This window comes from Anopheles marshallii, chromosome 2, assembly GCF_943734725.1.
Source record: "Anopheles marshallii chromosome 2, idAnoMarsDA_429_01, whole genome shotgun sequence".
Lineage (NCBI taxonomy): Eukaryota > Metazoa > Arthropoda > Insecta > Diptera > Culicidae > Anopheles > Anopheles marshallii.
This window is the reverse complement of record NC_071326.1, coordinates 87189989-87262077: the sequence shown is the minus strand read 5'-3', so window position 1 is coordinate 87262077 and position 72089 is coordinate 87189989. Positions and strand designations below refer to the sequence as shown.

The window sequence follows — 72089 nt, the reverse complement described above, 5'->3', positions numbered from 1 at the left end:
AAACCTGCACTGTTACACCCGTGTGCTGCTGACACTCTCGCACACCTTTTTTCATCCTTTTCATTCCTGTGGAGAGAATCAAGCGGTGAAGATCCAGCGTGAAGGACAGTTTATGGTTTCGCCTCACCATTGCGAGCTTTCGTTTTGTTTTTTTTTTCTTTTCATCCACACCATCGAGAAGGTATCACTTTGGGTTAGCCAAAGTAACGTTCAGCAACAGCGCGTCCGCTGTTACTACAGACCTGCAAAATGACACCTTTCCCGGTACAGAGTTCACGCGTTTTTGCGCTTAATTCTTCGTCACAACCATTCCCCGGGATGGGAGCAAAAAGGGAATCATATTACCCAACGAAGGTCTCCAACATTTTGCTCATCACCAGCAACGGCCGGATCGGGCGCTAAGCGCACAATATTATTCGCGGTGTCGCAGACCATGACCGCCCTCTTTCCAGGTACCACCTGCTGGGTAACGCTATCTAGGACGGCCATCATCCCGTGTGGCATAGCATGACTGATATCAGTTTATCCCTTTGCGCATTCCAGCGCCAAACCGGTCCGGCACATGAGTCACACGTGGCTCGTACCGAATCCGAATAAGCGCAACACGCGTAAAGTGCAACACAAGTGACAACAACCGCGCGCTAGCGTGATCCCAAACAGGTGAAAGCTAATGAATTATTTCGGTACAGCCGGTTAAGTAGTGCGAGCGAAAACAAATTGTAATTTAACACTCCCGATGCTGCCACAGCATCAGTGCATGGTGAATAATTACCCTTATCTGCAGGTCGGGAAGCGCAGATCCAGGCTGGTAACGTGCCGCTGCAATATTATCTCACCCAGCGGGTTTTGAGAGAAAAACCCTACCAAAACGGTGGTACGATAGGGTTTCGATGTTTCGGTCGCGAAGCGTACACGCGAAAGATCGCGAACTGCAAATGAAGTGGGGCGAGCTTATCGCTACAGCGCTGTGTAAAGCCCTATCGCACGAGCCGAGGAACGATTTTATCTCGCGCTTATCGGATGATAAATTTACAAACAGCGATGCAGCTACTGTTCCGAGGCGGTTTGGTGCGATTGCCAGTGTTTGACCTTTCGATTGAAGGCGATTGCGCAGGGCGATAGCGTTTGACTTTGACAAGTGGAAATAATTACACAGCCAAGGTGTAAATAAGCGCACAAAATTTTAATATGCATCTTTGCTTATCTGTACTGAAGCATGTGGGAATGTCGATCGTAAAAAGCGCAGGGAATGCAAGTTCCGCTTTCAGGATTGATTTATCTACTCTTAGGGACTCTATCCCAAATTAGATACTTTTCATCGTATAGCTAAAGCCTTATTGCAAATTATATTTAATATTGCTTCGCTTTTAAGTACGCTGGTACAGAAGCATTTTCCGATTCTTGTAGCTAAGTACCGAAAAAAAGGAGGGATTTCTTTTTCCACGTCCCACTTACATTGTGCGGTACGGTGTTTAAACGAATAAAAACATCTTAAATAGCCTGTAATGAGTATCACGTACCATCTTTTAATGCTCGTCGCTGACTGTCCAACATACATTCCGCCTCGTTTCCTCCGCCCGACACGTTTTTACTCGGTAGTCGATCGGCACGATGACACGACATTTGCTGACCTCTCCTTACACGCGATTGTCACCCAATTCGGAACACCCGGAGATTCCCCGTTTTGCAGCAGTACCACCGGTAGCCCGGGTTAGTGGCGGCTTCTTGCCGCTTTCATGTGTAACTTCAGCGCGAACGTGAGGCAGGCACGTGTAGCAAACATGTCGAAAGCATCCCAGCCTTCTACGTCACGGAGACTCCACCGTACATAGCGCTCCCCGAAACCCAAGCACCAAGCTTTGCGCAACGTGCATTTCTGTGATCTATTGTGTGCGATATCGCCTACTTAAGCAAACGCCGGTACACGGCGCTGGGCAGAGATTGAACCGAAAGAGCATAACCAGTGTCAACAAAACATTACCCCACGGCCGTTTCACAGTGTTACAGTTTTAATCCCCGTTTTGATGCTGGGCTGTATTTTTTTTTTAATACACTCCAATTTAAGTAACATGCACTAATGCGCTGGTACACCTTCAAAACACCAAATTATGAGACTTTTGACATTAATCCTAAAACGGTTCGGTGGGCACATAAATTACACGGTCAGCATAATTTAACGCTTTGTTTCGAAGCGCTAACCCTCGTTGCTCCGTTGCGCTTGCGCAGCATCATTGCGCCGACTTCACCGGTGCGACACACCCCTGGTCGAACAATCGCACCACAGCCACATCGTGCACTTTATGGATCATGATGCAGACGGCCCGCTTCGGCGACGGCCCTCGGCCCATGGTTCTGGCCGCCGGTTGGTACCTGTTGAGAGAGAACGGACGCGAAAAGGACAAGGGTTGTATACTAGACACTGCAGGGAAAAGAAAATGATCGCCCCGTTTGGAAGACAGAAAGACAAAAACCCGCAAGCCCTTTCGCCTTTGCGCGGACTCCCTCTCTCTCTCTCTCGCTCGGGTGGCTTGTGCTGGATGTGGTGCATGTGCATGGACGGTGTGCAATAAATTATGCAAAGCGATTTTTATGTCCCGAATTCAATTAAACGACAGCAATGAATATTTATGATAGTGTAATTGTTCTCGCTCGAACTCACCGTTGTAGAGTGTTGTCACGTCATCTATCAACAAATCGCCGCACACTCCTCATGGTGCTCCACGCGAGCCTCTTGTAAGATGCATCCAAAAACCTCGAAATTCGAACAAACAAAAATGCATACCTTAGAAACGTCTGTCCTTTCCAAACATCCCCATCGGCCATCTTAAATCACTGACTAATACGTTGCAGGTACACGTTCCTGTGGGGGGAGAGCAGTAAATGTGTTTTTTTCCAGTTCTACGTTTTACGACCGATGGGCCCAAAACGACCAATCTCGTGCCATTTCTGCTTGCGCCGCAACCAAATGAGATGGAAATTTATAGAGTGGTAGTTTTACGGTGGCGACGCTTCTGCCGATTCCACCATGCCTCCACGTAGCGAACTACTTCACACCTTAGCACACCATAAATTCTGTCGTAAACAAATTCCACCATTCGCACAACCCACCACCATTTGCTCGGGATTTTTGTTTGGTGTCAATGGGTTGATGAGCCATTAAACGTAACGGACCAGGCGAACCGTCTGTCGCGTCTAGACCAGCGCGCCACGGTCAGATATAGTTGAGTAGCTCGACCGTTCCTTTTATCCTTGCAAGACAAGATTAAAAGCCCAAACCAGACCGGAGTAGATGAGCAGAGTGTGTGTGTGTGTGTGTGTGTGTGTGTGTGTGTGTGTGTGTGTACGGGTAAACTGACTCCACTAGGGTTTTGCCATACGCGCAGCAGACGTAGTGGATCGTCATCGAGATAAAAAGGCAATAAATATCCAATTCGAACGCAACCCATCCGGGACAGTCCAGCTAGACATTAGAGCTGCCGGAACACGAGTGTAGAAACAAATTCGCTCGTGCATTGCAGTACGTGGTGCTGATCCAAACATCGCAACATTGTATCGGCAAAGGTACACCAACCAAGCAACGGAAGGCTCGAAATTAAGTTCTCACTACCACGGCGCGAAGCTCAGCAAAATATGGAGGCGGATGGAGAAATATTATTGATAGGCTCGATAAAACAGCTGTTCGGTGGTTCATAAAACTTGTTCACCGCCAATGCCGCCCATCCAATGGTTCGATCGGTGTTTATTTTCTGTGGTAAGTAGCATGGGTTGGAACTTCAAGCAGGATCATGTCAAAATGAGCTGTGTCACGCCATTTAGCATTGTGAAACCGTTGGGGAAGCATATTCATTCATAAACCGACCACGCTCCGCTACATGATCGTTTTCCTAGCACAAATGGGATGTGAACGCAGGAGATTTCCCGTCATTAAGCAAACATGAGCACTCTTTGTTTCGATTTATGGTGACTGGGTATTTAAAGTTCATTATTCTATGTTGAGTTAGAAGCTTAAGTTATATAATTTAAAAAATCTAGTTTTTATAACAGATTATATAACAGATTTTCATACAGTAGAAATACTGGTTGGGTCTACTACGACTCTGTTTTCCTAGAGGAATTTTATAACACGGGTTGTCCGGCACCATTTTCATGACGAGACCAAAATACGAAACTATCAATATAAAACTCGTGATTGCTATAGGACTTCAATACCCAACAAGTCTTTAACAAGGCATAATAAAACCTTGATTTTGGCTCCGTGAAACCGAAAGAAGCGATCAAAAAGAATTACTTTAGGCAGGAAACAAAAACAAATCGCACTTGTTAATACAACAAGACCACGAACACTGCATCTATTCGATCCAAGAAACTCCCTGCTCAACGCAATCAAAGGTCCGTGTCCCTTTTAGCGCTTGATTGTAATTTGTCAAACCGTCAGTCCATTTCGCACTTGATTAGCGATCTATACGTATAAACGCTACGGATATTATGCGCCCGACTGTACTTTACACCAATACCAAGCTTCCAAGCCCCTAGGGAAGGACTTCTACTTCGACGCAAAGTTTCCGCTTCGAAAACCGTAGCGCTGGATATATACTTTCCCCCCGAGGGTGGACACCGATTTTCGCGTACCAGGATCAGCGCTGGATCTGTTGAAAATGGGAAAATAATAATTGTACTTCACACGCCACAGCACGGGCCGCTATCGGGGTGCTGGAATCGACCGTTGCAATGAATGTCTTCGAGGGATTTGGAGGCTTGTTAATACGCGGGTGCGTTTCAAGGAGCGTCGCTGCTTTTCGGGCCAACGCCGTGAAAACTGGATTCCAGCGGCTAATCAAACCGGCAGCTTGGGTTACACGAGATTGATTGAATCGTGTTTTTTATGGGGTTAGCGTGTATGCTAGAGACACTTAGCGCTTGGAGGACCCGCGGGCCAGAGCTGGCTAGCATAATGAGCTTAGACCGTGTAAAGCCAGCTATGATGTCGCGTGAGACGCTGTGTTCTGGTGCGTTTATCATCGTTTACTTTCACAAGATTAATTTTGTTTTAAATACCGCTCCAATCAAATCACTTCTGTCGACGCTTCGGAACTGTTGATTGAGTACCATTGACGCCCGGTGATAGTATGGCAACAGCGAAAAATACCACACGATCATGTGAACGGTGTATTTTATGACATTTCTTCAGCCTGTTACGCTGAAATGAGCGTCATGGTGTCGAGCGCCCAGCTAAAGCATTCATAAATCATTTCAAAACTGAACTAATATTTACAAATAATACGAAGATCCATTCGTGTTTCTCAAAACAGTAAGCAAAATCTAGCGATTTCAACGCAACTCAAGAGAAAACACGAAGAAACACAGCTCAAAGCAAAAACAAACTCACTTAATTTGACTGCCGTTTTGCAAATTCAATTACACAGCGCTGCTGTAAGTTGACAACGTTTGGTTAACACGCTTTAATGGCTTCACAAGAAAAACAATCTTCTTGCTTCTCTTTCAATATCCTCTACCATTGTCGTGACAGAACCATCGACACACAGTCATACAATTGTCACGCGCTACATATAATTGCATGTTGCACAAATTAAAGCTTTTCCATTGCACTTCAATTAGCGCGGGTTGATTCTCATTGTTATTGGCGGGTATTTTGTGCTTGCGCTTCTGGCATATTGATTTCCTGTATTTTTTTGTTGTTGTCTGTGCTCTGTGCTACACACATCCTCTGCCGATGATGATGCGGCCCGGACTAAAAGGCGTCTCATAACCGCCAGCGTGCACTCCAATCCGCACCCGTGACACGATCAGGTTGTTTAGAGACAAGCCTGCCGGCACCGATAAAATCAATGCGCGATTGAACCCCCAGAAACAACACATTCAACCGCACCGAGAGAGGTGGCCGTACCTGGCTTAAGACAGTTCTTTGGCGAGTCTTCCAATATCTTCGATCGGCCCAACGGTTTGGCCGATTGTGTGTGTGTGTGAGCCTTTGGAAGGTTGTTTTATTGTTCGTTACAGATTGCTTTTTGAACGTTCGTTACTCTCCTCTTCCAGCCCTCTGATCTGACCCTCTTACTTTAATCCTTACTAATTGCAACGACAGCTTCCACGGCATCAGGAACGCTCCCGCTTTTCCCTAAACTTTTTCCACGCGAAGGCGATATCGAACCGCGCGGACTCCCCCCGCCCCCGGGGGCTGTTTGTGGTGTTTCTGCAAAAGAAGGTGCTCAAACTGTCGATATGGCTAAAAAATGGCAAAACCGAAAGGTACGGCAAGCGAAAAGCGTTTAAGTCATCTGGCAGTGCGGTCGCCCGCTTCCCAATCCCTAGCGGGCATAGTGACCGAAGAACAGTACAAACGATTACTGCGGTTCGATTTTGCTACAGGAAGCGATGGCAATTCCAGCCCTGAGGGATAGTGTTTAATTGTCATTATTAATCAATAGCGCTGATTATTCGATGCCGATCACCAGCGGGTACTCAAATATTCGACCATAAAGCGAACGATGCAACATACTTTTTTTCTTCGTTTCGCTTTTTAGATTTTCTCAAGGCACATATGGACGCGGAGAAAACATTGCCAGGAGTCCCTGTTCTCCCCGGGGGCAGGTTTATTGGATGAAAGCTGCTGTCGGTGAAGCTTCCAAGCTCGATCTTCGAAACGATGATGATTAACGCAATCAACCGGCTACATAAACACACACGAGCACGTACGAACGCCTGCCCATGTGCAACAGTGTATCGAACAAGTTTTAATTAAATGGTTGACAAGAAGCGTGGTGACGCTTTTGATCAGTGGGCAATAGCGCCTTACATGCGTTTCGGTTTAATTTGCGCTCAAACGCACGAGAGGTTAAACATGAATGCGGTGCGACAGACTGGAACAGTAAAACTCTTCCGGAACGGGATCGCGCTTCTGGCAGTTATTGATGGTTTTAATCCGAGCAAGATTTCGCCCTCAGGGTTGATGAAACAAAAATGGGTACAATGTAGCGAACAGTGTATTTTTCTCACAGTGTGTCATATTTGATTTGCCATTTTATTCGAAAGGAATGTCACAATCAGGGGCGTCTTTGAGTAACCTTTGGTCGTATGCTATCACTAAGACGTCAGGGTGACTTTTATTCTGCTGATCAACACTGTTATTAGACTACGTGCTACCAATATGTGATGAAGGAGCCCAGCATAGTTTGTTGCACGCAATGAAACCCTTGCGATGTCTGACGCATTCCATCACGAATTACTCTCCTTGCCGCAAGTAAATGATCGTCGTGGGAATTGTACCGGTGATCTCCAATCCCAGGCGGTCCATATTAGGTAATAACGTGTTAATTATTTAATGACACATTGCCTAAACATTCCACCACCATTCCAGCTCTCCATTGCGTACGATCCTTCACGAGAAGTGATAATTACCCCGTGATCCTCGAGCTGTGGCGCCGTCCAAGAGTCGTCTCGCGTCTGAACAGGAAGTCCGTTATGTACCTTGCACGTGAATAACCTGTTGTGCTGTGGCACCCTTCATCGGGACAACTCCAGTCACAATGTGTTCCTCTCGCGATCGTTTTGTTAGTTTCTCCCGCTTCTTTATTCACAAACACCACACGGACATTAATAATAATATGTCCCCAAATCGCTGATACGTGATTATTGCGGATCTACCGACTAGCCCGAGCACGTACACCGTGGTTCCGGTTCCACCAGGTGGACGTACCTGCAACATCAAAGGACTTGCTGTCGGGAACCTATGCAGAACAGCAACATGGTCGCGGATTCGAGGAAACCCCAACGCAAGGAGGCGATATTCCGATAATATCCACAATTAAGTGAAAAAGAAAATGCACATTAATATAATGCATGATTTATTGCAAACCTCTGCACCGCATCAGTTGCACCGTATTAAAGTTAAGTGTTATTTATGGTCCAATTCGACTACTTTTGTAATATTTTTCCTCTTCCTCAATGGTACCAGAAAGAGAGAGCAAAAGCGAGCGAGCGAGCGAGAGAGATGGAATGTATGGTACATTCCTAGAGACGTTAAGCCCAAAACGCACAGGTTGGGAAATGGAAATTCCTTCCCTCATGTGCGATCCCTATCGCGTTCTGTACATGTGGTAGAGAACGTGGCGCACGGCCTGCAAGATTTATGGACGTCCGTTGGAAAAGACGAAAATCCACCTCAACGATCCGCAGGGACCGGGGAGACGATTGAGCTAACAAAAAACAGCCGAGGATCGAGCAATAAAATCGTTCCGTTGATAAAATATTTGCTAACCAGTTCGTGGAGCAGGCAGGTGGATGAAGCTATCCTCAGGAAGTGGTAGTGGAGATCAAGTCTAAGCGAGCTCCATTAAGCGACGATATCCAATTGGAGCGTGGGGCAATAATAAGTGTACGTGAACAGAGACATCAAGGTCCATTACGACGGATGATCAAGGTTGCCTGAAGAGGTGAGTAAGCGAATGAAGGTGATCACTTGAGACAACATCATGTCATACGGTCTTCGCTAGCAGTACTGCAACAATTCGTGACTGTGTAGAGTACATTGCATCTGTAGGCGAATGGGAAAGAAATACAAAGGTGGTGACAAAACATCGAACACGTTAATCATCTGCTTAAAGATCACATCAGATGCTTTCGCATGGAGAAAATCAGAAGCTAGATCAAACAACTTAATCAATCATCAGTCATCAGTGTGTCCAATGGATCAATCATCCCGATCAGATCTACGTAATTCAATGCCCTTCATCATACCACAATTTATACGTGAGTAGCATTCCAGACTATCACCGTCACTACCATCTCATTTCAAAACTAAGTAACAGATTTTATTTCATTTCTCCCTCATACACTCTCGTAATTGACTAGAGATGTTACACCGCTGTGATGTTACAATAAATCTTCCTCTTGTTAAGCGATTTGAGACGATCGTTCCATAGGTGACATCCACTAATGTTGTCCTACAACTTCACGTGACGTTCCATGGCCACAACGTGCGACTAACGTGTACAAAGTGTACGAATGGACCAAACACACCAGGCCCTTGGGCACTCTCCTCGTGGACCACAGACCGTATGGGGAGGTGTGATGTTGTACCAGAGAAGCCTTTGTGACAACCAAACGTAACCGCAGAGTGTGACGTTTATTTTCATAACCGCAATAGTCCGCAATTATCGCGCTACTTATGACTATGATATGACAGCATGATAATCTCTTGTTATGATGTGAGATTCCCGAAGGAACGAACGGGTTGACGCACGACAAGACATTACGCATATATGTGAGTGCATGTGCACTTTAGGCTACAGGACTTGGCAAACTATAACCGGAACGTACGATGCAACATTGTTGCGCTATGCTTTTGATACGGACACCAACCCAACCGCACCATTAACGCCCACACTAGTGGCCTAAGGGGAGTGTAGCAACATTTTCTTCCAACTCTCTAGATCTAAAGTCCAGAGTACCCTGGACACAGCCTTGATAAATAGCACTTGCAGGTCGGAACAATGTGATCGTTCGGCATACCGAACACCGTTGAGTGTAACTTGAATCTAGCGCAATGCAATCTTGTAGTGACAACGATACACGGAAGCTAAATAAAGATCTCAAGACTATTGCGACTGTTTCAGATACCAAACTATCGATTCATTATAAACCCATCGGTATCTTCTAATCGTAAAGATCGGCTTCTACGTTTCGTGCGTGCAAGACTTGTAGCCAAGGTGAACTATCGTGCCGAAGGATCTTACCGTACCTATCGCATTCCAACAGCACGTCCTATACAATCTCATTTCGAACAACCATTTGCCATACGCCATCGGCTATGTTGTGGGTTTACCTGTGCCAGTCTCCCTCTACCGCTGCCTACCATTATTTTGATGTCTTAATTGTCTTGTTCACTGGCCGCCCCTGCCCATATCTCCAATTTCTCCTAATCTGCTCCAAGTACAGCTGAGAAACCATTCGCATCAAATCCGCGTACAAATGCCCACACGCCACATGATCCGTGCGGTGCTTGGAATGTTTCGAGCATACCGGCGACAGTGGAATCCAACTGTTGAAAGGCAAAGATTTATATCATCCGATGTGTCGTTGTGCGACTGTAGGAACTAATCGATGAAAAACGTTTTTGTGCATGCTAGCTGTTCAAGATATTTTGTTTTAGTGGACCAATGTAGGAGCAGCACACGCAAAGATGCATGGGAAAAACAATCTTCATGACACGCTAGCATGCCTTACACACCACTCGGTTAAGGTTTGATTCTTTAAACATGACCGACATTCAGTTCCGTTTGATATATTTAAGGAATGTACGACTTTCTCTGTATTTTGCACTTTCTGTTAGTTTTTTTTTTGCGTTTTCAGAACTCCAAATCCAAGGTCCACATTCCAACTATATCTCAAACATTCCGTTATGCTACCTCGAAGTCATCTTTCCATCTAGGTCCAATTCTTGGTTGGCAATTAACCAACAACTGATCCATATTTTTAGCGCTTAATTGCAGCATCAAATGATAACCTTTGCAGGCTAACAAATTACAACCAGTCGTAGATTTCAGTTTGACCATTAAACGCAACCTGTGCAATTCCGTCCCGGACCTGGGCAGGAAAACATGAAAACGATACCATCAATGGAATCCCACTGACAGGTCGTCCGATGACATGGTGGATTGCTGCTTCACTCGGTCATGACATGACAAGTGATTTGCGCTAAATTAATTACGCCACTCCAAAGAAGGCCGCACGATGGCAATAAACCATAATGAACCGGCATCAACGAGTCCCATGCAAGCATTCTCCGCATCAATCAATGCTGTGAATTGATCGTTGCGAATGAGTCAGCTGGTTCTTATTTCGCACCGATCACCTCCATATCAAGCGAAACGGGGAAGCTCTATCAGACAACTGTTAAGGGGGTGGTGAATACCATGGCCACAGACTCTAAATTTAGCTCCATTGATGCGTGCTCAAACGTACTTGTTTCCGTAAGCACTTGTTTGGATGAATGAGTTCAATTCAATTTCAAGGCGGAGGAACGGCACGTTCACTGTCCGCTTCGCTTCCTGAGGGATGTCGATCACAAGCGTGAAGGATCTGTTTTCCACTATCTTAATAGGGCTACATGCCACCTTTTCCAACCATCTCCACTGACGATACAAGCTTTCATCGGTGGCTTCTAATGCTACCGGTATTAACACAATATTTACGGAGCAACTTCGATATGCATAGCATCTGCGTCGTCCGGCCAGGAAGTCCAGTCACGACGCCCCAACGAAAAGGTGTTGATAATTTGAAAACTACATCGTGATCTCCCTTCAAGTGTGCACTCAATCGAATCGCTGACCGGCCGGAGTTGGGAGTTGGTTCGAGCTCTCCGTACAGCCCACACGTTCGGCAACGGCATGGACGGCTTCTGGGCAGGGTTTGATTTCAATTTGTGCTGATGCATTAGTTTGCACTGCAAAACGCGACGATGGATGGGCATCATTTCATTACCGGTGAATGGTTAATGTTGTCTTCTCGCCGGCATAGTAAATGTTTTAGGTCAGTAAAGGTAATGAAAGATATTCACTTTTCTTTCACTTCTCTGCTGCTGCCTGTAGTTGGGGTTTTGATATCGATTGGAAATAACGCGTCGAATAGTATCGGGGCACGAAGGAAAGCACGATTTTCACTGCTCGGTGAACTAATGGCACACAAGTGTGTTAACTATATTCCATTGTACAACGTACATTAAGTGTAATAACATAAAAAGGAAGTGTACTACATTTGTACCGTAATTGAATTGCCTGCCAAAAGTGATCGTGTCCAACAGGTTAAATGAACTGCACTCAGGTTAGCAGCCATTAGGCTCGTTCGAGCAAAGAACGGAAAGAAGTAAGTGAATTTTTTATTTCATCTCTTTTATTATGTATAATTCCGCAGAGATGATTGGCAACTGTATAAATGAATATTTCTGGAGAGGGTCAATGTCGTGACCTGCAAACCGCTGACCACCGACAGGTGAACAGTATCTGACCAATGCTACCGTTTAAGATATCTTTCCTTCTGTGTACGAGGTGCATCCATTCCTCAGATAACCGCCTGAGTTCTCAATTCACGTTCAAAACGTTTGAAATTAATTGGTGCACTGCAGTGACGTGACATCTCGCAGCACAAAACCTCACTCAAGCTACTCATCATCAACGCAACGAGTCCGGTTTTGGTGAGCGGATTGTCAAGATTTACGGCCACACTTTCATCAGCTCGTGATGGCTCAATCTAAATCAATCAAGATGAAATTTCAGTCACGAGAGAAACCCGGATCGCATCGGCCGTCCGATCGGAACCAACATCTCCGATCTTGACGGCCTATCGAACGGCTAACGGGTAGATCTTCGCCCGACAGCGTCATAGAAGATCGTCACAAAAGGGTACGGCAATTACAGAATCGAACGCAACCCAAAATGATGCTGGGATCGGCCCCCCGGGCCAGCAAAGATCAAAGAACGACGATAAAGAGGGATCCAGCTGGATTCTTCAGGGAGCGATTGCGTTAAAACGTACAGAAGGGATCATTCTGTGGCGGCCTACAGGAACCTGTTTGAGTTGCATTTCAGCACCACCGGTAAACGGTGCGGCGATGAAAAGGGACGGTTCCAATCGAAGATCATTACCGTGAATCCGAACGAAACCTTACCAGCATCATTATGGTGTGGTAGCACGCACGAAAAAGTGAGAAGATTTCGATCGTAAGCACTGCAAAAGATAAAATACACGATTAGGAAAACGATTCCGAAATATCACGTCACAGTCATTACAGTAACGGATCGTTAGGTAATTAAATTTTTCTAAACAGACATCTTTTATAGACCGGTCGCTTGAACATCGATACCGGAATCGAAACAAACAGTTGATTCTATCACAGGAGTGTCTTTTTGTTGGCGAATATATTTGTGCTCTTGTGTTTGGAAGCTTCATGCAAGCATCATTTACTTCCGTAACATTACAATCACGATGCCATTTATATGGTGCAACACACCACGATAATGAGACAGGCACAGCACACCGTCCATGCCCATCCCACTGCTATCACAGGAAAATCAAACTAAGCTCCCGACCCGGCACTACACGTGAAGCTACATTTCGCTGCCCATAAACCAAGCTTTCACTTTGCCTAATCGCATCGGTTCCACCGGCGTACCGGCTGTTCCGTACAAACTAACCACCGGACACAAGTTCCCCCCAGTGGTTTTTGCATTGCGATATGAGTCGAGTTGGGATTAAGGTTGACAGGCTTGGAGTAGAAGTTTTACTAATTGATTATACAGAGCGGTGCACGGTGGCAGATCCGCTTGGCACGGTGCTGTCAGGTGTACAAAATATAGCGGAGTTTAACATGCTGCACCTTTTTTTTCGAATGTGAGAAGTGTGGTGTGGGCTGGCTAAGCTACTGCCACACACAGCAGCGCTACACGAGAAACGACACGTTCGATGTAAGGAAATATTACATGGCTATGAATTTTTCTTCACATAAAGGTCACATGTTGCTAACAATGTTTTAAAGCTATCGCTTGGTGGTCTTTTCACTTACAATCTTTTGCCCTCAAATCTACGCAGAATGGATTGAACGTGCTCAAATAAATTATTACAATAAAAAAGATATGGAGTTCTATGACGAAAAGAAACTTCTATGTATGTGACAAACAGTCTACTAACCGCTCAGCGGATTGTACGTACGTTCAGCAACAACTCCATCCGAAAACCTTTTCCTTATCTTGCGTCTGTGGTGTGTGGGTGGAAAAGGCTTGTCTTCATTTCCCTTCTGCTTTGTGCAATTATTTATGTCTCTAATTTAATTACCCATTCACATTCGATGACTCTTTGCTGCCTCTAACCGACTCGATCGCTCTCGTTGAACCTGCAGTAAGGCCTACGAGTCCTACGGGGAGTGCATCAGCGCATTGCCTTGAAAAGAAAACTCGAGGCCAGATCGCGATAGGTGGCTTCTTTGTTACGGTTCGAGTGGATGCGCGATACATCCCGACCACCTGCTAGCCCACCGACAACGGATCCACCCCGTGAGCTACTGCTACTGGCCATCGCTTCGCATTGCCGTTTCCTTCTCTTGCACTCGTTCGTCGGTGAGATGCCAAAGAAGTTCCAAATCGTGAGCGTTTCATCATATCCAACACTCGCTGGAAGAGTTGGAAGAAACACACGGAATTAATGGATACTTCCGAAAACCGACGCGAAATATCATGCGCGTACCGAGCTGTTTTCCATCCGGGCTCCACAGGAGGTGTACGATGGCGTCATCGTGATTGCGCATCACATCCACCACACGGTCCATCGAGGCGAGCACAAGTATTTCGGGCTGCTTGTTCATATCTATCGTCGGGGAAGGGAAAACAAGAAATTAGATTCAATCCAGCACCCAAGCGCACATTGCATCGATGCCCTTTGCTCCACCATTTTGCTGCTTTATTAAATTTGTATCATTAAAAGCGATGTTGGCCGGAGGAAATTGCTTCCATTTCGATCTGCAGTGGCTTACCTGTGCATTCATCTCGATCGCGGAAGAAATGAGCACAGGGGGCAACCACGGCCAGTGTAAAATGGCCGTTCCCTACGGTGCATATCGCTACCAATCGTAATGGCCACAGGGACGGGACGATTTTATGGGACGGTTGTTAAGAGTTGCTGTACCAATATCAATAATTACGAGAGGGCACGGGTTCCAGTTTGGTTCGATAGCTTTGTGGAGCACTTGATCATGATTATTAGTTTTATTACATTGTGCATTGCGCAAAATGAGATTTTGTTGCAGAAGGTATGTTTGAGTGTCGGTAGGCTGAGGGTTTTGTTATACAAATCTACTCCTGAAACAAGTGAAATATGGACTTTTCTTGTCGAAAGGAAACTTGTTGTGTACAGTTAAATCAAAGGGTATCAATATTTTCGCCAAAGTGATAATCGATCACTATGAAATGATCATGAGGTTTTTGTTACTTTGTAGCAATTCAATGAGTGTCAGCAACATCACTTGCACAGCGCTTCTGAAAATGGTTTATTACTCATTGAATGAAAGTGATAACTTGAAGGAAAGTTGATAGATAATTCTGGTTTCTCATCATATTTTTCGAGAGTTTTCTTTTTGTTAACGTTACTCCTGCCTTTAACTGGGTCGGAAAATGGAAGTTGATCGCTAGAAAGCCATGAAAATGTCAACCGAAACAACTACACCTGACGGTACTTGTAAGGATCTACGTTCAGATTATGACACCTTAAACATGAAGCGATGAAAAGGCCTGCGATAATAAATCAAACCCTTGCCATTGGGAACACGCGTCGTCGCTAGCACCTCATTGAAGTCCATCCCACTTTCGGTACGCTCCAAATCTAAAACGTTCCCCCTGTTGCCATCTACAACACGAGCCGACGATTAATCGCGTAATGACGTTTAATTACTACCTACCCGTGAAGGAATAGCACACGACCAGCTCGCCGGAAATCTTATTGAACGAAAGCGTCGTCACGATACAATCGCAGTCCTGCCGTCGATAGTACGACACCACCTCGCGGCTCGGTACGTGGTACAGTGCGATCATGATCGGTTCGCTGTCGGCTAATAAAATTAAATATCCTGTTTTAGAGTTGTCAATTTGTGGGTATGTGTGTGTGCATGTGTGTGTGTCTCACAGCCTCACTCACCGATAACAATCTCATCCTCACGCCACGGATGCCAGTCGAAGAAGGCACACATCGAGCTGGCCCAACACGTAATCGGCGTAAGGTGACCACCGTTCCAGTACCAGATGTACAGCTGGCCAAGATCATCCGCGGTGGCCATGTACTTGGACCCGCAGGAAAACTTGATCGCGATAATCAAAGCCTTGTGGACGCAATAGTTGTTGTTGCGCGCATCGTTGCACGGGTTCTTGGTGTGTATCGGTACGATTGAGATCTGACCGTTACCGAACCCGCACACCACATTTTGACCGCTTCCGTCCCAGGTAAGACAGCTGACCGGGTGTTCCAAAGGATCGAGCATTTTCAGCGCGACATGGCTCCCGATAGCATTCGCCTCGACGTTCAGGATGTCGAGCCAGGGTCGGTTCATCATAAAGATTGCCATTGCTAACCGATCGCCGGCTGGGTTGAATGCAATGGATGTCGTGTACTGTGCCCGCAGCCCTATGATCACATCCGTGTTGGGTGTCCAGATCACAAGCTTCTTGCTGAAGATTGCCGCTATCTGTCCAGCGACCGACCAGTCGATGATCTTGTGATAGTACGTCTTGATATTAGGCAGATCATGCACTGCCTCTATGAATCCAATAGGTTTCGTGCGCGGGTGACAGCTCCAGTCCAGTCGCTGGATGTTGCTGTACGTCGGACGAACGACACATTTCAACCTCCGCTTCATGGAGAGGTGACTACACACCTGGCGAGTAGTGCTATCGCTAAATGACAAAATAGTATCGTTGTTCGAGACCAGCCCGAATACATCCTTCAGCACGGATGAATAGTGGTGTGTTCGCCAGTAACCCGGCATGTCCTTCTGAAACGAATGGAGAATAGAGTTATCGTTGTTGTGGTTGTGTTTTTATTTAAAAATTAACAAGATAGTTGACGTACCATCACCATTGGATCAACTTTTTGTTCAGGTTTACTTTCCGCCTTAAAGCGACTCGACCGCGACAGAGCGTAACGACGGGGAATAAATCGATCTCCATAGCTGTTGGGCAGAAATTCTATCGGTCCTTGAAGCTGTTGGAGGTAAGAAAAATACATTTCTATTTATATTTACTATCCCACTATCAACATTATAGAACCAAGTCGTTTGCGTGTAGTAAGAAACCTCTACATCCGTACCATATCCCTCAGCTCGGAACTCATTGCTTAAGTAATGCTTCACTCTGTGCGTGTCATGTCCAAAACATCCAAAGAACCGTAAAACGTCTAGTACCATTACCTTTTGCATTCAACATAAGGCAAACTTTGCATGCATGCGTGATGGAATTGGGGACCGATGGCTTCGTGTCCAAAGTACAACCCTGCCCTCATAAATTATGCTTCCAACAGGGCGACACAAGTGTAGCGCGCAGATTTTTCTCTTCCTGAACTGCCCCATCGGCAGTTTCCTTTGAAGCACGGTGCAAACGGGCTGTGAGCGCGTGCCACGGCTAATGTTTGGTCGTGGTTTTGAGGTAATTTATGGCGATCGTTGGAACCGTACCGAGGGGCAATGATAACACACAGGTACACAGATTCTCGATTAGCAGGTTGCGAAATCATGTACAGGTACGAAATGATTGCGTTGCTTTAAATTCTCAAACTAACATGCTTAGTAGGGTAGTTACAAACGATATAAGGGTAACATTTGACACTGTTAGAAATTGAAATAAAAATCCTTAATTTTAAATGTATTTTCAATAACAAAAATGCACAAAATCTACACGAAGGTTTAGAAAACAATAAATTCTTCCAAGTCAGAGTCAATATTTGTCTTATTAGGAAAAGTATTTAATGATGTCCCCATGACTTCAATCCATTATAAATCCATAATAGTTTTGTTAATTAATTGTTTTCAGTAAATCTTTGGATTCAGATTATTTCTACGAACAACATAACCCCGAAACAAAGAAACGACATTGTCCCTTTCGCGTCATTCGCGCAGCAAATCGTTTCAGCGATTGAAGTCTTTCGTTAAAAACTTAAGCGACGAACCCCACTGCTACGTGCCTTCGTGGGCCGAAGATCCCCCCGGGAACACTTGCCATGAGTTGCGCGCTCTTTCTCGACGACTCTCAGCCGACTCGAGTCGAACATTTCCCCTGTAGTGTCTGTAGTCGATCGTGTCCAAGGTAGAATGGCGCGTGTACCGAATGCACGGAGTGCGCGTAGTTCGTGCCGTGCGCACACGCGCCAAGCGTGCCTTAGCCGACCGCGCCTGAAACGCGATACAGTCAGCTGATGAGCAATCCTGGAGGTCGTTCGAGCCGTCCGCGTTCATTGACGCTGCCGTGGTACGAAGCACAGTCGCGAACAAAACTCGCGGCTAACGGTCCGCATAGCAGGCACGTGCGAAATACATGCTGGAGAGGCTGGATGGAGCAACTTGCAGGATTCTGTGATGTTGGAGTGGAGCAGTCAGGGCTCTAATCCAGCATGAGAGAGAAATTCATGCTCTCCTATTATTTTATCTATTGGTTCAGATGGAGAGCTATGAGTAAACTGTCTCAGCGGCTGCTAGCTGGATTAACCATTCGGGGAGGGGTTTTTGCTTCGATTTGATCTCCTAGCAGCCTAATGCTCTAATAGCTACTGTAGCTTGAAACATAAGATCTATGCGCTCTTGAGGTCTGCATCAAGGCTTTCAGATCTACGAAAGAGAGGCTTCAAGAGAAGCGCAAATAGGTAGGGCGAGAAAATGCCTATTCACCCAGCCCAACCGTACACGACGAGAGAACTAGAGCAAAACAGGCAAGAGAAAACCGACCGCTGTGAGGTTTTTCCTACCGTGCCAGTACGCTAGACAAACGAGATCAGACCCGAAGTCCGTAGGAGTCCTAGTTTAAACTGCAAGTGAACAATTGAACCATTCGTGCAAGTGGAAGTGAATGCTGCAGTTTGTCGCATCCCGAGCACCGTGTTCAAACTCCGTTGGAAGGCGTTGGAAAAAAAACGAGAGCATACGGTGCATCTGACTGCCGCGGTGCAGTTTAGTGGATGTGTTGTGTTTGATGCAAGCGGTCGAGCCCAGCCAGACCCAACGTGCGACCGGACGTGTACCTTTCGTACCTGGCAGCCATACCCTAACGATCAATTCCATTGCTATCGTACTTAAAGCGACTAGGTGGCTGAGTGAGTGGTGATCAAGTGTGTGATGAGAGATCAATCTTCCGATCCGCAAAGGAAGTTGTCATAGGCGTTGACAGGCAACAAGTGACTGTAAGCGTTGGAAGCATGGTTGCATGGTGGTGTTTATGACGAGCGTTGTCGAACAACAAACGGAAATTTAGTTGTTTCTATAGAGCGGAAGAGGCCACTACTAGTTTACGATACTTCAATAAAAGTGACAGTGAGACAAAATGCATCAAAGGGTGATCATCATACCCAACGTGATTGTGATTCTACAGAAAAAGAGCTTCCCGCATAAACGTTGAAATATCTTTTTTAGTGAACTATTATCATGCTTTTTGGCCGGAAGGGAAAACAATTCATTAAGGAGTGTGTGTGTGTGTGTTTTGTGACATGCATTTTCAGAAAATGAAATTCATCGCAACGTTGTTTCGAAAATTATTAATAAACCTGTTTCTGGAAATATGGAAACTGGTCTTTCTTGCTGCTTCCCGCTCGTTGGACACTCCTTACAAAGGCAGTTCACTCGCCGCATGTAAGCCACCTCACTTAGTAAACAGTCAACCTGTGATTGTTTTTTTTTTCTTTTTGCCTACAGGTGAGTAAATGTAAAACTAAATAGAAAAACAAAGAAAGTTGTTTTCATCGTGCATTTTACTGAAATTTAAAATCCCAATGTCGGTACGAGAGAAAAAAAAACGCTGGCTCAATCTCCAAGGGTAACGAACCAACTGGCTACGAACAGTCGTTCGACGCGGTTGAAATTGACGCCCTGTCAGTTCCGCTTGTCCAGAAGCCGACTCATAAAACGAACACTGTCTAATACGTTTTGCATACACTTCAGCTCCGACTGCCACCGTTCGAACACAATCGGGAGATCCACAATGAGGCAGGCTTTTGTCCAGCTTGGATGAAATGAACCGAATATTAACTCCGACCGACAGGGTCCATCAATCTACCGAATTCCTACCGTTACTCCTTCCTCCGCCGTGTTTCTCCGCACCCGATCCTAGTGTTATGATGAACTGCCTATTCAAACACGGTACCAAACGAGATGATAGATTCCCAGTTTTGCTCGGGCGGCCTCCTGTCTAAAACGAGATCAGTCGAGAGAAATGATGTCTGCAAGCTCACACACAAAAAAACTCGTTTAAGCTGAGGTGTACCACACGCAAGGGAAGGTGTAGAAGGGGATAGGTTCATGTTGAATGAAATATCGAAAGGCAGGTTTGACCATCGGATTCCGAACAGCAAAGCGACCCGCAAAGTGTTGCTTTGCTCAGGCATAAAAATGTGATGTGCCCGTGGGGAACTGTTCCATGCATATTGGATACACTTTTTCATCTTACAATTGGATCAGCGTGATGACACGATTTTGTGGGTTATTGTGCCTCACATGACTCCGAAAACATTATTCCAGTAATTTCTTTTGTATTAAAAACTCAAAGCTACAATCGATTTTATTTTTTTCTAAAACTACTCAAAGCGTTGATTAACATTTTGCGAATGATAATAACGACAATCACAAACGTCTACAACGTGCTTCACCGTCGTGCCAGATCATACGCCCTAACCTCAAACGGAAAGAATGTGGGGCCAATATCGTTGACCACTGCCATCGACTTGGGGCGACCTCGGCGTGCAAATGCCATTGCTAAAGTGCCTTGCGGAACTGCTTTTAAATTGAATTTTAATAACAACCCCTTCTATCAGCCAACCCACCGATCGGCGGGCTATTTTTTGTCCTCGGCTGCCGCTTATAGAAGAGCACCCCGAGAAAGCACGAACAGCCCTACAGATAGCCTCCAGGAGTGTTGTCAGTGTCGGAGCTGGGACTGACTCGACCCGACGATCACTTTCGAATGATAAACGTGAGCTGATAAAAAGACCGTCTGACGAGGATGATGAGGGAAAACTGTTTCGATCGAGCTTCTAGCGCAGGAATGCTATGCTTTGAAGTCAAACCTCGTTTGGAACACGAAAGGGCGGCCTGTGAGCTGCGTGAACGTGTAGTTAAAAGCGACTAATTATTTCACTCGAGCATAACTTCACAACCTTTAATTAAAAGCAGGATCAGTTTAAGGGAGAAAAAAACTCCAAGATCCATCATATGCAGCAATAGAGAACGAGATGCCACTTTTTGCCAATGACTCGGTGATGAAAAAGAATATCGATATCATAAGGATCGAAGCTGGAATTCCGCGATCATGCTTCTCGAGGCGCATTGTTGAATTAATTCAAGCAGAAGAAAGAAGACTGTCACCCTGGAGGATTCCTTGGCTTGTGTAGCTGAACCAATTAACAGAGGTGACTTTTTCCTGTTGGTGAGCAATTACCGGACTCATCAATTGAAACAAAACTGGTATTCTCCCTACACCAGTATTGTCTTGATCCAACGACCCTCAGTCAGGTGTGTGGAAACGGTTTCTATGGTAGTGACCAGCTGAAAGGCGTTAATGGTTTTGTTAAATGTTCGATTTACCGCAAATAATCATGAGCTTACCACGAACGATCACCAGTCATATAAATGTATGCGAATCGATTACGGTGCACGCTTGTGGTTGTAGTTACATTTCCGACACCAAACGCCGTACTCGTTCCCAACACCGGCCACAAAACCTGTTCCATTTCCGAGCGGGAAGTAGTTGTCTGTGGTCAGTATTGTATCATCAAAAACGTATCGTTTTGTTCGTGAGCAGAAGGAAGATTACAAACGATTCGCTGAGCTAAGCTAAAAAAACAACCATGCATAAGAAGACGTTCCAGCAAATAGGATGGCATCTCTCCGGTGACTGACGCATTAAATGGTATGAATTCATTCGTCTGTAATTAAGTTATTACACTGCACAATCACGACTCAATGTACCATCGCTGGGTCCTTCGCCCGACTGGCTGTCTGTTTGTGTGGATATTTGCTCCTCATTTTGCCCATCATTAAAACATTCCCACTTTGCAAGTTGTGCGAGCTGAGGTCGTGCCTCGCATCAAAATGAGACTGTTTATGACGATTGGTGTATGATGTTTAATTAAAGCTAGCAAACAGCCACGAGAGCCTGATTACTGGGTCATAACCGTGGTTGAGGTTGCATTCGAATGGGGCAATCTGAGCGATATGAGTGTGATTAGCTGAATGAACCATAATCAGTTATTGATATAGGGATGTATCAAATGGTTCCAGGATTATCCTTCATATGGCGTATTTATGTCTGATAAATAGCTTGATTTCTCAGTACAGATTCATTAAAATGTTGACCAATTCCAACTAAAATAAAGATAATGGAAGCACAAAACATGGATCGAGCATGAATGAAGCAATTTTCCCCCGGGCAGTTTGCCAATTCAATCAAATCCAAGAGAAAGGAACTTCCTCCAAACACGCTATAAAGCGCGATGTGTTAATTTACCTGCATTCGGTTAATTATTATTATTGACCACCGGTAACATGATTTTCGTAATCAGCATTCCCAAAACCAACCCCCAAACTGCTGCTCCCTGCAGATATAAATCAGATTCCCGAAAAAAAAAATCCAGATCAATGGCCGGCCAATGGGGTGCTGGATACACATTAAGTTGTTTCCTTTGGCGGGCACACCCGTTAAACGTCATTCGATCTGCAGCTTTTATGGCTACGATAATGAACGCACGAACAGACAGAACCGGATGCAATTTTTATTTTTAACTCAGTTTTTGCCCAGTAGCGCATGATACAGTCCCCGACGATAAGGATCCGGTGTATAATTTCACCTTGGCAGGCTCTGCCGTTAAAACGAAATCACCCCTACTCAATCAATCAAACGATTACGACTGCGCCACTTTATATGACACTTTGTGTGTGTGTGTGTGTGTATGTGTGTGTGTGTGTGTGTGTGTGTGTGTTTTCGGCGAAAGATATTCTTTACAATCGTAGACAAGTAAGTGATACGTTGAAACAAACGCAGTGAGTAAAACTGATCGCGAGCCGAAAAAGGGGCTTAATTGATTTTTTGTTGTATTGCGTTCGATGATCGTGCAGGAAACGAAGCTCATCAATCAAAAACGTTTGAAACGCTGCGGGGGTAATAATCTGCAGTGAAGAGTTTTTCGTTCGATTGCTTCCACTTTTGCCTTTTTGAAATGACGTTCATCAATCAAGTGATAAACATCAAACGGCTACCCAAAATGAAAGGAACGCAATCGTCAGGGGTGGATATTTTCTGCCAAAAGGTTATGTGCAGAAAGGGGTTTTAGTGCCAGGAGGATAATTTGTTTGATTAACTGCTTGCATAATTGGCAATTTATATGATCTAATTATTTTCCCACAGTTCTTATATCACTGCTGTGTTTACTGTTCGAACGGCTCTTTTCGTCAATAAATCTGCAATAATAAGGATTATCTCCTAGTATTGGCAAACAAGGTAATTCAAAATTCGCTGGAATAACCTGGAGAATAGTTGGCAAAAGTCGAGATTCCTGTGTACCTGGTTATAGGTTGCCACACAAACACGGCATTCCGGAATCGACAGTTGACCTACAACACGAACATCAAAACCAATGTTAACGATGTTAAACATTTTCCCCTATCGATGATTTTGTAATGCCGATAACAGTCAATCACGTTGCTAAGTAAGACAATGTTTCTATTAATTCCTATGACATGGCAATATTTTACAAGCCACATGCCATAAGCCATGAGCTCCGAAAGCATCATCCCTACCGTGTGGTCAATTCCGAGGTCATCGCTTGACGGAATGGAGATCTCATGGAAAACTGCCCATGATCCGCAACACTCAATCATATCGAGATATTAGACGTTCTTTATGCCTCCCAGCGTGATATCGTTGTTGCAGCTGATTTGAAAATATCTGCAGTCTCACATCGGCTCAGCATGAAGTTGATTAATTGAAGCTTAATAAATCTGGTTAAACACTTCTACCGTTTCTCTTCATCTCGATCATTGTTATGGGAATGGACACACACACACACATCATGTTTAATGTCTTAATCCGTATCATAAACTGTTTATCCATTTAAAACACTCCAAATTGTTTGAGAAAATTGATGATCTGTAAACCACGCCTTTCAAACGGTTTCCTTCAGCTGAGGTGAACTCATATGCGTGGAAAACACTTCAACTGTGACGATCGTACCTAATTATTCAGCTGGAGGGGAAATGCCATTGACCATACGGCTACGCTAGCCCTACGCCACCAAATCCCTATGGCCTAAAGCGAACCCCATCGCATAAGTTGGTAGTCGCGTTTGTTCATCCCTTCCATGTGCATTCAGGGCCGCGATACTTCACTGCTCCACTGCACTTTACGAAACCCACCGAAGCGAGAAAAAGAGGGAGGTCGTTGGAAATAACTCACCACCTGCATTTGATGGTCCAATGGTTGCCGGAACGAAGTCAAACATTCAGCTAGCTGTACCCGGTAAATCGTACGAAACTATCTCGCCGATCGCACCATTAAAATTTAATTGAAATCACAACAGCCGTGTGATGTTTGGTGAAGAGGATCACGTGTGCGATCGGGTGCGCATGAGGACGCAAACGGAAGACGAACTATGTTAATTAAATACCATTCCTTATTTGGGGACGCAAGATATCGGAAAGATTGCAACGATGGCGAAAGGCACGAGCGCAACCATTCCCCAGCGCGTACTGCAGAAATTTCCGAAGCGAACCGTTTTAATTGAGAATTTTCCAGCAGCAGCAGAAGAATGTTCCAGACACGTGGCAGAAGTCAAGGTGAAGGTACTTGGTACGTTTGCTATTCCCTAAATGGTATTTCCGATTGACAGCCGATCATTCGCAAGCTTTGAATCATGTTTTAATTATCGCTCAACGATCGTACCAAATATGGGGGATATATTCCAGTTCCTTACTTACTTCAGTTACTGCAGTCTTATAATCATCATTACACACGCACGAATTCGCCTGCTGCGTGTGGTCTTTATCGAGCTGAAATTGTCACGCAACGATCAGTTCACTCTCAATCACCATTCTGAATTTATCCGGACATCAATCTGTATCTTGATGTCTACTGGGCGTGTGACTAACAAAACCGCTTTGTTGTACAAAACTCTTTCGAGCGAAAACGGAACCAATCGATCAATCTTGTTGAAGAATGTGCTGCAATGACTTCATCGCTGTTCACTTCAAATTTGTAAACAACGGCTGACCAGACCGCTGCATAGTGTTGGAAGTAAAATCACTGCAAAAAAACACCGATCCAATAATTTCGGGACAGGTTTTCAGTACAATTCCTTCCTCCAAGACATATCAGCTGATTTCTCTTTCCTTTCGCATCAGACCTGAAAGCGTGAAACGTGTTCGTTGGAAACGAATTCACTTGTCCTCTTGACGATGGCAAGTGAACGTCCGGAGATAAATCACGCAACGCAGGTTGAAAGATATGCAAAAGACATCTCCCGAGACAACACCCAACCGATCGAAAAGGATATCCTGCCCGGGTGAGAGAGTTGTTTGCGTTCGCGTGTCGCTTATCCTTGTTGCGTGCGGTTGGAAGTGCTGCCGATACTCTTTGCGAGAGTCTTTTCATGTAACTTCATTACAAGTTGTTGTACATCATGGACGAAATGCATAAGCAATTGGAATATGTACTCTTGTAATGAATATTCATTGGGCGCGTGGTCGATTTACATGCCTGAACATCTCAAACACTCTAAGTCTCGATCTAAAAAACTGGAACATTAACTATTTTCATCCTTTTATAAATCTCAAAGCGAAGTTTATTCTCCTCTTAACTGAATTTATGATGTTTTCCCCGACCCACCGGAAGTTTTCCTTCAAATTCATTGTTTGCGGAGATCATAAAACAGGTGCGCACCCTTGTAAAGTTGCTGCTTTCGTTGTGCCAGAGCTAATTTATGAGATAAGAAATCATTTTCATGTAATTGATTTCTCCTTCCATGCTCTATTCGGGCTGGGCAGATCATAAAAAAGAGATGTTATAAATGTCGCCCGTTAAATGATCAAAGCAAAACGCTGATCGAATTATCATATGTTAAACGTTGTTTTGTGTTGCATGTTCTTGTCGCTGGACCTTTCGTCCACACCCGTGGTGGAGTTGGTCTGTCCCGCGTAATCGTTTCGTGTTTGCAATTATGCCAGGGGTTTACTTTATTGCTGGTGCTTTGTTTAATATACCGAGGTGGTTGGGTTTTAATTACTTGTTGTAATTAAACATCCGCTAGGAATGATGTTGAACGGGGCAGAAAAATCACATACGAGAATTATTGGTGCAGGTTAGTAGATGTATCGACAAGTGACATGTTTTACTTTGGAAGTATCCCGAACAACTATCTCAAAAGATTTTATATAAATGGATAATTTCTAAAGGTATGGAATTTATAAACCTTCCATCGTTAAACCTAAGCAATATTTTTTAACGCAGGCCTCAGCAAGGCCCAGCAATCTTATCAACAGCCACAATTCTTTCCCGTGGCGTTCACCTGACCAAGCTTCCGTTTAATCCCCAACAACGATCATTGAAACCGTCTCACCAACTGCTCGGAACTGTCATTGGAACGAAACATGCGGGAACACCTTTCGAACCCCTGCTGACTCTTCACACTTTGCTTTCGATCGATTCTTGAACATCAAATGCATTCCTTTGCCCGAAGAAAGGCAAGCGAAGCGGAAAACGAGCGACTGTTTGCGGAGGTTTACAATGAGCTTTTACTCCCGGAAGGCAGACCAGCTTCAGGGGATGAACATTAAGTATTGATAATGCTTAATTGTGGTGTAAACTATGCTGTACTGGATTTGCAAATGTTCCTTACCACATTCCATGGCGTATAAAATGTATCATTTGATAAGACTTAATGCATTATTGCTCGCCAGCTGAATGTAAGAGCTTTCAAGCATTATAATGGTAATGGAATCAATAGCATTGCTGCAAACCACACCTAACTAGGAAAAGAAGCTTACTTTATACCCCGTTTGGCATAAGGAGTTCTTGCCTTATCAGTTCACGTTAGCTTCATTAGTGACCGGAGGCTCTTATAGGTCGAGGAAAGCATGAACCCGAGTCTCCCTATTGACTCTGTATTTGTCTAGATTTGCCTCTTTTATTCGCGTCTATGTTTTAAATCATGATGGAGATATTGCCCACAACGGCTTCTGCCCACTACGTCTTCGAAGAATCGATTCCACACAAGTCTCCAACCCACAGTCCACAGCATGATCCAACACAGAGGGAGTTTAACGATTCCCTGGACGACCCTGGCTGTTTATTCTTTATTTTCTATATATTTATATCGCTTTTGGTGCTGCCAGGGAATTGAAACAGATACAAGCTAATTTAAATACAAATGTTGTAAAATGGCACGAACGAAAAGTCTGGAGTTGTTTCGAATCGATGGGACGTCTTCCAGTAGCAGTCCAGTGGAAGACCCCCCAAAGTGAGCTTAGCTGGGTCGTCGTCTGCATCCGAAGCGCTCCGAAGTCGCGATCCGATCAGCTTGATACCGGCCCAGCGCGATGTTTCATAAAACAAACAGTCCATTATTGAAATGAAATCGCGATCGGGTCGCTCGCGAAAGGCACGCGATGTCTTTTTTATCGTTCGTTTGTGTGCATCTTGCAGACATATTTTTAGTGTAAGTATTTAGGTTAATAAAGTATGTTACACATGAAAAAGGAGTCTTTTTCCTGCCTGCAACTCACTCGGTACCAACAAATTATTTCCCAACGCGCGCCCGCTGCATCGTAAACCCCCTGCTAATTGTGGCTCTGGAAGCTGGGCAGAATATAAACAGTACACAATTACAATAATTAACGATCCCATTTCTGTGTGATATCTCGCACAAATCGTGAGCGCAATCGTCGTTCGTCGCGAATCCGTCGCCGTCGGTTGGTTGGTAGCGGCGCTAATTATTATGTCACTCGGATGCATAAACTTTGCGCCAGCTGAGTGCTTCTGGTGGTCGTTTATTGCACTGCCCGAGTCGAACACACGATCTAACCGCCCGACAGCCAGTAAAGCCGTCCCAAACTGTCATGTCTGAAACGGAGTTGACTGCCAGCTGAGAAGGAATTGGTTCGAATTGATTGAATCGAGCTTCAGATCTAAGCAAACCACTAGCAGATTGGTCCATCGTATCGAGCTTCTGCTCAGTGAGTAATGCAATGCTTAAAGGTCCAACTCGTTGCACATTAAACTGTTCCTCAATCTTGTCACCGGGCTCTTGCCGACCAGAAGTTCAAACGGAGCCAACGATTCGTAGCTGAAAAATAGTAATTGCGTATAATAATAAAAATTAGCTTATCATCGTCGGCTTCCTGGAGCGGTGTTTAGTCACACACGACGATGATGTTGTGAATCAAATAGATGGAGGTCTTTGAATCTGCATAATCCATGAGATTCGATAGGAATTCCCATTTGATAACCAGGGAAACATTAATCGAACCGATTATTCTGCTAAAATGGCCCATAATTGCACAATTATCGTTGCTTTGACTTGAAGTCTCCATTGCTGAGACATGGTGAAAGTCCTTTTTATAGTTATTTGAAAAGCAAATAATGAATGGCTGGATTATATAATGGAGGAGTTTGTTCTGTTGGACTGTAAAATGTTGGGAGTGCACTCTTCTTTAAACTATTTATTCAAGAAATGTCCTGCCTGTAGTCGATTTTGCTGTTGATTCGAGCAGATTTGCAACTGTGTGATTGCAACATAACAACATCCCTTCTGGACAGGTGCAAAGGTGCACCAACAACGCATTCCACTCCAGAAGCTGAACCTTTGTTATCCCAAAAACTATAACTTCTCTCCCTCGAAAGTAAATGGAAGTTACTCGGGAGTCAGCTATGGTGTACCACGATGTACATAAATCTGCCCAATGCAAACACTGGTGGAATGTGTTTGGTAATCTTTCCACAGTTAGAGACCTAGTCACACCGCCTATCTTGATGATATGTTTCGGCCCACACGAAAACATGCCCATTTGCACCTTACTGTGCGACCGTGGATTCCGTTGTGGATGCCGAGAGCAGTCCGAAACACCGTCGCAGGACTGTTGTGGTGGATTTGTATGATTCATGGTGGTGATATGTTTGGCAATGGAAAGACTGGCGAGGGGTTTGCCTGTAGTTCCGCGGCCGTTCGAGCTCCAGAAAGACTGGGAGGGATCGAAACAGGTGCCATTAAATGGAAGTTCACGACTGTTTGCACAGCTGTCGTCGTGTTGTAACGAGTTGCTTTGAGAAGAAATGGAGGTTTTCTATGAAACAAGGGAAAAGTAGTCATATTTCCAAGAACCATGTCCACAAACACAAACATCTGGAGCTACGAATTCAGGATGTTTTCTCGATGGACGCCTATGAATCTCCTCGTTCAAGTCAATAAGACATGTAATTGGCCATCTGCTCATTGACATTGTTTCTCCACAATGTGTTTTACTTTCCACCAATCTGATTGGTCGTTCCAAAGATCCCTTAAGACAATCTGATATGCAAATTTATATCACATCTGTAGCATTCGCCCATTGTTCGCGTCGAGATAAGATCACTGATTTTGATCATCTCAGGCGCCTCCTCGTAAACGTTCTCCGCGCGAGTCAACTCCACTGACTTGGAGGATGAAAAGAAGTGATCACCCGTTCGCTGCTCAATTTGTATGCACTTTGCTCGGATCGCACCTCGATGCTCATCTTGGCTATGTTTGCCCTGGTGCTACTGAATGCACCGTATAACCACGTAGCAAACTAAGACCCCCAACTACACACGCTTGTGTGGAGGTCTCCGTTGGACAACATCCCGTGTCACTAGCCAGTTGTCAGGCTACAGTTCTCCAACCTCCAACGATCATCGGAATGATAATAAGGCAACGGCAAACCCGTGGGAGATAATAATTAGACAACCAGCACATCGCGGCCAGCAGAGACACCCCGATGGAAACGTTGCGTGAGGTCGTACAGCCAGCTCTTGCGCATCTGCATCCGTGTTTGATCCGAGATTAATCGCCGTCACATCCAGAAGCTGGACCCCGTGGTACAACAACACAGTAACACTTTTCCCGCCATGGCTTTGCCGCGTCGGAAATGTTTTCTCATGGTGTACCACTGCACATCGGGAGACATCATGCCGAGATCTTCGTTCCCCAATCAGCCTCGAGGGTAGCGCACGACGGTCTTCCTCAGAATCGTAACATAACTGTCCATTTCGTGTGTGTAATGATAAATTATAATTCCATTACACGTTCATGCCTCCGTACGGCTTCCTTTCCTTCGGTGGACAATGTTGCGCAGTTTGTTGCACGATCACCAGCTTCCAGAACTAGATCGACCGACGGTACGCAGATCCCTGTCGCCCCGGAGCCGTATCGTGCCGTCGATCGAAATGAAGCAGCAATTGATTAATAGCATGGGCACACTTCTGCTTTAATTACAGCGCAATCATCACAATTTGCAAGTCATCTTAAGTCATCTCCCAGGGGATATCCCGTCGGTTGCTTCGATCTACCGCTGCTATGTATTGAGATTTTCCACAGTTTCATTGAGCAAGCTTTAAGCTCAATCGATCGAAGATAAAGCTGGAACGCAATGAACGCTCGTGGTTGTTGCGTTTAAACGGCAGCCTGATGATTCCAGTGGCTTGAGGTAACAAACAATAAATCATGACTTCGTACCTTTAGCGAGAGCGTGTGAGTCCGGTAGTCGTTAAAGATCGTGTTTGGGTCCGTTTAGCTCATAAAGAAATTCCAATCACAGTCGGGTTTCATCGCCGGTTTCAGCACATTTTTATCATCCAGCTACCAACAACTCATTTAGACAATGATCGGCTAGAACACAAGCCCTTCCAAAAGGGCACATTTAATACATTTTGTTCAAGTTGTTGATCGATTTGCCTCTGTACTGACGTAATTCTGGACACTCAAGTTTTAAAATATGCACCGTTTCGCCATTTTATTTGCTACAATACGGAAAAGGCTTTCCGCCTTCTTACAAAATCGTTCAGGGCGCAACTGACAATGTTACAAAGGCATCATCATTCCTCGCAGCTTTAATGAGATTCTTACGTCTTATTCGTTGAATCTCGACACCCCACGAGCTTAACTGGTTGGTATTGCTTGTTTCATTCCAAAAAACTGCTAACCAAACTAGCAGCAGAGTGAAAATACCTGCTGTGGCCACAACTGTGGGTTGTAATTTAGCGGAATGTTGATAGCGGCTTATTATGCTGTAAGCGCACGAAAATCTCTCCACCAGCCTACGAGATGCGAGCGCAACGTACTGACTTGCTTAAGCCCACTGCACTGCGAATGCCAAACGAGCGAGTTCGGGACAGCATAAAAAAAATGATTAGCCACCCTTGGAGTGGTGGAAGGCACGAGGATGGAAAAGTATAAAATTTTCTTTCCCTTTCCACTCCCGCTCACACAGAGCCGCTCCCGTTGTGGTCATTTTAATCACCATCATTTGGACGATACGAACCCAAACTCCACGACCGCTGACATTTTGCACCGGCGTGCACCGACCCGTTTGACCCAATTTGTACGCCCGTCCCGGTTCCCCCGATGATGACGGCACAATTAGTGCCGATCGCCAGTGTTAGGTGCGATTTTTTTTATCTCCAGCACCACCACCGTTTGCCACACTTCTTTGCTGCAGCCAAGCATCAGAGGAGCGTGAAAACAACGTGATTGAAATCGTTCATTTAGTGGTACAACAAACGTGTGCGATGGGCAATTTTTCCTCGACTTTTTCCACCCTGGGGCTCATGGAATGAAGTTTCATCGTTCACCGTGGGCCAGCAACTGGCAGGGATCTGCGTCCCCAGAGCAGCGAAGGGTAGAAAACAAACCCCGAGCTGGTCAGCAGCATCTACCAAACTCGTGCCCGGGGGCGACCATCTCCTCACGAGCACTGGCACTGTCTGGGAAGAATGAAGTTTACACAGCAACGAGAGTTCACTTGACACTGGGTGAAGGGCGAATAAATTCCATCAGCGCAAAACGTACCACATTCCGAGGATCCGTGAAAAGCGACGCTACCTACCCCACGGATTGCTGGCCGATCGATTTAAAAGTGCGCAACGGCTCCCATAGGAACTGCACCACTACCACGTATGGTGGCACTCAACATGCATGGCCCCCTGTACTGGGGACCGGGTGAAAAAGAAAAGCTCTACATTCTATTCACCCTCCAGGGAAATCGACCCAGGGAAGGCGTGCGCAGGCGTCCGTACATGTAAAATATATCAGAATCGCAATGAGATTATGTTAATGAACCCAATAAAAGGGTAATAATATCGATACTTACGAATCGGTCCAGTAAAAACAAGCATCTCTCCACGCCTCCATTAGGAAAGATGGTACCAAGTGCCGGGGTCGTGTACCGAGCGATACCCCAAAGGCACAACGCAGCTGTGGCACGCGTGGCGACGATGGCTGATGGATCGTTCGATTAAACAACGGGGTCCTCATTAATGCTTAGCCTCGAGGGTGCGTACGGAAGTGCCACTATCGGTTACCTTGTGCAATGAGCAGCGCATTAATGCGAGTCCGGACATTACAAGATCATTTCGGTTGAGCGATAATTTTATTTCCCTGTCCCGTGTGCAGTCATTGTGAGAGATGCTGTTAAGGAACACACTTTACGGTCTATTAGAGAATCGTGTGTGCTTATGTCGTCCGCAACAAGTGCATACTCGTGCCTATGTGACGCACATTACGGTGAAAGAAGTTTCTTCAGTCTTTCTGACTGATGTTTAAAGCAATTCTAGGTTCTTATTTTCCGATCCGATGATCTCGGATTTCTACTTCCAAGATAATTCACTCAGTAGTAACAGTATAAGTATAGCAGACCTAACAGGTCTTCAGGTCAATAATAGAATTATAATTCAACCATTCTGTTCATCTAGGACGTGTTGATGCTTTTAATAACTACCAGATAAAGTTGTATCGCAACATGATCGATGATCGCAACAAGATCGTAAACAAGTCCTCACTTTCCACTAAAAGATAAATCATTTATTTAATAGCGCCATCTGTTGAAAAACTTATGTACTATTTGAGGAGACTTTCATGAATGCGTTCCATCATTAGAAATACTACATAATTACCTCTACTTTACATAGAAATTGGTTAATATCTTCTCCAAGATGCGCGATGTAAATTGTCATGTTGTAGGCAAAAGACAATCGTTTGAAAATAAATTAAACTACCATTAAATTAACAATGTTCGAAACTCCAAACGATGATTCATTTGCGAGTTCGAATTTGCTTGTGTAGAAAAAAAAAGGCAACACCGCCAGATACACGCTCACCCCACATCCTAACGGTAAAGCTGCGATCACCCGCGACCTCTTCGACTAACTCGGGCAACGACGGGAGCGACGGCATTGTTAACACGATCGTCACCACAAACCCGCTTCTGCTGCCTGCTACTGCAGCACATAAATCAGTTTAATTAATTTGTGTTACATGCGCACGGAATGAACACATTCGGTCGCTTCCATTGAGTCGATTCTAATTTCGCTGCATTTTATCATATGGTGTGCGGTTTTTCCGAACTCGCGCCCGCGATGGAAGCCGCCAATGGCGACGATGTGTGTTGCCTGTAGCGTGAACACGAGACGCTCATTCATTCACCGCCTGCGACATCGGCACAACAGGCCGATTCTTTGGGGGAGGCTGTGGATGGCGGGGGCCAGAGACAAAAAACAAACACCCGAAAGGGGTCGCCCATGTCGAAAGAAAAGACACCTCACTAGATTTAGTGCGCTCGATCGAGATGTATCGATGTATGTAAATTGGTCCATATCGGAGGACCATTTTCCTGTGTCAACAACTTTTTTTCTCTACTCCCGCAGTTGCGGCTGCTCAATCTCGGTACGGCCAGAGGCTCAGGGCACAGGGAAAAACGGCAATCGAACCGTCGCCTCCGCTTTGCCCACCGTGATCGATTTCTTCCCTCCCGCTGCAGACGCTTCAAAAACCTAACGTCACCGAACCTCCGATTCACAGTCGTAAACACATTTCGCGATGGTAATGCCAACGGGGTCAAGAATTTCTCTGCACTGTTTGCGACTTACACCCAACGGAGGTTGGTAGGGAACTATTTCGTACATCGTAGAAGCACACAAAAAAAATACAACAACAACACACACACGCCGACCATGCTGGCCATGTAAATATTTTAATTTTTGTGATTCCACCACCACGATTACGCGCACGTTGGATGGGGGTTTTTTTTCCTGGGTAGGAGGGTGGCGGTGTTCCGGGGCACAGTCGTTGTAATGGCACGCCTTAACGGCTCCTTGCGGTGTTGGCGGCCTTTTGATTTCGTTCCGCCCCGGTAACTGGGCCCCGTATTAGAGCATGTTGTACTTACAACTCGTCCGTGACATGTTCGCGAGAAGAAAAGAAAAAAAATTGGAAAATCACTCCACTCAATTGGGATACGAAGATCACGTTTTCATGTGCGATTCGGGGAAGATTTCCTAACGAACGAACGAACGAACGTAATGTACTTTTTTTGTGGCTGAGGGTTCTTTTTTTATGCTTTTTGATTCATTCACTGTTTATCGTTAGATGTTGAAGGTAAAAACTGCGGCTGCGGTTGTATTAAGAGAGTTGGAGCTGATGAAGTGTAGGGATTCACAAGAATAAACAAAACTGAAATGGACAACGAAGTGGTCTTTCGAGAACCAGCGGTTTTCGAAGAATGAACTCTATTTACAGCTGCCATATTGACATTTTATACCTTAGCTTCCGAGTTCTGTTTCTGTCAAATAATCCGGGTCAAAGGTACCGGGCTGTATCAATCAAAGGACATACCATTTTGACATAAAGAATGACACAAAAGATCATTTTTGTGAAACTACAATTTGAAAAAATTCGATTAAAGTTTAGTAATTTAATTTTAATTTCAATTCATTTCAAATAATCTATAAGTCTGATTATTAAAATAATCGTTTTTCAGTTATTTGCTAGCTCGCAAAATTCTTTGTTTTGACATCGGTCGAGCTTGAGTTAGCTGCTTTCCTTGGGAAACCAATCTAATCCATCTTTCCTAGGCTTAACTTGGCTTGCCATTTGTATGGCGAGCTGTAAGCGGATAAGCCTGGAAACGTGAAAACGCATACAAAAAAAGTGGCTTAGAGTATGATTCCGGCCAATCATGGAGAGTACCTGATGTGATTAAAACTTTGAAGATGTATGGTATTACCCATCCGTAGAGTTTAAATTTATAGCTTCATATATTGTGGATCCTAGCCATTCCTGAACGACACGAAGTGTGGCAGATCTCAGTTGCGAATCCTGACGATATTGAAGTTTGAAGACATTTTAAGTTGCGTTTCTTCTATATGCGTTTCAGAAAATGGAGGAGATGCATCTCCTACAACGGAATGATTAGCTTTCCATATGGGAGGTACCACCAACCACCAACTAACTCGTTATTGAGTCGTGTCGTCACAATGGTACTATTAGATCAACCAGCAATACTCGTCCATTGCTTTAAAAAAATTGTTCTGAGCCCCTTGTTAAGCTTTTCACCGACGAGTATTTTCCATCGCAAAACACGCTGCTTAATTCTGTGCCACCGATCGTTTGCCAGTGACACTAGGGCTGTGCAATAATTTATCGCCGCATTCAAATGCTGCTTCCACCGTATGCAATCCCTTAGCGTCCCAGTCACGGAAAAACCCGCACTGGATATCTCCCTCGTCGTAGAAAGGGGCGTGAAAACGTGCGCGCACATTACGCGAAAATTTAACGCAACCCATTTATGCGCACCGTTTGAGCAATGTGTCTCGGGTAGCCGCTGAGCAGACAAATGAAAAATCTACTAACCGGTGCCGTTCTAGTTCACTCGAAACGCATCAACAGAATCGGTGCACGATGCTGCGGCTGCAACAAAACGGTAGTAAATTTAAAATTGATTTTTCAATTCGGTCATAAATTTTCCTGCTACAAACACACACACACATTTATGTGCATTCGGTGCCATTCATTCTTTACGCGTAGAGAAAAATGTTGGAGAAATTATCACGCAGCTCCATACCGTGGGGTGACTGCAACTGACCACCGTCATCATAAGGCAGCGGGTCAAATCGTCCGTTGCAAATCGGGCAAACCCCCGGTTGGTTGGCAAAACTGGTTCGAAAGAAGAGTGAGATCGGATCTGGCCGATCTGGCCCACCCTCTGTCCATCGGTTCGGTCCCGGGCGATAGCAAAGCCATCGTGGAGCTCGTTCGTGATCTGGCTGTAATCACACGGAAACAGAATTCCGGTGTTGCACGTCAATGTTTCGTGTTTTCTTTCTTCCGGACAGGTTTTTTTTTATTGTGTGTGTGGATCGCGCACCACCGTAATCGACATCGCATGCCAATGGCCCGGCATGCAAAAGGGGAACGGGGGGAGGAGGTTAGACACTGCGTACACGACCCGCGCATATTTCTTCGGTCGAACTTTGAAACGGTTGGGCTTATAATTAATGGCTCAGGCACGACCCTGGTGCGGTTGGGCGCATTGCTTCATATCCCTGACCGGTGTTTGCCAGGTTTGCAGAAGCGTCGAAAATAACCTTGAGAAGTGGATGAAGTTTTTGAAGAAAAAATCAGAAAATATTCATACTCTTTTATCAATTTTGCCATATAAATATTTCTCTCAATTTACAAAGAACATTAAACTTCTTTGAACTATTTTTTAATGGTGCTTTCCACACCAATTAAAGCTTACCTCGTGTCATCTAACGAGCTGTTTTTTTTTTCAAACACCTCCACCTCCATTTCTTCAAAAATATTTCCCATGTCTAAACGATCGCCTCTACAGCATTCGTCTCCGTGTGTCCCCCCCACACACACACACACTAACCAACCATAAACTGCATAAACACATTTTCCCACTTTACCGGTCCGTGATTTATAGATCGCTCCCATCCGCACCGTTTGCCAGGCCCCGCGGCACCCTCCAATGTCACAAGTGTGCTGGCTTTAAATTGGCACACGCATCATACACGCTTAAAAACATACACACAATTCGCCATATCGCCGCCAGGATAATCAACCGGGCACGAGATCGAGGGCGACGAGAAGACATATGGGGTGAGATTTTTCTCCTTCAATCGGGTTGGTGGTTTTGCCTGGTCTCCTGCACCCGGCTCGAGGGCACAAAAAAACCCCCCATAAAACGACGACGAGAAACATGCGCCACAGTACATTACTCGAGTTTTCATGGCTTTTGGCCAGACATTCCTGCTGACGCTGGCGCGACAGTGTGAGCCTGCCAACACAACCAGCCAGTAAGGATGGAGATTCTCCTTACAATGTCGAACGATAATTGATGGTCTATTGTTTTCCGATCGCAAAGCACACCTACGCCGTTACGCGCGTTGGCGCGTTCACGGACTGCCAGCATTCGAGTCTCCCGCATCCGACCCAAACGACCCCGGGGGGAGGGTGGTGGTGGCTACACTGGGCGGCACACGGTCCAGAAAATAGATGTCATATTAATTTGATCGTATATTCCAATAAATTGAAATGTTCCATAATTTATTGATTATTATATAGCCGCGTTCGCTCTAACGCCCCTATTTTCAGCTCCCCCCCCTATACGAAGCGGTTGCGACCGTCAGTTGCGGTGACGGTGTGTCGACGGTGTCGTGAAATGTCATTATCGTCTTCACGCGGTGCGCAAAACAACCCCTTCTGCAGCACATCATCGAACAGCGCGAGCCGTGCAGATGGTAAACGCGGTCGATCGCAAACGATCGAGCAAAACGATCAGGACGCGGAACCATAGTTTGCCCCATCGGAGCAGCAAACGAAACCCCCGCCGTTGCGAAGGCGGACAATGAGACATAATATGGCGGTGATGGCCGCCGGAGACCCGGAGGGAATGCCCGTTGTTCCCGCGTGTGTGCCTATGTCTAGCAGGGGTTCATACTTCCCCTCGCACTTGCAGACACCGGTGGAAGAAGCCGGAGAGCGAAATCCTGGTGAGTATGCACTATTGAAACGTCTTAATATCATAAACAAGTCATAAAATGTGCGGATAAGCTACGGTTAACAGAAATAGAGAAGCAGTATAAATGGGATATTTCACCGCATGTGACCATTATTGTGTGCGGGAAAGAATAATAGAGTTCATTAAAATTGATTCAGCTCACCAAGGGGGGGACACACATTCGCCGTGAGGGGAGTGCGAGAAGAAACCCCCGTTACCTTCTTATTGTGGACAGTGTTGTGGACGTTTAGTAGTGTCCGACGGCCGACCATATACACGCACACATACACCCGAGTCGAGTTTGAGTGAAGAATGGCTCCAAAGGAATGTGTCGGCCACAGAGAGTGGTGGGCACCCTGCGCCCTACACTGAGAGCTGTCAATAAAACTGACGTTCCCGCTAGAGGACGCTCGCGACACGGACACAGCAGTAAAAAGTATATGACGCGCTCGGTCACAATGGTCACAGCAAATGTCAACAGCTTTCCACTTGCGTCAGCTGCCAGCTGGTCCAGCTTTGCATGGTAAATCAGTCCGCCGATCATTAAGAACCGCATTGAAATCGAGCCTTCAGATCAAACTGACCCGCAACTGAGTGACAACGTTAAAATTCGCTAAGAAAAACAAACTCCGCACCTCCGGTTTGCCTTTGATGGGGGTTTTTTTTTTTTTATGCCATGACTGTACCACTGATACAGCTTCTGCAAAACTGGGCACATCATCAGGCCCCAAGCCAGCAGTATCTCACGGTGCCGCCTATTTCCTTATTCATTTTCTCGCCCTCACTCATCTGCTCTTTTTCCCCGATTTTTACACTCGGTGAGAAAGGCAGGCATCGTGCCAGTAACTAACGAGGAATGTGCACGGCTCGGTAACCGCAAAACCCAATCGATCACCGATCAAGATGCGCACACAGCCTTCCCACATTACCATGCGATGCTGCCCCGTTCGCACCATTTATGATTGAGTTTTTCCAACCACGCAGTAAAGCAAAAACTGTCCCACAGTGTGCTTCGACACGGAGTGGATGGAGCAAAATAATCATAATCAAACAGCGAGAGCGACCACTCCATAATTCCAGCACGCGAGATCAATGCTTTTTTATTTCACCAAATCCAAGAACGGCACCCAAACGTAAACGCGATCGCATCGACGCATCTTCGCATCGGAGCGCGTGAGATGTTGATCATTGACGATGCATTTATGCATCGATTCTGACGGTTGGTCGGTTTGCGTCGCTTAAATTGAATTCATCGCACCCATCGCACCGATGGGAAACGGACTCTAAACGAAACAATAAAAAAAAAACTCCTCCTCTCCTCTTCGTGGCCAAACTCGCACATCGTTATGCGCCGTTCGCCCTTCGCGCTGGCCGAGGTTTGAGGAATCGGCATCAATTTATGTGCTCCCGTCTGTCCAAAGGTGGCAAGCAAAGCGTGGATCGGACTTTTATCGTGGTTTGATGGTTTATGATTTATGTGTGAGACCGCATTCTCACCCATACCGCTTCCCGTCCATGTAAGGCGAAACGGGTTTTCCGCGGTGGAATGGTTTTATGTTTTGTCACCACACCGGCCGGTGCACAATAGCGGCCGGGTGCGATAGAGAGATGAGCAGCCGACGTACCCGAAAAAGGGTACGTACGGACCCGCAATGGAAGGAGTGCGATTTTTCATACATTGTCGTGATTAATGGGCTTTACGATTGGAATGCGTGCTCCAGATGTGTTGCACACCGGCGAAGCACGGTAGGAGCCATTAATTAAACAGTTTCCGCTTAACATTGGATTCGTCGCGGAGGTGTCGATCGGAACACCTACCCGAATAAGGGGAGTACCGTCGCACAAGGGTGCGCACAGTTTTCCCACTGTTCCCATGGGTGGTGGGGTGTTGATTGAAAAATTTCATAACCTCACACCGGCCATCGATCGGGCGATCGAACAACGGGGACTCTGGGGCTGACGCCTTTTGAAGGCTTCATAAATATTGAGCGCGTTGTCCACAAAACCAACGTCACGAAGGAACGACCGCGTCAACGATGCGCTTGACTGATAGTGTCGATCACTCTCCGCGACGTGGTGTGCTGGTTTTGAAATTGAATGAGCTGTTTGTGTCCATCACTTGGACAGGCCCTATCATAGCGGGCTCATGGGAAATAGTGCACGCGGACAGAAAGGTGATGGATTAGCATAGTGTTTTTTTCGCACCATGACGGTACCGGTACTGCAGAATGCGAGGAGAGTAGAGATGGTCTAGGTCAAACTTGTCACGCAATGATGGGGAGCTGACGTCTCAACTCAACAGTACACCACAGGGTAATCAATCCTTTTAAGAGAGAGAAAAAAAGGATTCCAAGCCCACAATCATCGCTTTGTGTTCAGAATAGTTAGAGTGCGTAGCGTAAGGACACTCCACCTATCACTAATCTGCCGCATTGCTTCCAAAGAAATTCCAACAATTCCCAATCGAGCTAATTTGTTAATTACCTTCACGCAAAATCCATTCGTATGCGCCAACCGGACCAAGCGGCGCCCGAAAATAAAATACATTGCGTGTGTTTCCGAACGCGCCAAGAAGTCGCCTTGAAGACAAGAATTTTAATTGGTGTCTAGTTGAAAACCCGCAGACGCCGCTAATTTTTTTTCTATACTCAAGTGCCCACCTTCAGTGTTCAACCGATGTGTGTTACGGTAGAAATAACCCCATAACGCCCATGTACGCCGAGGTGCAATCTTGATATTGTATTTAAATTTCTTTCTCCCTACATGCTACCACAAGTTCCATCGCCCGTTGGAGTGTGAACGGGAGAGCATCGGCGTCGGTTGTTTTTGTTGCCCCCTTCATTCAACTCTTCCCAAAAAAAACCCGGACAGCCATCCGATTCTGTGCGATATTCGCCATACACCGGTTGTGTGTATGCTGCCACACATGCAACGCGTTCCACCGGGTGGCCATCGCGGGAATTCCAAACTGTTGCGTCCGGACGCCTACGCAACAACAACACCCCGAACGCAAATTGCACACGCAAACGCAACCTTTCCGTCGCGACGAAAGATGCCGGGCCGAGCGCGTGAAATGCGAGATATCGCCGTAGTGTGGGATGCTGTAAGTGGAGCCAACGGGGTGGCTGATATCCTCCTAACATCGGAGCACATTACACTACCTCCGTGTGGAGCATTAAAAATGGTTGGTACATGCTGTACCAGCGCAGAATATTATGCGAGACTCTAATCTAATCGGAGCATCGGAGCCGACTTGTTTGGAAGAAATTGAATTATTTCTTCTACACGAAGTACCATCCGGTCCGGTGGTAATTAGAACTTCTTGGAGATATCCAGCGCTTTCCACCGGTCTAAAAGGGCTGTAGTGAAACTCGTGTTTCATTGGCTCTAAAGGTACCAGTAACTAAACTGAGCTCAAGCGCTCTGGACACTGTTATACACTCACTGTTATACGATCAGTCAACGGAAGGCACCGTGGTCGCTATCAATTTAGAAATGGAATCGTTGCAATCAGCACATTCCTCTGCAGCAATCTGCCATCCCGGTGTCACCTTCCTGATAAACTTCGGTAGCCACTACCGAAACGCTTCCAAGCGTACACCGCAGAACCCACAGAACTATATGAAACAAACTCATGCATAATCTACAATTTATGGGACCCTTTTTCTCACCCGTCCGTAACTGCGTACGACACGGGCACTGCCTGTGAACGGGGAAAGCGCAGCGGAACGAATTGCCATAAATTCTGCAAAGCGTAGAGCAGAATTTATTGATTACATTGTAATATTTCCCTGCCCTACGTTTGAAGCTCCAAGCGAGGATTAGTTCAGGGCGTCCGGAGTTCAACAACACTGCGCTAGACGCGTAGGCCCTACCTGCAGCATCTGGAGCAAACCGAGCGCTGGGCCTGCATTGGGCTGTGTATTGGTACGAAGCTGATAGAAATAATGGAGCTACACTCGAAGGAAAAAGCGTGCAAACGCAGCAAACGCGTGATAATAATCACCTATTGAAATGTCATTTCCTAATGATACACCGGCGTGCACCGGCGGTTGCATCTGGCCAGCGCGACAAACGCGGACGCCCACATACTGCCGCACCGTCCGCAAAAGGGTTGGAGGATGAGGAACCGTGCTGCTGGATGGACCTCCAAGTGGCAAAAAAACCGGACGGCCGGCAACACACAGCCAGCAAAACCACATACCACGAACGCTTCAGTAGGAGAAGAGGTGTGAAATTAATGGCCATCGTACTAAAAAGCAAAATCTTGCACTTATTAGCGAACACACAATTTATTTAGTGCGTACACACACACACACACGGGTGCGCGCGCGCCCGCACGCTTCCCATCTGGTTTTCCTTATAGAACTCGTGACTCGCGAACCCGAGAGCCTTACGTCCCGTGTTCGAGGGCGGGGGGGTAAAAATAAGGCGTCGAAAGCGCGAAGAGGGCCGTCATAAATAATTTGCAACCCTACCGAACGCATCGGGTGAGCTTTTTTCGTCCCGGTACGCACCGCCATTCCCCGCCACCGCGTCCCACGGGAACGATCGCACTAAGGTGCATCGGGCGCAATTTGAATGCCGCCCGGGCCACGATGTGTTTTGCGCGACTCATTACACGAATATATAATTAGACGACGACCTCGGTAAAAGGATGTGTCAACAACAAGTGGCCGGTACCGAATGTACCACACCATCGCGGTACACCGATGAGATGTCAAAGCTTTCAACCCCCTCTGACTTGGAGCTCCCGCACCCGACCGGTGCCGCGACCCGGGGAACGCGCCCGGGTGGAACACATGGGCATAAAGCTTTTTCCAGTGAATATGCTGTAAATGGTTTGAAGGGAGCAATAAATTCACCGCTGCTGCCTTCAATGGCTCGAGATGCGTGAACCGGAGCGGCACCGGAGCGTAACTATGTGTAACGACACTCATAGTTTTAAAGCCAACGCCATGCCTTCCCAAATGGATTATTTATGGGTTGCCGTTGGTAGGTATCGACCTTAAACGAATGGGCAATACAATGTTCCGAGCTAATCATCGATCCGGTTGGACTGGGAAGATGCAGATGATACGGTTACACGGCCGAACCACTTTAGATGTTTAAGAGCTTTTCTTCCCGAACCTTACGGACCATCGTTTATTTCCCTCAGTATGGAATGTATCTAAGCGGCCTACTATGTAAAGCGATTTTAATGAGATTTTACTGTATATATCTTATATTTTATACAAAGTACACAAGAGAACTCCTTTAGTTTTTACTTATAGGATTATAATCAACCGTCGTATACAGGTTGTCTTCAAGAGTAATTGTCCTCGCATACTTTAATAGAAATTCTTCGCCTATAAGATTAGTTACAAGCGATAATAAAGAGTCGTTCCAGAAAATTTCAAGCCAAGAACCAGTCCAGTAAATCCAACATAACCCCAATAGACATGTAGTAAGTAGTAAAAATAAATTACCTACTAGATACATATCTTAGTACACATTGTTTTCCAATAGATGGCGCTAGTAGAAAATTTCATCCAAATTCTACATTTTTAGTAGAAAAGAGTTTGTTATGCCTCTCTGCCACGTTACAAGGATTTAAACACCAACTTGGCCAATGTTAATCTCATTCTTATAGCTCAGATATCATCCGGTAGTATCGTTGCTATCTTTAACTCTCACTGTAGCCAGCGCAACTACACAATTACAAATCACTGACGTCTGATTAATGTGCCTCTAAACAGAACCCCAGCAAATGATATGCAACATTATTCCTCCTCCTCTGCAGAATGGTATCATTTCACGTCTTCTTCACGCTATCATTTCACAACAATGTTCCAGCGGTAAATAAAAAAAACAACCCCTCGTGAGCTGGAATAATCGAACGAATCCAAAACGACAAACCATTCATTAGGCAGACTTCCCGCGACTACAAATAAGCACGTTCCGTTTGGAAGTATCATTGATTGTGAAACGTTTCTTCCCGATCCCGAGAAGTTATGCTTAAGCTGAGATGGATTGATATCGTATTAGACTTGGATTTCTGGACCTTCGCCGCCAGTACTGGGCAGTTGTGCATTTGCGTACTAAGAACCGAGGTAGAAATACACTAGGCGACCCTTCAGCAAGAATTACATAATTTATGATCATGGAATTACACGGCAAGCATATATTAAACGATTGATAGGAATTATACGTGGATAGGTCACGGTCTAATGTAACTCTGTAACTCCAGCGGAATGTGTAATCTTTCTCCCGGCGAGGGTTGAAAAGAATCAACGATTGAGATGGTTTTTAGCACGATGTAATGATGTATGAACTAAATGGATGGCTGGGACTTCATTATCTATTCAGAGCATTCGTTTGAAACCATGTATCAAATAAGCAATAAGCAATACACCAGCTCATCTTCTACTACGGAAGGGAATGTCCACCTTTCTTTGTAGCTAATTTGACCTAGAAAACCAGCATATTCGTGACATTCGTTGCTTATGATCCGTGAAACCTGAAGCTATTTAAATTATGTATCATTACAATAAAGGTTAATCGAAAACCCAGGGTAGAAACGAAACACATCTCTCGCGTTCTGCTTCTGGCAGCGTGATCACGCAGGCAGTGTCGTCGCAAATGATCAAACGCGGCACATCAAATGAGACACTCGCAGACACCCGGACAATGTACGACGCTAATGGAGCGGAATGAATTGAATTTGATGCGAGCGAATGATACGGACTTCATTTGCTGATGATTTAATTTTGTCCCACCCGGGGATGCCGTGTGTATGACACTCACGATACATGGCTAACGAAACCATTGAATGGAGTAGCGAAATGGTAGCAACTCATTTAAATGGGAGAAAAGTAGGAAAGCGCTCAAGATCAAGCCGTCACCAACGACACGCCGGCGGGAATGATCATGCAGTAGTACAGGGGCAGCTATAATCCTTCCACCGTTTTAACACACGATCATCCGCGTTTTAAGTGTCAAACGTGTCTCGCGTTAAACTGACGTTTTGGGTTAAACAAACAAACAGCCATGTGATCGTGCTTGCTGTGTGCCTTCCAGTAATCACCGTTTACATTGGCGGTTGAATGAGACACGAAAGGCCCTTCGAGCGGGACATATGGACGAAAAATGATACAAGTTCATTTGGTCGGGTTCCGCAACCACAGTTGCATTCGTGTCACAGGTCTTCACTCAGGTTTACAGCACAGCTCAGGTCTATACGGGGAAAACGAATTGTTCAAATTTGTACATAATTAACATTAACATGGCACCCGAACCCCTCAAGGGTAGGATTGATTTCTGATTAAAGTAAACCTTCTTGGTGCGGCTCAGGTACTTCTTCTCGCTTCTTTACGCGCGCAACCCTGCTGCTGGAGATGATGATTTATTCAATCGCCCACGGGGCCCGATTCTGTATGTGCCATTCCTTCGAACTGCTTCCGCACGAGGTGTATTTAGGAGGTTGCCGCCAGCAGACAACATTCCAGAAGTCATATGGTACACAACTTTTTAAGGCGATTTTACCACAGTCGGTTCTTGCTGCGCTTACGGCTAACTAAAACGATGCTTAAAACGAAAAACATACACATGGGTGATTGTTTTGCGTTGTATACATGGTACACAACCCCATGTCCCTTTCCGAGGCCCAAATCCACCACTGCAATGGACAATAAATTGTGTCCAGATTTATAGCAATCATTTTGTACCGCTGCTCCTAACGCTATGTTCCTTCCCATTTCTTGCAGACACCATCGCAGCTAAACCATTCCCCGGTACGATCGGCACGATACGGTCCGCAACAGAAACGGCTCACTTTTCGGTTTAAGGACCATTTGCAGATGTAAAGATTCGGGTGCGGTGAAGGCAAAACAAAACAGATTTTCTATTATTTATCGAATAGCCTTCGGGAAGCGTTTCGCCGAACGGCCGAACCACCCTCGATTCGGTAGATCGCAAGACGCTGAGTAATTGCCTGCACACTACCGGACCGAAGGTGGTGAGACACCGTCCCGATACCTTTCGGGACCGACAGCAACAGCACCACAAAAACGCCAATTTGTCGATTACCGATCGCATCCAAACGAAGCTATAGCTTCACCAACAAAACGATCACCTCTTTTCTCTGCAGGTTGATTGGGATTGAGCAACGCGAACCCTGAAGCCTCACCTTTGTCTGCCTCCTCGCGTAGAGTCTCCTGACACGCGGTAAGTATACGCGGCAGCAACGAACGGACGGCAAGAATCGAATCCCTTCGGGCGTGCAATCGATCGACCGCTCACCGATCGCTTTCGCTACAACAACACGCCCATCTGTGAGTGCATCCTTACACAGACCGGCAAAAAAACTACGGACCCTTATTACCGCACCCGACGTCCTCCGTTCCGCTCGCATTGCGCAGGCCAGAATTTTCAATCGAACTGGGATTTTGTGGACCAGAAGATTTCCTGCGTACGATAAAAGCTACTGGCCTACTAAGTCCCAACTTGTTTGGAAATTTGTCCCTCTACGTTTCGTTTCAAGCTGCTGCAGCGCTTGGTTCCTATTCCTCGTTCCTCGCGGCGCTATCGCCCTGCCACCCGCCCCCACACTGTCTGCACTGCGTTGGGATTTTCGAGAGACATTAACGTAAACGTGCCCAGTTTTGTTACGTTTCGCCTGTTACGCCACACGGTTTCTCACTCGTAATGCCCTTGGAAATCCCAAAACGTTGCATGTCACAGCAAACCGAACAAGGAACCACTCGCCGGCGAACGGTCTTACCTTTTCAATCTCATTTAGCCGGTGGTTGGTGCGCTTCTTTACCGAAAATGCCATCACTCACGAATGCACAAACAAAAGGACACACTACACAGCGCTGCAGGACACAAAGGCGATGGGATTAGTAACGATCAAACACCTGCTGGCTGCTAATTCGTTGTACAAATCAACGGGAGAAAAGGTAAGCCTGAAGGTGGAACAGATAACATTTATGCGTGCAGCATCCCAGTGATTGCAGGTGATTGTGTTAGTGTTAGCGATAAGAAGCGTTTGACAGATCTTGTGTGTGAGCAGATTGATCAGTGAGACGCGCAGATTTATCGAACACTTACAGTGCAGCTCGGAAAAAGTGAAGATCACGTTATTTAGAGGATAATTTTAGTAAAATATTCAATTTCATTAAAAATAAATATGGTGGCTTTTTCTATGCCTTGCCTATTATTGATAACAAAATCTAAATTTAATCATACTTAGTAGCCCATGCCACCTGGAACTATTTGGATTCTTGTTCCTCATCTTAGACGCGTCAATGCGCAATATATCCGACATTTTAATTCTAGGCAATCCAGATCGAATATCGAATCGGAGAAACATCGAAAACGTCGTATAATATGTAATGAAGCAGAATTCGGTCCCTATGACTAAATATTTGAAAAGATATTTTACATTCAAGTTGGACTTTACTGGTCTCTAGATCCTCTGGAGATCCTGTAGATCGTGAGAGTAACAGCTCAAAATATGGACCACGAAAATGGCTTCTGTATTTTGCTATTGCGGTTTGTGATCTAAAGTTAAGATCTTTGCAACTTATCAGATATCTTAAAGGTCAATATCACTTCTTCCTCTTATAAAGTATTCTTCGTCTACGTCTCATTGATCTCCAATTCACTCGGTTTACTGTCTACTGTACTGTTCCACTAAGTTAATGTTGAGGACCTAAACATATTCCAATGATATAAAAGATTAACTACTCTTCAGGACACTTGCACTGGGATTACACATTGGGAGTTTCCCATCCACCTTCACTCGAGTATTCCAACACACCGTACCATTATAAACTAGTCAGATGAAGAATTACGCAACAATTATCTGCTGGAGCAGCTTCTAATTAGCCTCAAACCCAATCGAAACAGAACTTCTAATGACCTAACGATAGACACTCAATCCGACAGTCATTTACACTTGCTTAATCACACCACCACTCCTAGCAATTCGTTTGAGAAAGGGAATACTCCCCACATATCATGGCTTGATAAGATCCCGCCCGTGGGTTCTTACCCCAAAAAAAAAATGCCAACCATCTCCCATTTCGCAGGTGCCTTCTTACAAATGGTTCCCGATTGGCGTTTAATTTGTAACACACCCAGCACGACGGCCGACCGTGCTAGTCATAATAAACGATATGAAAGGCAATCGTACCGCAGCCCCCCCCCCTTCCCCCCCCCCCACCCCCCCCCCCCCCCCCCCCGTCCTCGGGGTGGTCACAGATCTTTCGATAAAGATAGGACGACCCGGGACTCCGCGCAACAACCCTCAGCGACACACACCATTACGCACCGGTCAGTTGCGTATTCGAAATGGACAAACCGCAGGACGCCCCGGTTTGCATCGCGTTGACAGTGATTGGTAGCGGTCATTTGCGTTTGTGCAGCGAAATAACCCCTCACAGGCGGACAGCCCGAGCCGCCCGGGTGGACACAACCGATCCGGGGTGCAGCAGTAGCGAACCCGTCGCCCCATCCTTGCAGGCCGTCGTTTGCCTGCCGAAGATAATTTGTGAATAATTATTTTCAATCGAAGGGAAAACTCTGCAGGACCGTTGCCGACGGTCATGATGTCGGTTGGCTGGCTGGTTGGTTTGCAATCGCCACTTGCTCCACCAGTGTGCGGGACCACCCTTAAGGAAGATTGAGGCAACCGCTCGCTGTCATACCATTGGGAAGCCGAAATGATGAAGCGTATAATTATCGACATAATAAATGAAGTCATTTACGTTTATCCTCGCCCGCGTTCGTCGCACTGAGCACGACCGAGCCCTCACACAGCTAATGGCGCGCGATGGGTAAGTTCGGGCAGAAGATATGTAAGTCCCTGTGCGCTGCCCTGAAAAGAAGCTAAGAATCAATTAAAATTTTAATAATTCCATTGACACCCAAATGGGACAACCATGCTACAGCGCAGAACGATCTTACATCTTATCGTCTCGATCGTGGTTCGTGTCGTCGATTGCACATCGATCAAAAACATAATCAGCATCATAGGAGGACAGTGCCGAAGGACCGATGGGCTGGTACAATCGATCGATCCAATTTGCATATATATTGCTATCTATACTTGTCAGTTTAGCTTCTCGCTTTTAATGGGTATTTTCCCCTCTTCATATTATTTGATAATTTAGTACATCATCTATGCATACAGCTTAACACACGGTAGCGTTTTAAAAATGTCAGGAGTACCTGAAAAAGTATTGAACACCATGACAAGATTAAGTTTACTTCATGAGGTACTTATAGCAGTTAGACGTTTTTTTTTTTATGGAAACCATCTACAGGGAGGATTTAGACTAATAAAATGATTTAATAAGATTGGTTCGTTCAGATTTTTACTGATAAGCACTTCAATAAGCTTTGGGTTACTAACTTAGATGAATGATCAGATAAGTACAACTATTTAAAATAAAATATTTAATTGCATTCGAGTCCCTAAACCTAATAGTAGTTGGTTTCCTCATTTTCCAGAAGAAATACCAAGGGTGTGTGAATTAATTCTGTAATTGTAGCCAGCATTTGAGATATTGTTTTTGCTCACATATTGGATAAAAAAAGAAGTTCATATTCAAGGTGATTGGACAAAGATTTCAGCAAAAGACTCCACAATTTCGCATTTCGAGGGCGTTAGCACTGCGTGTTCCAATCACCTGTACAAACGTTCTAACGTCATCACGATCATTACGTCACTTTTTGCAGTCTAGTGTATGCATGCCCGACACTTGTGCCAACAAATGGACCATTGCTTTTTGGGAGGATCGAAAAGTCACCCTGCTTAAGAGGACTTGCAAGCGTAAATCGAAGTATTGCAACAGTATAAAACTTGGCCATTCAGGCCGCTCGGCAGTCACAGACATTTTGATTGGCAAGTCAGCAAGATGTTCCACCAACTGGTTGAGTACGCTACCACGGTACTCGTTGTGGTGCTGATGGGCACCGCTGCGGACCTTTTTCCTTGCTTGAACCCTCCTGATGTTCCATCCGTATTTCCCCGCTGACACGTCACGATTTACCGGAGAATTCCAGAAGATGGGAAGATGTAGTGTTTGGCCTCTACTGATTGAACCATTCGGACCCGAATAATGTCAACGTCTGTAGCAGGAAGCTGTATTTCGAAATATACTGTCATGGTTGAACGTTGGAACTCAACACACATTTGAGCTTGTAACGAATTCTCGCATAATGGTACTTATGTTGTTGCTTATCATTTGAAAGGATGATGTCCTCTTGTTGAGAAATAATATTGTATTTTTTATTATGAAGATCTTCACTCATGCGAACAATGCTAATGTCCCACTAAATGACTACCGAGCACAAAACGAGTTCACCTATGGAATGGAATAAAGATATTGAGTGCTGCTCAGTCCGCTCTAAGGATGTTACGCCGCTATTCGCAACTAATAAACAAACAATCAATTTAACTTCTAAATCACACTATTGACTTAACGACGTATTGACGTATCCTTCCAGTAAACGGTTCAAAGTAACTGTCAAGAAAACTAGTACCTTTAACCGTTGATTCCGCAAGAAAAACACGGCACACGGGGTAATTATTAAAGCCGTTACAGATACAAAGATTCACGGACTTCCTAAAAAACAACACTAAGTTACTAAGATATTTAGACTCTGTAACAAAGCAATTGGAATCTATTACAAAATGATTGGGTGAAAAAACACACACTAAATACAACTTTCATTAATTTCCGGAATACTAACGTAGATGAAACTTCCAATTAGTACAACTATCTAAATCCTAAATAAGTAATCCTTAATCACCTAACTAGTAGTGGATTAAGCGCCTTCTGGGGCAATAATTTCTAGAAGTCTGCACGAGGTTAGTGTCCGGAGCTGGGATGGAGGAGGAGGTTGGGATCCATCACCTGTACAAGCTAGCTGAGAGTCTATATACTTAGAAGGCTATGTCTTAGGGGACACCGAACACTTGTGCCAACAAAAGGACCATTGCTATTAGGGAGGATCGAAAAGTAACCCAGAGTAACGTAATAAATAACTTCTAGAGAAATTGTCACTGAAAGTATCCTAGTAATGTTGTAATAATATACATCTTTCTCAGCAAACACTAAACGTTACGCGCGATCATTCATCTCTCCTGGAGCAAGCGTCAGATCGTACAGATACAGCCATATTGGACTTCCATCCATCCACGCGAATCGATTTCGTTTCAGCAACGATACTCCTGAACCTCGTGCTGTTCCATCCACTGCCCGGTCGACATGATGTGACACGGGTGTCTCGGGTGTAACACCGGAAGCAAAACGAGCCATGGCCACTTAATTGCACCTAAGTGACGATTCCGGGCGTCCGGACCATTAGCGAGATGCAGTGGGCCACCTGCATAATCACCACGGGCCCAGACAACCTGCCTGGTCCGTTCGGTTGTGATTGATCCGGGCGATGGGACCGGCGAGATCGATTCCCGATCACCCGCGGGGCGAAATTTCTTTTCCGACCCAGATTTTATACCCTTTGCTCATCGCTGCGCCACCCAACCCGGCGACGCGCTAAGTGCTCAGCGGCAGGAAGGTGGTTCCACGCAGTTTGATAATGGTAGCGTTGACGAGTAATTTGTCCACCGAGTGTACCGGGGGGATAATTAGGACGCGAATGCAATTACCCCGGGCAAGGGGTCAGGATGCGCTCGCGCAGACATTAGCGGGGACGCATCATCATCATTTGGCAATTAAATCAATCTGCTCATAATTGGCACATTCGCGGCATGCTGCTCTAATAAGATTAATTTTATGGCTCCCGTCCCCAACCAGGAACTACGGACCGCGCGGAGAGCGAGAGAGAGAGAGCGGAGGGTATACGTGCACCCTGGCGGGATAGTGTCCTACCTTGAAGTCATCATTATCATCAACATCATCTGATACGGCGAGTGACATCGAGACATCGGGCTGAACGTCCCTGCCGGCGATAGTTGGGAACTCCCGTTTCCGCGATAAAAGGACAAGCCTTGGCGGGCACACTTTTCGACACCCGTTCGATTTTTAATTGACTTTTCGTGTCGTGTTCTTATAAATCGTGCCAGCTTCTGTCCACGGTTGACATAAATAGTTTGCCCCAACCGCCATGAGGCTAAGCGCTCCGGTGTACACGGCCCGGTAGTGGTCGGGGTGTTGATGTTTACCTTGCCTGCTTTTAACACTTTGCGCGAGTGCTGGGTACCGTACCTATCGATCGATCGATTGCGGGAGATGTTCCATCTTCGTTTTGCGGCCCAGCGAGTGTATTGACCGCCCGACGCGGAACACGCGTAGTCGCGTGTGTAGGCAAATGGTTGGTTGGTCGCGTTACTTAAGAAAAACCTGATCCGGATCGCGGGCCCCGAACCTGTTGCGGCACCCTTGTAACGCTTTTGCGCTATCCGCTGATGAACGACAAATTCCTACACGCACTGATAGTGGCGATCAACGATGACGACCCGCTGTTGCCCGGGTTGGGATCAATGCGCAAGTGAGGTTACCCGATGAGAAAGTTCAGTTCCGGTATGGAGAGGGTTGGGTGGCGGTACGGAGGTACGTGAAAGGTGAAACGATGGAAAAAGCAGGTGCATTAACATGCTACTATGAGAAATAAATTAAAACTATGGCATGAAGCACCGAATACTTGGTGGTTTCGCACGTAGCACAATATTCAATGAAACCGAAATGAGAGTTGATAAATTTATGTTAAAATTGTGATAATCCTGACTTTTTTGTCTATGATCGTTATCATCTCAGATATTTCAACGCCAAATAGCCTGACTTGGTATGCTCCATCAATGTCACGGCGTCTTCCATTAATATCACACTATTCTTAAACGGGCAAGAACAATCGATAATCGAACAAAGCGTAAGTAAGACAATATCCTTCAGATTTGATACAACTATATATGTTTATGCAGAAAGTGTATCTAATACTCAGCCACCATTCTTCATTTTAATATTTCCTACAGTTAGTTCACTTTCACTGGTCTAACCAATCTGCTACGGGTAAAGGCGAGTGCAAGGAATTCTAGGCTGGCAGATCTTCGAAATAGCATTGCCACTAAGACATGTTTCTTATATGTTTTTTTTTTACCCTAGATCACATTTGGTGTATTTTTTCGAATTCTTCTTTATTCCACTGGAACTCATGTCAAACATAGTATAGTAGTTAACATTAAATCAAATGCCCTTAATGCTGGTTTGCCATTCTGAAACATTACAAACATTAAATGATTGAGTGTCCTTCTTTGTCTAGTCTAGTGTCCTGTAATGTTTTTTAAACAAAATTATTCCAGCATCGAGCATTATAAATATCCTTCGTCCATATATAAAACGGGTGAACGGCTTGCAAAATATGTTACGATGTAGTAAGCCAAATCACCAGATCACCTTCGATTTTGTACTTCAACCTTCTTGCTCTTGCATTCCCGACGTCTACTATACGCGTCTCGCGTTAGTGTTCGATATAAAAACGTCCGGACTCTCGATGTACTTCCCGTTGTGTACGAGCAGCACGTTCATCTTATCGCTGTACTTTAACCGAGGCAACAGTTTTGGTGTGACGAAGAAATACTGCGATTGCCCTTCGCGGCACGTTTCATCCACTAGCATGTTGAACACCTTGCGCTCGTTCGTCGGATCCATACCCTGGTTGATCTCGTCCACGCAACGGAACGGAACTTGCGTCATGTGTTGCAGCGACAGTGTGTAGATGGCAATTGCTACTGCCCGCTCACCGCCCGATTGAAGCTTCCGGTCTAGTGCGCTCAGCTTCTCCTCGTTGCGATACTTCACGTAAATGCGAATGCCATATTCATCGTAATCGTGCTTGGGGAGGCAAAACATAAAATAAAATGAAACATAAAAGTAATGTAGAATTTCTCTCTCTCTCTCTCTCTTGTTCTTACCTTTTCCTGTCGAATCAGTTCGATTTCTCCGGCGAATCCCATCGAGCTCATGAAGTGCGAAAACTTGGCATTTATGTTCTGTACCACGCGCTGCACTTCCGGGAACCAGCGCTCATGCAGTTGCTCCATGTCCTGTTCCAAGGAAGCGATCTGCTGGTCGGAACTGGCAACAGCCCCACGCAGCTGCTCCAACAGCCTTTTCATCTGTTCGTACTCGTCTGCCGCTGCCTGGTTTCCCTGGGGCAGACACTCAAATCGGACGCGCAATTCCTCCAGATGCGCCTCCACCAGCTCAACCGTGTCGGGCAGCGTGGTAAAATCGAACGGAAAATCTGGCTTATCCGGTGCCTTGTTGGCTGTTAATGCTCGTGCTGTACTGTTTTTCTTGGACGACTTCTCCTTCACCTCGGCCAACTTCTTCTCCACATTGGCGAGCGTTTTTTTAGCCGAATTATACGCGTTTTCCAGCACGCGGAAGTTTGCCTCCCGCTCGTTGTTCCGCTCCTCGAATATGCGTATCCGCTGCTCTAGAAGGTCATACTCACGGCTAACGGATGCATATCTTTCCAGCGCTTCTATCTTGCGGCGCTGGTCCTCCAGCAGTTGCTGTATGATGGTACGGCACGTTCCTTCGAACTTGGTACGCTCGTCGTCAACGTTCACGAGACGACCCTTCAGTTCGTTGCATCTCTGCTCCTGCCGTTTCACTTTTACCTTTGACTGCTGGTACTTGGACAGCTTATCCTGCAGCTCACGCTTCTCCTGTTGCAGCTCCGTGCAGCGTTCCTGCAACTCCTTAATTTTGTTCTCGATCTGCCCTCGATGGTTGCGGATCTTGTCACACTCCCGGACCAAGCGCTTGAGCTGTTGCTGCTTCAGTTCCAGCAGCGCATGATCCGTCGATCGGTTGAGCAAATTCTTCGTTTGAAGCATATCGCTACGAGTCCACTTTTCACCGGTGTAGCGTGATTTCGACACCTGGAACCGGTGGGACGGTGTGTAAAACACCGCAATCTCATCCGGCAGCGAGGACACGTATTTGGCCGAGTCCGCACCGCCCACAGGGATGTTGTGCAGTGCGTACAGCTTACACAGCCCGTTCAAAATCGGAAACGGTGCTTCCAACATGTCGATCAGATAGGTGTGAAAACCAAACCGCTTTAGACTGCCGATTGGATACCGGGGCTGGTATTGTAGCTCCTCGACCGGATCGCTCTGGATCGCGTTCACACCCTCAAAACGCAATTCCTCACGCGTTTTGCGCAGGAACAGATTCATGTCTTCCGTATTTTCGCACGTGAACGCAACCAAATCACGCACACCGATCGTGCTCTCCAGAAACGGCACATTCTCCAGGATCGGTACGTTCAGCTCCAGTATCATCGGTTCGTAGATTTTACCCTGGAAAAGATGCTGATGTTGGCGCAACCACAGCACCGCCTGGTACGTGCCCTCGAACCGTGTCTGCAGTATCTTCAGCTTGGTGTTTGCTATGTTTTCGATCGTGGCGATGTTACGCTCCAGGCTCATCATTTCCGGTTTCAGCTCTGTTTCGATCTTTTTGTTCAGATCGTGCCGGCGCCCCATCAGTAGATCGTTCTCGTCGCGTATCTTGCCCTCCTTTTCCTCCAAGTTGAAAATCTGCTGACGATTTTGCTCTTCCGAACCGAGTGCGGTCACCATATCGGCACAGTCCTGCACGAACGCAGCCAGCATTACTTTCGCCTGCTCCAATTCGGCCTTTCTTTCGTCTGCCTTGGCCAGTGCGTCAAGTAGATCGCGTTTCTGCTTCGCCAAATTATCTTCCAGGCGTTCCGTTTTCTCTTCCAAACTGTTAATCTCCTCAGTGCACCGTTTAGCGATCGCCACCTGTTTGTGCTTGGAGTTTTCCATTTCCATCTTCCGGGCCATGATCGCTTGCATATCCGATTTAGACTTATTGTATTCTCTCTCCTTGTCATCACTCATTCTGTAGTCAATGGAAGGGATTAATATTAATTTCTGGAGGGTGATAATTCTATTGGTGGAAGCCCTCCGATACTTACTTTTTGGCTAACTTCAGATCGTTAAGTGTGGCGGTGTAGATCAGAAACAGCTCCTCATACTCCAACCAAGCCTTCCTAGCCTGGTACACGTGTATTTGTTGCTGAAACTCTTCACGTGCACGCAGCGTTTGCAACTGTTGTTCCAAATCCACCAAGCGAGCTTCCAGATCTCGCACCCGGGCCAATCCTTCCGCACCCTGGGTGTTACATTTTTGCTGCATCTCACGCTTCGCCTTTAGCTCATCGAACCATGTCTGTACCTCGGGCGCACAAACCGACGACTGTGTGTTTAGCAGCAGTTCGCGAGGATTCATCTTCGTAAAATCCTGCACGCGGTCCTGCGGCAAAAACTGACACAAATTATCCACCTGGATGTTGTACAGCCGGATCTGCTGCAGGTACGCCTGGTGCGAAACCGTTTCACCGTCGATCTCGTACTTATTGACGCGCTCATGATCGAACGAACGACTGAACCACCGTACGGCACGATGTTCATCGCGGTAAATCGAGATGCGAATCGTAGCATTTTCTTTCCCGTTCTTAATGTAGCTATCGATCTGGAAGCGGAAACAAAAATTACTTGGCGATTATTAGAATATTGGCTGGATGGAATGGATTGTCTGTTGCAGTTACATTGTCACATCTGGAAAGCAGCTTACAGTTGCCACCCATCCCAAGCACGATACCGGCCACAATTGCCGATTTGCCCGTTCCATTCGGTCCAAGAATTATGTTCAAATATTCGTCCGGATACAGTACAACCGAGTCATATGTGCTGAAAACAGAAAAAATAATGGAAACAATCAAAACACAGTTCGGTTTGCACTGTACGATATACTCACACAAAATCCTTCAATGAGACGGACGCTATCTTTCCCACAATCGATTGGGCCATATTTAATGGTTCTTAGGAATGGAAACAACTATCAAATGATCATTTCATCGATAAACAATAAATTACGCGGGATTCCCATACCGGTACGTACGCCAAACACTCAACAAAACAAAACTGACAATTCATGTCAGCGCTATATTTTCCCAACGAACAAAACTTAACACTAGCATGTGGTTACACTTGTCAAATGAGAAAGTAAGAGTGAGCAGTTTTCTCACTGCAGAATCAATAAATGTTTTGCAACACCCGGGACGCGATAAGTGTGCTGAAGAACAAAAATACAACAAATCCCGAAATAAATCTCTTTGTGCTAAGAAAAGAAAATTTAACGGAAATAAAATAAATAAGCAATAATCTTTTCCCAACTTCACGTCTGCTCGTTGGGTCACAAAAACGGCTTTCGATTATCCGTGAGCACGAATATTCGGGGTGCTTCGATTTTCGAACTTCATTTTCAAATCGACAGTTATTTTCGATGTAGAACGAATCAGTTAACAAATTTGCATTGTTTGAAATAAGTTTCCTTCAAACTTGTGTTATTGGTTTTTTTGTTTCTATAGAACTATAACCAAATATAAAAATAACAATTGTTATTCATGCGGAAAAAAACTTGTTTTTTTTTTATGTTTAAAAATTTTTAACGCTTATGCTTATGGAGTAAGGCATAAGCATTTTGGTAAGATTATACGGATTGCAATTAAAAACGTAAAATAAATAAAAAAGTCTCGTTAAAAAAAAAATCTCCTTTTTTGCATTATATGGTAGTTTGTCTGTTTAAAATCATTATAAGTTAAATTTTACTATTCAAATGTTTTCCTAAGCATGGAAAGCATCTATGGGAGATTTTTTTGTGTGTGCCATATATGCCACTCATCCGAGCAATTGGAATCGTCATTCTCATCGTTTGTTGGGGACGTTATTAGATTAGGTACGGCTTATGCAGCCGACGTCGGTTAGTATCGCCCGAAAAGGCTAGCATGGCGTTCCTTGTGCATGGGAGATGGAAAAAAGGATATGTTTGTGTACGATCGAAATTGGATTATCCTTCACTTTCGCTACTCACACCCACCGTCTCAAACCATCAGCAACCAGTGGGAGAACGCAGACCATTTGCAGGATGATTTCCAGCGCTGAAAACGTTCCGTTTAAAGCTGTTTGTGGAAAGGATTAGAACGGATCTCAGACTGGCTTAATCCCATCCTTGCGCTCCCGAGACGATTGCCTTCGAAAGGATCCTTCCATAAGGAGCGTGAAATTTCTTCCATTACTGCTGTTTTCTCCCATTCTTCATTAAGTACTTGCTCACTTTCTTCGAAGCGCAGCACGATTGTTGGTGGTCAGTGAGGCGAAATAATTTTGGAACCAAGCGGCGGGTGGAAGTTCGATAGTGTTCGCTTCCCAGTGCCTAGTGTGGAAGCCGATGATCCAATTAGTTATCCTCCGGTAGTTAGCGCTAATGATGCGCTCGTAACTTTGGACCCGGATGCTCGTTGAGAAGATTCTCAACGGTCGCCGAACGAACGTGGTTTTGGACATGCTTCCGGGGCCACCGGCTCGAAAGAGATATGATACGTGTGTGCGGGCAATAATTTGCATTCATAAGCCCATGCTGTGGGCCCAAGCCACCAAGCGCGAGCACCCGATAAAGCAATGCAACCGAGCGCAACTAATGATAATCCCCATAATTTGATTATGATATCATTACATCTTGAGCAGGGACACATGCAAATAGACCGCTGCGCAAAAGGCAAGCAAACAGAGCCACGCCGAGATAAGCGCGAGAACCGCTGATGGGATTATGAATGCAGTTTAGCAACGGCATCGGATGCGGCCAACGTTCACCATTCCCACATTCCCATGGGAAGGCCGGCTAAGAAAACGATGTTTACCATCCCTTTACATGGCCGCAAAACGACCGACACTTGTTTCAGCTAGCGCGACTGATCTGGGCAACCGGCAGTACATGCCATGTGTAGTGGTGTGGCAATGTGATACGCTTGAATAAATTACTACTAATGAGAAGCCGCACGCGCTTTGCCGATGTGGCCGTTTAAGTTGGCGCAAGTATTATAATTTTTCTCTTCCACGCGCTTCCCATCGTCGGATGCCTGGGAAGCAGATGGTCGGTGCGGTTGGTACCGATTTCCATCACTCATAATAAGGTGACATTTAATCAATCAAGAGGTGATAAGTAGAAAGAGGACACAATGATGATAATGAACAAATATTGCCAAATTTATCGCTTATCTTCCGTTTGAACAGTTTAAAATAGAACATTTCCAAAAGATTCTTTTAACGGAAATAAAGATTTTCGAAATTAGCAATTTTAAATTCACTTAAACAGCTTTCAATATAAAACAACTTATAAAAAATCTGTTCTAAGCTAATGGAAAAAGAAAAATTTACAAAGCCCAAAATAAATTAGGAGAGATATAATAAACATTAAAGTTCAATAAATTGATGAAAACATATCCGAAAAGGAAAACAAACAGGAAAAAAGAACTAAACATAAAAGTCTTAAGGCGTAGAAGAAAACTAAAAGAGAAAAATCATATAAATCTCATTTATTTAAATAATAAAAGATAGATAGGATATTTTTTCATACTTCTTTTGCAACTCTATATTACTGTTTAACGACTACCATACTACTTTTCCTAATTTAATCTGAATTTCCTATAATTATCATCATTTCTATTAGCTTTTCAAGTGTTTTTTTCTAAAATTCTTTCCACACTTTCCCTTTTTTATTGTTTTATCTCATGTGGTTTTCTCATCTGATGGCATCATCCCAGTAAAATCCCATCCCAGTACCACGAACAATTTCCGTGCCATTTGAAAATGTAGCTAAACTTAACCACTATGCGAAAGATCCGGCATTTAGCAAAAAAAAAACCCACACACACACACATCAATTCACAATAATTTCCACATTCCCTTATTACCATTCCTAATTGAGTCTCTATTACACCCCGATGCCCCGGAGGCACACCAATGCTAAGTGGCTGCCCCGTGAAAGAGTGTGTGTAGCTTACCGAAACACTGACGGAGGCCGATCATATGCGGCGTAATATCAAAGCACTGGCGAAAAAAAACACAATTCAAACAAAGAAAGGCAAGAAATAATATATTCATCTGTGTGAGTGTCTGTAACTGTGCGGGGAAAATAGTTTTCCTGCAGAAGAAAATTCAAACGCGACATACAAAAAATACAACCCAGACTGTAACCAGTGGGAGTTTTCCGAAGCGAAGCCACAGATCCGAAAAACAAACTTCTTCTGCCTCCGGGGGGTCAACTTTGTCGTTTGCCGGTGGAAAAGCGGCACACAAAAAACCGGCGCAAAGTGGCGGTGGTGTTTTTCATGCGACATGTGTTGCGTTCAGTTGCGTGTCAAATGCTTACCAATAGAGGCGCACTCGGTAGCGAACCGGCGAGAAGTGTTATTTTAATATTGTAATGACCGTAATGAGGTGATTTTTCCCAGGAAAAAAGCATGCTGGCCATGTAAAGGGTAGGAAAAAACAAGGGGAAGGAAATAAATGCTACCTCCCACGTTGTAACTTACACCGAAAAATAATAACACTGAAAAAAAAAAACCGTCCACAAATTACACGGTCCGAGGACCCAGCCGGGCAAATGTGGGAGTATGCTGATTTCGACCCAACCTCGTTGGCCACATTTGTGAGCACTATGATTTACTTCGATCGATAATCACCACCTATCACACATGGCCCAATAAATAATGTTGCCGTTTTTTTTTCCTGCCTGTGCCATTCTTCTTTCTCCATTGAAAAAAACCGCACCATAAAGAACGCGAAGGCGTAATCGGGCGGCATTGACCAAGCGTCACTTTGAAAGTGACACCCAATCACGACGCCGATGATGATGATGATGAACTGAGTTGTCAAACAGAAGGGGGGGGGGGGGGGGGGGGGGGGGGGGGTCGACCCGGGAGACTCAGTGGGGACTCGGTCTCGGTGTGCCTTGGGCAACCAAAAAAGTGGCCAGTTGGTGGTGGGTTTAGTTCCATTCTCGCCACCCCTGCCCGGCCAGCACGCGGAAGGAGTCGGTCACGTACGCCTCCCCGGGTGCCTACCGTATCCTGCTGTGGTGACGAAACGCTGCTTTGCCACTGTTCCATTATTCTGCTCACGCCTGTACACGCGCACACTCTAATTCGGTGGTGATGAATCCGGCGAAGGGCGGATGGGTTCGGTTGTACACAAGCGATTAAATGCAAACAATTTTGGGCTTTAGTTTGCGGAGGAAGGAACCTGCTGCGATTGTTAATTTGAAGCGCGAGTGCTCGAGTGCCGATTACAATTTGCGCGGATAAATGTACAATTAGAATTTTTAAGTAAGAAACAATAAATGCAGCCTTCAGTGTTTGAAGGAGCAACGTGAGATCTCGCTTTGCAATTTATATTGACCTTAAACATTGTACCCCATGACCGATGGAATACCGAAGTCGATAGTGCACCCGTCAACGACACGCTCTCACACTGAGTTCAAATATTGACTAGATCGAACGTATCTCCCATATGTCTAAATATGTCCCATATGATAAATTAGCTGTCTTTTTTGATACCTCAACTCTAACTTACAACTGCCGTCTTTGACTGTCTTGGACTACTGCAGGAGTCCTCTAAAAACCGCTCACGGTCGAGCGACTTCGTCTGCCAATCCATTATCCCGGTCTTTCTGGAGGACGCATCAACACCTCCGCTGTCCATGTGGATGATCTAAAAGGACTTTACGGACTGGGTCGTCCGATGTCATTCTCATAACGTGACCAGCTCACCGGAGCCTGACAAAACTAGTCCGCTGTAGGACAGTAAGTTCGCTGTACAGCTCATAGAGCTCGTCACTGTAGCGGCTCCTCCATTGTCCTTCCACACATATGGGGGTCAACAATCCTTCTGAGCATCTTCCTCACGAACGCGACTAAGAGGGTTTCTTCAGCTTTGTACAAAGTCCATGTCACAGAGGCGTATGTGAGTACTGCAATATAGGTCATATAGTATATGCAATATAGGTGCTATATAGTTATGCTATATAAGTATAGTCTCAACTTCGTTCGTCGCGACAGGTGTTTTGAGTGAAGAAGTTTCTTCGACCTATAGAATGGCTGGTTGGCACCCAGCACCCTAGCGCGTATCTCAATGATAATGTTATTGTCGGTGACTTTTGACCCAAGATAGGTGAAGTTTTGGACGACTTCGAAAGTGCACTCACCTAAGTTTGGATCTAATGCCATCATCAGCCTGGGTTTTGCCTCGTTAATCTTCAAACCGAGGTTTTCTGCCGCCAGCTCAATCCGTTGGTAAGCATCCGTTACGTAGGAAACGCCGTAAACCAATGATGTCTATGTCATCAGCGTAGGCCATGATCTGGATTGACTTCCACCCGTAGTTTCCACCTCCGAGTCTTGGATGGCGCTAGGTTGAAGAGTTAGATGCCTCAACAATTTTCTTAATTCAACTTGCAACCATTTGTCATTCTTGACCAGATTAATAATAAAAAGTATTATTTGTTGTCACATTTAACCTCTCTCAAGTGCATCTCGTAACAATCTTAGCGCCCCAATTATGTAGTTCCCGTAACAACAACGAACCAACTATCTTTAACGTCCATATAATTAAGTGTAGTTTTTCGTACAAAACTTCGTTTGAAAACCTCGCTCCCGATGGCCGCTGGAGAAGATTATCTCCCGAAGGTACACAAGGTAGTCTCGTTCCGCCCGGCGACGCAAATCCTTTCAGCTACTTTAACCGATCCGTCCACTTCCAGCATCCAGGGGATACGATAAAAAATTACCAACTTCACCACTCGCCCGTACGACATAGATTAACCATCCGGTGGATGTTTCCATTTCTTCAAACAAAACCAAAAACAGAAACTGGAGCCAAAATAAAACATCCAAACTTGTATAAACCAGGGCGAGCGCGAGGTTCCCGTCCTGAAGGGCTGAAAATGTTTATTTTCCTTCGGTGATAATTTGGATTTAATACCATTGTCATTAGGAGACGAAATGCGTCAGCACCGGGTAGAGGTAGAAGCGGTCTTAATCCGCCAAGAACTGGACCTAATGGTGAGGATCATTGGTGATCTAATTTGAGAAGCTGCAAGCGAAAGCCACTATTTGGCTGTCATTTCTGGATCGTGGTGCGATTTAGTTGTGCCCGGACCCCGGTCGCAGGGATGCATCCGAGCGCGAAAGATAAATTGTTAGCTCATGAGGAACGATTGCCTCATTATTGTTATTATAACTCAATTGCTGTAATTGAAATTAGGCGCGCTGATATCTTTGTTCGCGTACGCACGAATGGAAGAGGAAACTTTAAAAGTCATCCCCGTACAGGACCTTACAGGACCTACACTTCGGCAGCAGTGTTTGTACTCGAGCGATTTCAATTCCTTGCCTTAAATTACTTTTCCACATCTTGCCGAGCAACCATGCACCGGGCGTTCCGTGCCGCATAGGTGGTTTTTGTTATTTCCTCCCGGACAGCCCGACAACGTACTTAACGACAAGGCGCACTAGAAAATGCGTCACACCGTGAAACGAACGTGCCATGCTGGTGAAAATAACAGGCAACCACGGTAAATAAACAACAGGGAAACAAGCCCACCCCCTCTGTGTCACTCGCGTGGAGAGGTTTATCCAGGATGGAAAAAAACACGACCAGATTGCGTAGAAAATGATTTCCCTGACCCCTCCAACTAACCCCTCTGTTGCTGCCAAACTAAAAGGGCTGTTTTTTTCCTATGGCTAGAGCGGCAGAGGGTGACACACTTTAAACTGCAAAACCAAACTATTTAATACGCTATTACACCCTCAATTTGGGATTCAATTAATTTCTACGACGCATTCAGTTGTAATGATGCGCTCGGTGATTCTTTTTTTTTAAGTAGGTACACGATGGAGTGATCTTATCCACCCATAGCAACGGAAGTAGTCAAAATCAGTAACGTTACTTATGTTGTTATTTCATGTATACAAAAAAATGCAATACTACTATAAATTAATAGAACTTGCATAACAAAGATAAAACATTAATAAGAAAACGCAACAACATATTAATAAACGAAAAAAAGTTTATACATAACAAATGCAATGAAAACACTATCTAGCACTGAAACATGTAAGTAAAATAATGGATAGTGATGAAAGTTGTCTTTGCACACAGTATTTGTAAACTATAGAACAAGTGGATCACAAGACTTCTTAAAAAAATATAAATAAAACATATTTATTCAAAAAAAAAACAAGAAATTTTACAGGAATTTTTAGCAAACAAATCAAACAATACAATTTAATTGTAATTATTAATCATTGTTCTTCATTTTGATCATGAAATTTAAGGTCTTTCCTACTTTACAGTACCTCTGGACATGAATTCATGAGAAAAATTCATGTCTTCGGTTCATGGAAGTTCACAAACCGAAATGTCATGCCGGAAAATCAAATGACACACAGCGCAACAGCATTCACACAAATCAAGAGCAGACATTCAGCAATAGAGAATTATCCGGGGTCACCGGAAACGCTTTTCGACGGTACAGGTCGTTTTTTGGCTTGGTTTAGCAGCTCCCTACCTTCCCCTTCCCGTTTTTCCCTTCTTTGGCATCACCTTCCGATGTGTGTGTGTGTGTTCCCCTTTGATGAAGGATTAAATGTCCCGTTCCGGTGGTAACCTGTAGGGGTGAATTTGACAACTTGTTTGAAAATCTCTGTACCCACGAACGAGCCTTGTGGCGTACGCTAATCGATCCTCAAAGGCTCATGCTATTTGCAGATGTCACATACCACCTCGCACCGACTGACCCTCGTTAGCGTTCCCAAGAACTTGATGGGGTGGGGGGGAGGGGAATGGGGGAACCGTTTTGGGAGAGATTTGTTTTTCCTATTCTGCACCATTCGCTACAACGCGCTCTGCTGGCGGATGTGCTCATTTGTTTGCTCGTGCCCGGTGACAATTGTTGGTGCCCAGAGGATGAGATTTTCGCTTTTTGGATTCAGGAGAGAGATCTTAGTGGAGTGGTCCAGAGCACGAGAAGTCCTTGCGGGGCTTCTGTCAGCAATGTGGGCCCGTTGACCGACGAACAACCACCCGCACACGATCTTAACTTTGAACGACATTCTAATGTGCTTTAATCATCATTAAAATCACATTACCAGGCGCAAGACAAAGTTCTCAAGGGGAAGTCGAAAAGACAAACTTCCACCCTAACACCAGCACTAACTTCTGCTGGAAAAGGTAAATCAAGTGAAACTTTAAAGAGGTAATAAAAACAATAAAAAAAATATCTGTTGGAATGATCTACCAAGAAAGACAGTGAGTGGAAGCGAGATAAGCGAGAAGATTAAGGACAAATGAAGGAAAATGGAAAGCAAAAATTCCATCCAACAACAGAAGAGAATAATCGAATAAAAGGAACCAAGATGGGTAGCTAATACTGCACGCTGTATTACTTTCATGGCACACACTGTACATCGGTGGGGCAGATCGGCTGGGGAGTTGCACTTTATGACTTTTTAATATGAGAAATTTGCAGATTGTCTTAGAATGTAGCCAGCCAGCACAACATTTCCGCAGGCTGTTATCATTATCATAAATCACGATCGTACAGGAAATTTCTCAACGAAACCCGGAAAAAAACAAACCCAAAAATCACGCAATTTCAAGCGTTCGGAAAACAAGGAAACACATCCAATGCAGGGTGCCGAATGGTGCTTCGTGCGAACGTCCAGCCCATCGAAGGGTGAGAAAATGAAAGAAAAATTCACATTTGAAATGTAAATTGAATCTTCGGTCGGGTGGATTTCTTTTTCTTCCATCACGTTCCGGGGGTTGAAATAGACATCTATTGCCGCTCGAAAATCAATACATTTATCTGTTTTAAATTGATCAAAAATCAGCATACGCAATGCGTATCCTGTCCCTGCTCCTGTTTCCTGCTGGAATTGATTGTTTATTTGCTTTCATTCTTTCTCTTTTTGTTCGGATCGTAAAAAGTTCTTTAAAGCGACAATCGAAAAGCGACGAACCGCAGCAATGAGGGGGATGGAGTACGCCTCACCACCAGGCGGACAGATCACAGATGGTGTACAAGAAAAAAGGAAAACAAAAATCCTTGTTGAACAACATGAATGTGCCAACACTCTTCTGGGCCGTCTTGTGCGACGACAGTGCCGTGTGCAATGTTGGGCAACATATTCTAATTAATAGCCAGCGATTAATGTCGCACCACCGATGGGCACGTGAAGAGTACATCCCTTCCACAAAGTGGCACTAATCCTTTGAACACCACTTCACCATTATATTAGCCCATATGGGTATGTTTCCACTTTTTTTCCTTTGCCCACCACAGCTGGGCTTGCAAACAAAAAAAAGGGGTCTAAGAGGTCCCGAAAAGATTAGAACCCTTTGTTTGCCGTCGTCGGCAGCATTACACTCTCGGCACCGTTCTCTCCCATCCACCCGGTGCTACGCCGTCCATCGTGGAATTAATACTGAATCAAATCCGCATCAGTGCATCAACGTTGAGGGCTGCAGTTTGTGTGCGTTTTGGTGCCTTTGCCCCCATTCCATACTATCATTTTCGCTCGGTTTTGGACCGCTCGAATGCGCCCGAATGTTGAGCTACTGCACAAACACTGCAGCTCATCCGTGGCAGTGGATAATGTCCTCGAGCAATAGATTTACCTTTTTTTTGTGGGCTTCTTACCTAAATCCTCCATACTGTGCCAGTGCTGTAGTTCGGTTCGTGCGTTAGCTGGAACTGGAAACTGGGTTGGAGATATTCAATCAAATTAAAATCATGTGTCTTTCGCGTTGCCAAGCCAGCGGCTTTTTGAAGCCACGCCGCCTCATCATCCCATGGATGCGCGCACTTCTGCAATTCAATCGCCAAATGGGTATGATTTGCTAATTGAAAGATATAATGTAATAAGACGTTCATTATACGTTAGGAAATGTCCAGAGATGTTTCGTTTTCTGTTTTTTTTTGAGCAAGATACATAGAGGGTCTTGTAACATAAACAGTTTTAGTGCCTAAAATAATAATCAACTGAATGATAAAACAGAACGAACGACTGCCATTTCGAGTTTGCTTACGCGAAAGTGACCTGAAAGGAGTCAGGCAGAATTCTGGTCATTAGTTTGGGGCACTTTTTTGTTTAACTAAATGACCATTCTTGATGCTGTATAGTCGTGTTATCTTCTTTACAGCTTGGAGATCTGTGGCTTCACAATCATTCTCTTATTGGATAAATTCTACCAAATATTTTATCTTTTCGTATAAATTATCTTCATTTTGTGATTTCTGCAATGTAAAACTTAAATTACTTTGTTATTAATACTTACTTAGACTCGAGTTTTCTTTTATTATTTGTCTATACTCATTCAGAATCATCTCACTTGTATCTCGTCCTAAAAGAACTTAGAATATGGAAAAGAGCACACAATAGTTAAACATAAATAATCTCTAACTCAGATTTTTTAATCATAATGCTACATTATTCTGTTAAGTTCTTGAATATTTGAAGTGAGAAAACATTAGAGTGTTTGAACAAAAAAATATAAATATTAATACAAATTACCGGGAAACACCTCGTTCAGTTGGGTAAATCTTCTCGTACATCAAAATATTTCCCCAAGGCAATTCGAGCCGCAAGCTCACGAGAACCATGTTACATCCGATGCTTATTTGCCCATAAAAAAAAACACAGTGAGGCTCTATGATTTGTGGCACTGGTGTGCTCACTTGTACACTCACGGCACTGTAAGGTTTGCAATATGCATGTATCACATGCCCACTGCTAGGAACAGTAGTAAATGTGACCCAAACAACCAAAAAACCCACGGCAGCATCGGAAGCGTAAGCATAAATCGTTGTTTTACCAGCAGCAGGCACAATGTAATCGAGTATCTGCAGTGTGGTGGGTCATCGGTTTTGCGTGTGGTGTTCGTTCCAACCCCACATTGGGAAAGAGGATGGTGTTGGTGATGTATGCTCCTGTATCTAAGTGGGGAAACGAATTTAGGTTAGATGGCACGAGCTTCCCCCAATGATGAGTTCTCTCACTATGAGCAACTGCAACATTTGGCGCTACTACCCTCTGATAAAAGACCCCCTCCCCCCCCCCCCCCCCCCCTCCCACGCAAATTATACACCCGGGTGACTGCATTGTGCGAGGATTACAGTACATTTCGTTGTTCGGTACCATCAAAAGCCCAGATAGTACCTTTGCCAAAACCGTTCGTCTACTCGCACAAAACACATCCGCATTGTCTGTGCACAGGGCGGGGCAGAGAGCTTCGGTGTAGATTTACAGTACCATCATCAACCACATTATCATTGTTATTGTGAAGCATTAAAGTGTACAACCAAAGCTCCTCTTGCGCCAACTCCACACGGCTCGATTTTCGGACAGAATATTTACACCCTGCCAAACAGCACGGCAGCAAAATGGAAGGCTGGCAATGGCCTCCGGGTTCCTTTTTACACGGCACAAACACAGTGCCGTGTTGGAACGGTTACCAGGCTCTTCCCTGACAGCCGGTAAATCGATGACCGAATCGAACACCGGCAAACACCTCCCCCGGGACCGATAGAACGGCAGCATTGCCGTACGGGGTACTAAAAAACCAACTGCTGCAAATTAGAGAACGCGTAAATCACGACGCTACTTCCCGCCGTGGTTGCCCATTTTGGACCGGTGCACGCACTCCAATTGTGTGGTGCGATGTGCACATACGGAAACATAGAAAACTGCTTGGGGATAGCAGAAAAGCCGACCGCACACAAAGCAAAACTGGCCCATCGTCATAACGCATTATTCATCATATTTATGTTCCCATACGCCCCCTCGAAATGGAAAAGCCGGAAGAAAATCTCGATCCTTTTTGTTACCATAGTGGGTACGCGGTACCGAGTGCCGTGCATATAACGATAGAAAGAATGTATAAAAAAGTGACAGCTGTCATAAAAATTACAAGTCGAAAAAATCGTACCAGAAGAAATACATTTTATGAGTGATGGTAGGCTGTGAATTTCAAGAAAAAAATAACGTTTTCCTGCTATCGCTTCCCTTTTCACTTGTGGGAAACGACTTCAGTGGATCGAATGCATTCGATTCGAATAGATTGTTACAAAAATTTCCCACAACAAGAAGTAAATATACTTGTCTTCTGTTCCAATAGCTTCTATTAAGGATCTGTGAGTCTATTCGGACGAGGTTTTTATACGATACTTCTGCGAAAACTTATTCGAATCATTGCTCAACCCTCAAAAGATTCATGAAACTCTACAAATTCATAGTAGTAGTGGAATATTTGTCGAACTGTAGCGGCTCCTCCGTTGTCCTTCCACTTATACAGAGTGCCTGGAGTAAGTTCTTCAGAGCAAAAAGGTTTATTATTTAAATGTAAAAAAAAACACAAATAACAAGCCAAGACCTATTGAATGACCTGAGTTTGAGGTTCCACTGAAGCATGAAATAAATGAAATGAGATTCACGAATCCTCAAAATCTCAACAATTCTAAGATTCTCAAAAAATTCTCAAAAAAGAGGAGAAAGCCATTATTTAAATCTTTATTCTTTAAAGATTCACAGTTCTTTCTTTGCGAGTCATTTATTTATTATTACTACATTTTCCTTGCTAAAAACAGTAAATTTTTTATAACAGATCATGTAATATGTTAAAGAAGGTAGGGAATTTTCTTGCATTAGTGTTTAAAATTAGAAAAATAATTTTACAATTTATTATTATAAGGCTAGAAGAAAATAAACTTCAACTTCAAATAAATCGGTATCTCAATTATTTAAGGACTTTCTTTCATATTTTTCCTTCATTATAAATCCCCATTTGTCCCATAAATGTTAAACCACGTATAGGAACCTCCGTGTTTCGAGTAGTAGCAACTACATCGAAAATGGATACCTATTTATGAAAATGTTCGTTAGAACGACACGAAAGCGTATGCTTGTTTGCCTGCTTTCCTTCCCATTCCGAATGATACCCTCCTGGCGCATCCTGGAAAACGTCCAAATAGACGGAAAAGGCTAAGCTTGACGACAAAATTCGATATTTCTAGGTGTCATGGTCGTTACGGCACAAAATGTTGCGTTCGGCAAAACCCGATTCGGAAACAAAGGACACCAAACGGGCACGTAATAAAAAAAAACACACAGGAAAAGAAACCCACACAAGATGGGCCCAAACAACGAACGTGTACGTGTGCTCTGTATGGCACAGGCTTCACCAATCCTTGCAACCAACATAAAACGGCAAACAGTTGGTTGCTATAAGAAGATGCGAATGAAAAAGGACACACTTTACCACCAAGATGGAGTCCACCAGATGCCGACGACACAGCAGCGACGTGTGCCTCGCGTAGCGAATCTCGCCGTAGTGATCCTGCAACCTTGCTAACGAAGGATCTGATAAATAAATAAAAAAAAGTATAGGCAACATGAAGAAGCAAGGCTACAGTGGCGGGGAAAGCAGTAGAAACTGGAAGGATCAGAATTACCCAAGTGCTTCGATGGCTTAGCTAGCACGGGAAATGGGAAAAACGGGTTCCACCCGGCGAGTGGTTCCGAGAGGCGGTCGCAAAATAATGCGCAACGGTTTTGTGCAATACCGAAAGCAGGAAAGAGAAGGAAACATATGCGGACATTGGTGACGGATGCTGCTGCTACATGTGTGTAAGAATCCCGTGTGCCGGCAGCCCGGAGTGAACGGGGCAACATAAAATACAAAGTACCCGCCTCCAGGCTGTTTTCTAACATATATCTCTACTTTACCTTTCTACCCCGGTATTCGGGCCATCGCTTTGCCCCGTTTGGAGGCTTTGGGAAATGTCCGGAAAACCGATGAATCCGATCGGTTCATCGTTACGTCGTGCGGAGAACTAGGTTACCGTCGTTGGCTAACTTTGTGTGAATTCTAAGAAGTTTTTGTCTATGGTGTATGTTTCCAGGCTCGTTAAGTGGACGCGGAAATGGTAAAAATTGCCAATCGAGCATGTTTTCACACCAGACCAGACCACTCAAGCGAAACATTGCAGTGTTTGTCAAGTGTGATTGAAACATGAAATAAAAACGGAAGTTTTCGAGTTAAGTTTGCAAGGTTTATTATGATCTATTTCAGTGATACTCTTCATCAATTTTAGTTTGTTTAATTGAATTCAGAATATGACACAGTAGCGAAAATGTTTAATTTGAGTAATAAAATTAAACTATTAACCATGCAAACTTCCAAGTTCCATTGTTTGATGAAAACGTATCAAATTTGACATTAAAAAGAGAACCAATTTTGTAAAAATCTCTGCATCAAACAAAAAAGAACTCAAACCATCGTTCAATCGATATCCGTCTCCAAACAACACAACAGCGCCCGAAACTGATTGAACGAAAATACTATTCCAACAGTCAAAACCCGCTCGAAACGTACACACAATCTCTTATAGACAAATTTCGCTTCACAACATAAAAAAAAACAGTTGACATCGCCGAAACAGTCTCCTGTTGGCGACGTAAAACGGTCGCTTCATGCAGTCACGATTTATTTCGCACAAATCACGGATGGATGCAACTTTCGGGAGCACAAAAATTCGTCACCGTGGATATGGATGGCAACCGGGCAGCTTGATGAAATTTTACCAGTCGATGCCCCAAAGCGATTCCACGGTAAATCGAAACCGACCCGATGTACGGCGGATGCACCGTACACGTATACCCACATGGGTACCATTCGAACGACATTTTCAACTTGGAAACTGACGCGTGAGTTGGATGTATCTGAATAACAGATTTTTGTTTTTGACCAACCAGGTCAGAACAATACCCTGCTCACTGTATGGATGAGATACGTAACGTTATTAAACTACAGAGTCCTGTGTGGCAGTATTCGCTCGGGTACGCCGAAGGTTGTAGATCAAATCTTATCTACATCTGGAAAACTGGCTATACGTCTAGTAAGCCATAGTACAGCAGGCAAGATCTAATTTTGGGGTTTCTTTTATAACCAGACCTAACCAGATATCACACGAAACACTTTGCATAAAACATACTGTAAAAAGATATGAAACATATAAGTAACAAAGTAAAGAGGGCTAACAAACACACAGTAGTAAGCAATATACTTTAAAAATAAAGTAAAATCTCTCATAAACTGTAACTAGAAGATAAAAATACTTCTAATCAGAGAAAAAAATTATCAAACATCATACATTAACTCAGAAGAGTCGATCCTGAAGTGATACAATTTGAAAGAAATCTAAATCTTTGATGAACACAAATAGTATGTAAAAAAAAAATTCAACACATTGAAATTATTTAAAAAAAAGAATAAAAAAAATAAACGAGCTATAGATGTGAAGATGTTTATGGCATAAAACATAAACATACA

The 72089-nt window shown here is 44.9% G+C and overlaps 2 protein-coding genes across 2 annotated transcripts; both read right to left on the bottom strand.

Annotated features, from left to right (window-relative positions):
• Positions 1-13938: 13938 nt before the first annotated feature.
• Positions 13939-46622, bottom strand: LOC128707429 (protein cortex-like). Its single transcript, XM_053802381.1, has 6 exons — positions 46569-46622; positions 16624-16755; positions 15697-16546; positions 15461-15610; positions 14254-14373; positions 13939-14180 (listed from the first exon to the last, which is right to left on the bottom strand). Exons 1-6 carry the CDS (start codon positions 46620-46622, stop codon positions 13939-13941), a joined length of 1548 nt encoding a protein of 515 aa, XP_053658356.1.
• Positions 46623-53259: 6637 nt separating this feature from the next.
• Positions 53260-56669, bottom strand: LOC128718771 (structural maintenance of chromosomes protein 5). The gene is made up of 5 exons (XM_053812387.1): positions 56617-56669; positions 56408-56549; positions 55775-56331; positions 53730-55698; positions 53260-53649 (listed from the first exon to the last, which is right to left on the bottom strand). Exons 1-5 carry the CDS (start codon positions 56667-56669, stop codon positions 53260-53262), a joined length of 3111 nt encoding a protein of 1036 aa, XP_053668362.1.
• Between the last annotated feature and the right edge of the window lie 15420 nt (positions 56670-72089).

Excerpts from the sequence above, each read along its gene's own strand:
- LOC128707429 (XM_053802381.1), bottom strand. The coding sequence starts at position 46,622 with ATGGCATTTTCGGTAAAGAAGCGCACCAACCACCGGCTAAATGAGATT. Across the intron at positions 16,756-46,568 it reads GGCTAAATGAGATTGAAAAG|CTTCAAGGACCGATAGAATT; the intron begins GTAAGACCGTTC and ends TACCTCCAACAG. Across the intron at positions 16,547-16,623 it reads AAGTTGATCCAATGGTGATG|AAGGACATGCCGGGTTACTG; the intron begins GTACGTCAACTA and ends CATTCGTTTCAG.
- LOC128718771 (XM_053812387.1), bottom strand. The coding sequence starts at position 56,669 with ATGGCCCAATCGATTGTGGGAAAGATAGCGTCCGTCTCATTGAAGGAT. Across the intron at positions 55,699-55,774 it reads GATCTGAAGTTAGCCAAAAA|AATGAGTGATGACAAGGAGA; the intron begins GTAAGTATCGGA and ends CATTGACTACAG. Across the intron at positions 53,650-53,729 it reads AACTGATTCGACAGGAAAAG|CACGATTACGATGAATATGG; the intron begins GTAAGAACAAGA and ends TGCCTCCCCAAG.